We start from the raw sequence: 69,757 nt of genomic DNA, 5'->3' as shown, positions 1-69,757 counted from the left end.
TGGAAAAAAGACAGTATCTTCAACAAATAGTGCTGTTCTAACTGGATATCTACATGTAGAAAAATGCAAATAGATCCATAGTTATCACCCTGCACAAAACTAAAGTCCAAGTGGATCAAAGACCTCAATATAAAACCAGACACACTAAACCTGTTAGAAGAAAAAGTGGGGAAGACCCTTGAACTCATTGGCACAGGAGAGTTTCCTGAACAGAACACCAACAGCACAGGCTCTAAGATCAATACCAATAAATGGGACCTCATGAAACTGAACAGTTTCTGTAAAGCTAAGGACACTGTCATCAGAATGACAGCCTACAAACTGGGGAAAGAACTTTACCAATCCTACATCTGACAGTGGGCTAATATCCAGAATATATAAAGAACTCAAGAAATTAAACATCAACAAACCAAATAATCCAGTTAAAAATGGGGTACAGAGAATCAATAACAGGAATATTGAAGGGCTGAGAAATACTTGAAGAAATGCTCAGTGTCATCAGGAAAATGCAAATCAAAATGACTCTGGGATTAAATCTCACACCCATCAGAATGGCTAAGATAAAAAAACTCAAGTGAAAACACATTCTGGAGAGGATGTGGAGAAAGGGGAACCCTTCTCCATTGCTGGTGGGGGTGTAAACTTGTACAACCACTTTGGAAGTCAATCTGGTGCTTTCTCAAAAAACTGGAAATAGTGCTGCCCCAAGACCTATGTATACCACTTTTGGGTATATATCCGAAACCTGCTCAACCATACAACAAGGACATTTGCTCAACTATGTTCATAGCAGCTTTATTTGTAATAACCAGAGTCTAGAAACAACCTAGATGTTCATCAACCAAAGAATGCATTTGACAAAATCCAACACATGTTTATGTTTGAAGTATTGGAGAGAGAACAGAGATACAAGGCACATACCTAAACACAATAAAGGCAATTTACAGCAAGCCACTGAAATCAGGGACAAGGCAAGGCTGCCCACTCTCTGTATCCCTTCAACATAGTACTTGAAGTCCTAGCAAGAGTAATAAGACAACTAAAAGAGATCAAGGGGATACAAATTGGAAAGGAAGAAGTCAAAGTATCAGTAATTTTTTAAAGGAATTTAATTTACCAGTTTTAAACCTAATACTTTACCAGTTCAGAAGCTTGGGGCTTTGAAATGTGCATCTCTCACTGCAGTTAGCTCCACCCCAGCCATTCAGCTAGTTCATTGCCTAGCTTGCTGGCCCCACCCCAATACTTCAGCTTATAGGGCTGGCAGTTCCAGGCCCATGTGTCTCATCAGATGCCTCATCCCTGCTAAGTGGTTGGGCATCTCAGAGAAGTTTCTATGCAGCTTTGGAACATGCCAAATGAGTCATGCTGCAGTTCTGGGAAGCTATTTGGCTTTAATGGGTGTCTGAGGCTTTGGTCTGCTTTTTGCTCCCTTTTGGAGATCAGGCTATCAAATTGCATCAGGCTCCAGTTCTCTGTGTTACCCACTGCTTACTGGCTTCCATTCAAGTGCTCAGCCTACACCACAGAAGTTTTAAAAAGGGCCAAGCCTGGCTTATTGGTCCAGCTCTATGCAAAACTCCTAGCTCAATGTCTTAATCTAATGCCTAATCTTGGATTGTGTATCTATTGTGCCATTATGTTGACATAGTTTTTTCTCCCATGCCCCTGGTCCCAGGAATAATGACTCGTGAAACAGAAAATATATTTACAAATACCTATGCCATAAAGCTAGGTTCTTCTCTGATTAACTCACAACTTAAAATAACCCATTTATTCTGTCACATGGCTGGTTACCTCTGCTCAGGTAACATCTGTCTATCCTTCTGACATCTCCCCAGGCAAATCTTCTGCTAGAATTCATCTTTTTCTACTAGAACTCCTCCCTCCTATTTCCTGCCTAAGGCCATTAGTTTTTCACTAACTGGTGATGTTTTCATGCAGACACAAGAGGTTCCTTCTACATAGATGCATATGTATGTTGCATTTCTCCTGGAAAAATTTTATCATGCAATCTGTGCTGAACCCGCTAATTTTTCCTCCAAATTTTGTCCACTAGAAAATTTATATTAGAGAGAGTACTTTGTTCACAGTTGTGTTAGATCAATGCCTCATTATGAGAAATTAATTAGTGCACCTTTTAAAGTCTGTTGCTGATTATTAATATTTATTATTGATTTGACTTTTAGTTAAACAGTGGTTATTCCTAAACCAGCTGTATACCCAAATCACCACACAGAGATTAGGATCTATTTAATTAACCTAGAGCACAATGCTGGGCAATAATTACTCCATCCTAAATTTTGGAGAAGGTTCAGTGAGGTACTGAGAAATTATATTCTTTTGTATTTGGGTGGAATGTTCTGTAGATATCTGTTAGGTCCATTTGATTCATGACATCTGTTAGTTTCCTTATTTCACCATTTAATTTCTGTCTTGATGATCTGTCCTTTGGAGAGAGTTGGGTATTGAAGTCTCCAACTATTAATGTGTGGGGTTTGATGTATGATTTAAGCTTTAGTAATGTTTCTTTTATGAATGAGAGTGTCCTTGCATTTGGGGCATAGATGTTCAGAATTGAGATGTCATCTTGGTTGATTTTCCCTTTGATAGTATGAAGTGTCCTTCTCCATCTCTTTTGATTAATTTTAGTTGAAATTCTATCTTATTAGATACTACAATGTGTACTCCAGCTTGCTTCTTGGGCCCACCTGCTTGGAAAACCTTTTTCTAGGCCTTTACTCTGAGGCAATTTCTATCTTTATTGCTGAGGTGTGTTTCTTGTATGTAGCAGAAAGATGGGTCCTGTTTTTGTATCCATTCTGCTAACCTGTGTCTTTTTATTGGGGAGTTGATGCCATTGATGTTGAGAGATATTAATGACCAGTTGTTGTTACTTCCTGTTGTTTTGCTGTTTTTGGTGGTAGTGCGTGTGTGATTACGTTCTTTCGGTTTTGCTGATGTGGGATTATTTATTTCATGTGTTTTCCTGGGTGTAGTTGGACTCCTTGGGTTGGAGTTTTACTTCTAATATCTTCTTGAGGGCTGGAGTTGTGGATAGGTACTGTTTAAATTTGTTTTTGTCATGGAATATCTTGTTTTCTCCTTGATGGTGATTAAAAGTTTTGCTGGGTATAGTAGTCAGGGCTGACATCTGTGGTCTCTTAGTGTTTGTAATATTTCTATTCAGGCCCTTCTGGCCTTTAGAGTTTCTGATGAGAACAGGTTTAATATGTGACTTGGCCTTTTTCCCTTGCAGCCTTTAATATTCTCTCTTTGTTCTGTACATTTAACGTTTTGGTTATTATATGGCAGGGTGATTTTCTTTCCTGGTAAAATCTATTTTGTGTTCTATAAGCTTCTTTATGTTTATAGGCCTCTCTTTAGGTTGGGGAAGTTTTCTTCTATGATTTTGTTGAAAATATTTTCTGGGTCTTAGGGATGGGTGTCTTCTCCTTCTTCTATTCCTATTATTCTTAGGTTAGGTCTTTTCATAGTGTCCCAGATTTCTTGGATGTTCTGTGTCAGGCGCTTCTTAGATTTAACTTTTTCTTTGACTGATGTATCAATTTCTTCAATCATATCTTCTACCTCTGAGATTCTCACTTCCATCTCTTGTATTCTGTTGGTGATGCTTCTGTGTATAGTTCCTGTCCTTTTCCATAGGTCTTTCATCTCTAGGATTGTCTCAGATTGCATTTTCTTTATTGCTTCCAGCTCCATTTTTAGGTCTTTAACAGTTTTATTCTGTTCCTTCTGTTTGATTGTAGTTTCCTGTATTTACTTTCTTTAAGGGATTTGTTCAGTTCTTTCATCTGTTTGAGTGTGTTTTTCTGTGTTACTGTGAGAGCCTTATTTTCTTCCTTTAGCTTCTATCTTTTTCATAACCTCAGAATTAAAATTGTTTTCTTGTGCTTCGGGTTTGATACATGCTACGGTTAACAGATAGATATGATTAGTCTTCAAAAACTTCAGAGACCTACAAAACATGGCATTTAAAAATGTCTATATTATTTTAAAGATTCTTCGACAATGAGATAGATCATCTCCTGGCACCACTGCAACTACCTCAAAGAAGATGATGAGCATCGAAGAACCTCCATATGGAGATGGCTTCAAATGTGGCAAATGAGCCACTCTGGTAAAGAAAATACCCTCACTTTACTACAGACAAATTCTGCCAAACATGGGCAAGCTTAAATGCAGGACAAGTCAACTGCTGAACACTGCCAAGACAGGGTAAGCATGTCCCAAATAGTTCCTGCTTCATGTATATGTCTGTCAAATATTCTGAACTAGAAGGCTTAAGATGATGCTCCAACATTAGGTTTTGGCTTCTTTGTCAAAACTCAAGTGTCCCTAGGTATGTGGATTTATTTCTGGGTCTTTGTTTTGATTCCATTGGTCAACCAGTCTATTTCTGTGCTGGAACCATGTAGTTTTTATTACTGTTTCTCTTTCTCTGTGGTATAGCTTGAAATCAGGGACAGAGATACCAATAGTAATTCTTTTATTGTATAGGATTGTTTTAGCTCTTCTGGGTTTTTTGTTTTTCATATAAAGTTTAAAATTGTTCTTTCAAGGTCTGAAAAGAATTATGTTAGTATCTTGATGTCAATTTTATTGGCTCTGTAGATTGCTTTTGGTAAGATGGCCCTTTTTACTATGTTAATCCTACCAATCCATGAGTATGTGACATCTTTCCATCTTCTCATATATTCTATTTTTCAGAGACTTGAAGTTCTTATCATACAGGTCTTTGACTTGCTTGGTTAGAGTTACACCAAGATACTTTATATTATTTGTGGCTATTGTGAAGTGGTTAGATTTTCTGATTTTTTTCTTGGCCTATTTGTCATTTGTATATAAGAGAGCTACTTTTTTGTTGTTGTTGTTTTTGTTTTTGAGTTAATTTTGTATCCAGCCACTTTGCTGAAGGTGTTTATCAGGTGTAGGAGTTCTCTGGCAGAATTTTTAAGTCACTTATATATACTATCATAGTATCTGCAAATAGAGACATTTTGAGTTCTTCTTTTCTAATTTGCATCCCCTTGATTTCCTTTAATTATCTTCTTGTTCTGGCTAGAACTTCAAGTACTATATTGAAGAGATATGGAGAAAATGTGCACCTTTGTCTCTGATTTCAGTGGGACTGCTTTTTTTAAAATATATTTTTTATTTTTTTAGTATTAGTTACAGTTTGTTAACTTTGTATCCCTGCTGTATCCCACTCCCTCTTTTCCTCCCAATCCCACCCTCCCTCCCTCATCTCCTCCCTGCCCCTTTCCAAGTCCACTGATAGGGGAAACCTCCTCCCCTTTCATCTGATACTGGATTATCAGGTATTTTCAGGGCTGGCTGCAAAATCCTCCTCTGTGGCCTAGCAGGGCTGCTCCTCCCTCAGGGAGTGGGGGGGGGGAGGTCAAAGAGCCTGACATTGAGTTCCTGTCAGAAACAGTCCCTGTTCCCCTTATTAGGATACCCACTTGGATACTGAGCTACTAAAGGCTACATCTGAGCAGAGGTTCTAGGTTACATCCTTACATGGTCCTTGTTTGGAGAAACAGTCTCATAAAAGACTCCTGTGCCCAGATATATTTGGTCCTTGTGGAGCTCCTGTCCTCTCCAGGTCATATTAACTCCTCCTTCTTTCTTGTGATTCCCTGCACTCTGCCAAAGGTTTGGTTTTGAGTCTTAGTATCTGCTTTGATACACTGCTAGGTAGAGTCTTTCAGAGGCCCTTTGTGTTAGGCTCCTGTCCTGTTACTTGTTTGTCAGTGGGACCGCTTTAAGTTTCTCTTCATTAAATTTGATGTTGGCTATAGGTTTGCTGTATATATTACCTTTATTATGTTTAGTTATGTGCCTTGTATCTCTGATATTTCTATGATTTTTAACATGAAGAGGTGTTGGATTTTGTGGAATGCTTTTTTAGCATCTAATGAGATGATCATGTATTCTTTTTCTTTCAGTTTGTTTTATTGTGGATTATGTTGATTTTCATATATTGAATATATACTTACTGTAATTGATATGTGGCAACAGATGGCTTTTCTACAGTGATTCTATGAAACATATATATATGTATATATATATGTATATATACATAGTGTGTTAGTTTGTATGTGTTTTCATGAGGTTTATGGATGTAGAAGTCCATGTAGTTGGTTGGCATAATTATAAATGCATGGATGCAAAAGATAGAGGATAACTTCTGTATTTATTTTCAATTTTCACTTATTTCACATTCTTTATCTGTTGGAGTTTCTGAGTGTTTTCTTGTCTTTACTTCTGATATACATAAAAGAGAACTGGAATGTTCCCTGTGCATTGTCATTCCCAGTGTGATGTGGGGTTGTGAAGCTGAATGTTTGTCCTCACTTGTTCTGTAATTGCCTTACATGGAGGTATTGTTTAATCATTATAATAACAACTTGTAGTAAGGAAATATCCTATATTTTGGAAGGTGTAAACTCCACATACATAGAGATGTACATTTATATTCTCAACATGTGCTATTCAGAAACGAAGGTTAAATTACTATTAATTTTACTCATTTTTTTCTTTTGTATGGGTACTCAAAATACTTGTTCATATGAAGGTAATCTTAACTGCTTCATAAAAATGCAGTGCAGTTTTGTTCATGTTGAAAAGAACCTCATGTTGACCTCATTTGAAAAGAAAAGAGACACAGCTCTGAATTGTACGGAATACTGCAAGACAATTCCTCATTTAAGCACCGAGGCTTTAAAGATTATACTGAAGTTCTAAATTCCGAAACATTCTCAACACTATTCTAAAGATTTTTTAAAAGATTTTTTTTTAAATTTACAAACAGATGAGTGTAGGGCCCCACATTTCTATAGCACCACATTTTTTCTCCCTTTTTTTTCTTTATTGTTTCTTTTTTTTTTTTTTTACACTTTATTCACTTTGCATCCCCCATAAGCCCCTCCCTCCTCCCCTACCGATCCCACCCTCTCTCCCCCTTCTTCATGCATGCCCCTCTCCAAGTCCACTGATAGGGGAGGTCCTCCTCTCCTTCCTTCTGATCTTATTCTATCAGATCACATCAGGAGTGGCTGCATTGTCATCTTCTGTGGTCTGGTAAGACTGCTCTCCTCTCAGGGGGAGGTGATCAAAGAGGAGGCCAATCAGATTGTGTCAGAGGCAGTCCCTCTTCCCATTACTATGTAACCCACATAGACACTAAACTGCCATGGATTACATCTGCACATGGGCTATAGGTTATCTCCATGCCTGGTACTTGGTCGGAGTATGGTTATCTGGGAAGACCCCTGTGTTCAAATCTTCTGGTTCTGTTGCTCTCCTTGTTGGGTTCCTGTCCTCTCCATAACCTACTATTTCCCACTTCTTACATAAGATTCCATGCACTCTGCCCAACAGTTGGCCATAAAGTCTCAGCATCTGCTTTGATAGTCTGTAGGACAGAGCCTTTCAGAGGCCCTCTGCGGCAGGTTCCTAGGTTGTTTCCTGCTTTCTTCTTCTTCTGATGTCCATCCTCTTTGCCTTTCGGGATGGGGATTGAATGTTTTAGTCAGGCTCCTCTCTCTTAATTAGTTTCTTTAGATGTACAGATTTTAGTAGGTTTATCCTATCAGTCTATATGAGTGAGTATATATCGTGTGTGTCTTTCTGCTTCTGGGACAGCTCACTCAGGATGATCCTTTCCAGGTCCCACCATTTACCTGCAAATTTCATGATTTCCTTATTTTTCATTGCAGAGTAATACTCCATTGTGTAGATGTACCACAATTTCTGCATCCATTCTTCAGTTGAGGGGCATCTGTACTGTTTCCAGTTTCTGGCTATTAGAAATAAGGCTGATACAAACATGGTTGAGCAAATGTCCTTATTGTGTACTTGAGCCTCTTTTGGATATATACCTAGGAGTGGTATGGCTGGATCTTGAGGAAGCGCTATTCCTATTTGTCTGAGAAAGCGCCAAACTGATTTCCAGAGTGGTTGTACAAGTTTACATTCCCACCAGCAGTGAAGGAGGGTTCCCCTTTCTCCACAACCTCTCCAACATGTATTGTCACTTGAGTTTTTGATCTTGGCCATTCTGATGGGTGTAAGTGAAATCTCAGGGTTGTTTTGATTTGCATTTCCATGATGGCTAATGAGGTTGAGCATTTCTTTAAGTGTTTCTCTGCCATTCGATATTCCTCTACAGAGAATTCTCTGTTTAGCTCTGTTCCCCATTTTTTAATTGGATTACTTGGTTTGCTGCTTTTCAGCTTCTGTAGTTCTTTATATATGCTGGATATTAGTCCTCTGTCAGATAAAGGGTTAGTGAAGATTCTTCCCCTAGCACCACATTTTTGATTCATTTCATCAATGAACTGCTCAGCCCAATCACTTCTCTTTTTCCTTCCCTTGTGTCTAACAACAGACGCGTGAGCTTGAAAATGACTACAGAGTTCTGGGTGATGTTTAATCATTTTGAAACCACTATGAGTGAAGAAAATGCATTCTACCACTGTAAATATTTCTTATATTCCCTAATTTAATACTCTGTTACAAATACAAGCATTGCCGGGAAACAAGAATGAAATTGTAAAGAACACAGATTTTGTAGGCTGAAAAATTGTTCTGGGATTAAATTGATCACACCTCCATCATCTCTCAGATCCAATTCCTAGTCTCATTCCCTGATCTGCAGCATAACATTTGTGGAGGACTTCCCCATACCCTGTCCCCATCTCCTTTGGATCATAGAGATTTTTTCCTTCTAACTCCCTTGGTGAACTCATTTTTTTTTTTTTTTTGTTCTAGCCCCCAAGCCTAGTAGGCACCTCCAGGTATCTCAAGGGCTACTTCTGGTATGGGTTCAAGTAGACTGATAGCAGATCCATACCTGTCCCTTGGTTTCTCAAGATCAAGTAAGCTTATTCATTTGAAGCTCTGGGTCAAAAACAAACAAACAAACAAACGAACAAAAAAAACCAAAAACAAACAAACAAACAAAACAAAACAAAACAAAAACCTGCTGTAGTCTTCCTCTTCTCTTTGTCCCCATCAGCAAAGGATCACAAAGCTCTTCTCTCCCTCCCTATCTTCCCCAAATCCATTCCATATGCCCAAAAAATGCCTCAATAAGGACATTTGCTTAACTATGTTCATAGCAGCTCTATTTGTAACAGCCAGAATCTGGAAACAACGTAGATGTCCCTCAATGGAGGAATGGATACAGAAATCGTGGTGCATTTACACAATGGAATACTACTCAGCTATTAAAAACAAGGACATCATGAAATTTGCTGGCAAATGGATGGGACTAGAAGAGATCATCCTGCATGAGGTAACCCGGAAGCAGAAAGACAGGCATGGCATACATTCACTAAGAAGCAGATATTCACTCTATAATATAGGACAGCCATCTACAGACCTCAAGAAGCTAAACACTAAGGAGGACCCTAGGGAGGATGCTTAATCTCACTCATAATGGCAAACAGGATAGACAACAGAAGCGGTGGAAGAGGGGAGACAGGATGGGAGTATACTAGAGAGGGTCTTCTGAAAGGATTCACCCCACATTGGATCAAAGCAGCTGCTGAGACTCAGGTTCAGACTGGAGGAGGAAGCGAGGAGTGGGATTAGAGAGACATGGAGGGGGCAGGAGTCCCACAAAGAGACAAGAAAACTAAAAGTTGTCAGCTCAGGGGGTCCTTCAGAGACTGATTCACCAACGGAGGACCATGCATGGAGAGGACCTAGACCCCTGCTCAGATGTGGCCAACTGGCAGCTCAGTCTCCATGTGGATCTCTGAGTGAGGGGAGCAGGGTATTCCTCTATCATGAACTCAGTTGACTGCTCTCTGATCATGCCCCTGATGATGCAGCCTTGCTAGGCCACGGGGGAAGAAGATCCAAGCAATCCTGATGAGACTTAACAAGCTGTGGGCAGATGGCAATAGTGAACTCCCCTTTTCAATGGACTCATGGAGGGGAATGAGGCTAAAAGGGAGGGAGGATGAGACTGGGGGAGTTGAGGGAGAGGGCTTCAATCGGGATATATAATGAATAAATTGTGATGAAAAAAATAAAAAAAAGAACAGCAACACACACACACAAACCACCACTACCACAACAACAATAAAAACACCAATGCACCAATGGAAAAGTAAGAGGAATTGACAATCATTGGCCATTGATAAATCTCAATGTCAATGGCCTTAATTTTCCAATAAAAAGACCCAGACTAACAGAATGGATGCAAAATCAGGATCCTTCTTTCTGCTTCATCCAAGAAACAGACCTCAACATCAAGGAGAGACATTATATCATGATGAAAAGTTGGAAAAGTGTATGCCCCCCCAAATGGACATAGTAAGCTGTTGTAGTCATTTTATAATATAGACTTCAAACTAAAACTAATCAAAAGAGATAAAAAGAACAGCAACACACACACACAAACCACCACCACCACCACAACAACAATAAAAACACATACTCATCAAAAGAAAATCCACCAAAATGACATTTCAATTTTTAACACATATTCCCCAAACACAAGAGCACCCATATTTCTACAAGGAACACTTTAAAGCTAAAATCACATAGTATACTTAACAATGGATTGTGGGAAACCTCAGTACTGTGCTCTTGCCAATAGAAAGATCATCCTGGCAAAAAACAAACAGAAAAACAGGCAGAGCAGATTTTATAAATCAAGCGGTCCTAGAAGATATTTTCAAAACATTTTAAAAGATTTATTTATTTGTTAGTACGCTGTATTCTTCCTGCACACAAGAAGAGGACACCAGATCTCATTATAGATGGTTGTGAGCCACCATGTGGTTGCTGGGAATTGAACCCAGGCCTCTGGAAGTGCTCTTAACCTCTGAGCAACCTTTCTAGCCCTAAAAAGAAAATTTTAACAAACACAAAATACACATTCTTTTCCGCAGCTATGGAACGTTCTCCAAACTTGATCATATACTCAGTCACCAAGCAACTCTCAACAGGAACAAGAAAATTGAAACACCTGCCTGCATCCTATCAGACCTATATATGGATACTGTGTATAAGCAACCACAGAAATAACAGAAAGCTTACCAAATAATAGAAACGGAACAGTTCTCTACTGAAGGAAACATGGGTCAAGACAGAATAAAGAAAGATATTAAAAACTTTCCATAACTGAAATTTAATACAAAGCATACACAAACTAATGGGGAAGAAAGAAAATGGTTCTGAGAGGCAAATTCTTAGCACTAAGTGCCTACATAAACAAGGGCAGGTGTGTCACACTGACAACTCAATTGCTCACCTGAAAGCATTAGGACAAAAAGAAGTAATCATACACAAGAGGATTAGTGGGCAAGAAATAATCAAATACAGGGCTGAAACCCATAAAATTGAGACAAAGAATCAATGAGAGAAAGACTTGTTTCTTTGAAAAAAAATCAGCAAGATAGACAAAACCTTATTCAAACTAACTAAAATGTGGAGAGCAAATATCCAAATTAACAAAATAATAAACAAAAAGTGAGATGTAACAACAGACATGGAAGAAATTCATAGACTCATAAAGATATACTTTAAAAATCTGTATTTGAGAAAACTTTAAAATCTAAAAGAAATGGATGATTTTCTTCACAAGTACTAAAAAGATCAATAGCTCTCATACATACAAATAAATGACATGAGAAAGAAATCAGGAAAGCCTCAAATGATATAAAATATCTTTAGGTAAAGCAAATGGAAAACCTGTATAATGAAGACTTCAAGTATTTAACGAAAGGCTATAAGAAGATACCAGAAGATGGAAAGATTTTCCATGTTCATGGCTAGGTAGGGGTAACAGTAAAAATGGCCATCGTATGAAAAGCAATCTACAGATCCAACACATTCCAAATCAAAATTTCAACCTGAGTCCTCAAAAGATCTTGAAAGACCATTCTCAGCTTCATAAAACAAAACAACAAAACAAAATATTCGATGTAATAATCTGAAAAAAATAATCCTGAAAAAAACCTGCTGCTGGTATCACTATTCTTAATTTCAAGTGTTAATAGACAGCTACAGTAATGAAAACTAAATGATGAAAAAACAAACAAACCAAGCAACAACAGCAGCAGCAGCAGCCACATTACTCAAGGGAATCCAATTGAAGACCCAAACATAATTCCAGACACCTATGGACATCTGGTTTTTGATAAAGAACTCCGAAATTCAGTGAAAAAAAAAAAGACAGCATCATTTACAAATGATGCTGCAAACTGGATGTCCAAATGGATCAGACACGTCAACATAAAACCAAGTGCACTAAGCCTAATAGAAAAAAAAAAGAGGGAAATAGCTTTGAAGTCATAGGCATAGGAAGAGAGTTTCAGAATAGGTTCTAAGATCAACAATTAATAAATGGGACCTAGTGAAATTGAAATGCTATGCAAGGCAAATCAAAATTTCTGTAAGATTACACCTTACAACTTTCAGAATGGCTCAGATCAAGAGAGGAAATGACATCTTGTGCTGGCAATGATATGAAGCAAGGGGAACACTCATCCATTGCTGGTGAGTGTGCAAACCTCTACAGTCGTCATGTAATTAAAGATGCGGTTCCTCAGAAAGTTGGGAAGAGAGTTACATTAAGATCTAGATATACAACTCTTTGGCATGTATGCAGAGGGTGCTCCATCCTATCACAAGGACACTTGCTCAACGTTCATAATAGAACGCAAACAGACTAGATGTCCCTCATAAGACAAATGGATAAAGAAAATGTACATTTTCACATTTTCACTCAGCTTAAAAAAAATAATTTATGGGCTTTGCAGATGCCGCTGTCCCCTGTCACCTTTTGCTGCAGCCATGGTCAACCCCACTGCGTTCTTTCACATCGAGGCCAATGGCCAGCCCTTGGGCAGCGTCTCCTTCGAGCTGTTTGCAGACAAAGTTCCAAAGACGGCAGAAAACTTCAGTGCTCTAAGCACTGGAGAGAAAGGATTTGGACATAAGGGTTCCTCCTTTCACAGAATTATTCCAGGATTCATGTGCCAGGGTAGCGATTTCACACGCCATAATGGCACTGGTGGCAAGTCCATCTACGGGGAGAAATTTGAGGATGAGAATTTCATCCTGAAGCATACAGGTCCTGGCATGTTGTCCATGGCAAATTCTGGACCAAACACAAATGGTTCCCAGTTTTTTATCTGCACTGCCAAGGCTGAGGGGCTGAATGGCAAGCATGTGACCTTTGGGAAGGTGAAAGATGAGCATGAACATTGTGGAAGCCATGGGCGTTTTGGGTCCAGGTTTTGGCAAGCCCAGCAAGAAGATCACAATTTCCGACTGTGGACAACTCTAAGTCTTTTGACTTGTGGGCATCTTACCCACAAACCCTTCCTTCTGTAGCTCAGGAGAGTACCCCCGTCCCATTTCCTCAGGGTACCCTGTGATTTCTGCTCTCACTGAAGTTCTTTGGGTTCTATATTTTCCTCACTCTCCTCCAAGTCTAGCTGGATTGCAGAGTTAAGTTTATGATTATGAATAAAAAGTAAGAAAAAAATCACTTTATGGAATTTGAAGGCAAATAGATGGAAGTAGAAAAAAAATCTGGAGTGAGGTAACCAAGACCCAGAATTATAGATATAATAGATACTTGGATATATATGGATATTAGCCATTAAATAAATGATAACCAACCTACCATCCATGGACACAGAGAGCTTAGGTATAAATGAAGGGACTCAGAGTGGGGCTCTCACATGGATCCCCCTTGGCGGGTAAAATAGGATAGATTTTATGTGTGGACTGTGGGGAAGTGGGGGTGGAGGTAATTCAGGGAAAGATAGGTAGGACTGAGGGGCATTTGAGGGATGATACAAAAGCGCAATGCAGTGGAAGCTTTCTAAAGATATGGAGGTCATGTGCAGGAGGTGTTCTAATAATAGAGGATACGAGTCCCAGCTGCTTACCTCTTGTCACCAAACAGGGCTTCCAGGACATGTACTGGGTTGCAACCAATTGAACTGTTGGAAAACGTGGCACGAGAAAACAGCCAAACATCCCAGAACAGTCAGTTTTCAAAATGCCTGTGTGCTCGTTCATGCCTATGAAAAGGATTTATCAGGCACATGCTGGAAATTTTCAGCCTTGAGACGAATGTGCCTTCTTACGCTCCATTCTGTAATAAATTATGTATTACGAAAATGGTCACTTTGGACAAATTTCTTATTCAGAAAAAGTTTGCTATTTCTGAAATGTATTTTCTGAGACATAATGTCATTCTGAGAGGGCACCACCCTCTTGTTTTTTCTGGACAAGCCAGACAGGAAAAGCTGATTTATTGCAAGTGTGTTCTTTGCAGACAAGTTCTTCACAGTCTGCAGACACCAGAGGTTGGGAAAAGTAGTTCCTGAGCCGATTAGATCGGAGAGCAAACGAAGAGTGCTAGAGTATACTTTATGTTCTATGAAGGAGTAGGCTCCTAAATGGAATAGTTCAACCAGGAGGATAATTTTAATCTTATTTTCCTCTCATTTTCTATGTCCATTTCAGAGTAAATATGACCAGAGATCCTTATTGTCTCGTAACTTTCACGTCAGAATATTTTTCATCCTCCATGTCCTTGACCTGATTACTCAGTACCACACTAAGGCTTTAGAAAAGGTGCGTCAGTACCACATTCACAGAACCTACCTCACTTCGTCAGCAAGGTAACATCCAATGTCTCCAGGCTGGACCTTGGTTGTGTGTTTGCAATTTTTCATGTTCTTTTCAGAGTTGAGTAGAAGCATTATTTATCTAATTCGGGCACATTTTCACTGGCTCACTAAGGCAGCTGGGACATTCCCTTGGAAAAAATGTACCTTACATGCTTACACGAAATAAACATGATATATTTGCCATGGTAAGATTATGGAAGTTGACATGGATAGCGATGCTATTGGCTGTTACTGAAGATTTTTGGTTGGTCAAGGCACGTCCCCAGGTAGACAACAGCACCTTCACTATGTCCCTGTGAACATATCTAAAACATGGTCAAATGCATGTTACAGAAATATGGAGATGCTTCTGAACTCACCATTTCAAATTAGTCCTTAATTTCAGTGCAGAAATCTGTTTCTGTTTGCATCCTACCTTTGCCCCTCAACACCGTCCCTTCCTCCGATTACCTATGTTGTAACATTGAATCTACATGTACTTTGGTTCCCTTTACAGTAGAGCACCCACTATTTACTCTCCTGTGACAGGATTGTATGTGAGAAAATTTGTACCTTTCTTCAAAGAACATAGTAGACATTAAGAGTTCCTCTCAAAGCACTGAACAACTCTATGACTATCATGGCTTGTTTCCTAGCATGGAGGACCATCTTAGCAGTGAACCTAATTTGTGCTGTACTGTAGATACGGCAGCATTTTCATGTTGATCTTCTCAATAGGAAAGCTTCTCAATCTCCAGTGTTAATCACTGTAAAACAATAGTGTATATCTGAAAATGTTGAATCATTTTTTGTTTCTACTACATGCCCACAAAATGTGATGTCAACACAGAGGAATATAGGAAGGAATGGGGTATTCACATTTGTCTCCCTTAACATTAGTTCTGGATGTGTGATGAAAACAGTGCTAAATTATTTCAGAATCATGTCCATTGTGTTTCTGAGACTACCGGTCCTGTGTTATTAGCGATTATCTGACATGTATCTATCCTAAAGATAAAAAGTGCTAAGTAGAAATTATAGAAGGTATTTTCAATTTCACATGAAAAATATGCTTTCCAGATCTATTGTAAGTTTATATTTGCTCTATGTTAGGGACCACGGGGTTATTTTTATTTAGTAGTTTGTGTGTGTGTTAACATGAGGACAGATACCTACAGTACATGCCTTGAGCTGGAAATAGCGGTGACTTTGAGCCTCTTATATATCTTCTGGGGACTGAGCTCATCATGGCCTTTGCAGGAGCACAGGGCTGGGTGACAAATGTGGATCTATTTGCATTTTCTACATGTAGACATCCAGTTAGACCAGTGACACTGTTGAAGATGCTCTCCTTTTTCCCACTCTATGGTTTTGGCTCTTTTTTTCAAAAATCACGTGTTTGTAGGTGTGTGGGTTCATTTCTGGGTCTTCAATTTGCTTCCATTGATCAGCCAGCTTATTTCTATGCCAGTACCATGAAGTTTTTATTACTATTGCTCTGTAGTATATCTTGAAGTCAGGGATGGAGATACCTACAGAAGTTCTTTTATTGTATAGGATTAATTAATTAATTTTATTATTATTATTTTTAGCTATTCTGGGTTTTGTGTTTTTCCATAAGAAGTTGGGAACTGTTCTTTTAAGGTCTGTAAAGAACTATGTTGGTGTTTTGATGGGAATTGCATTGAATCTGTAGATTGCTTTTGGCAGGATGGCCACTTTTACTATGTTAATACTACTGATCCATGAGCATGGAAGATCTTTCCATCTTCTGATATCTTCAATTTCTTTTTTCAGACACTTGAATTTTTTGTCATATAGATCTTTGGCTTTCTTTGTTAGAATTATGCCAATACACTTTATATTATTTGTGGCTATTGTGAAGGGTGTTGTTTCCCTAATTTCCTTCTCATTCTGTCATTCTTTCCCATTCATATATAGTGGGTTACTGATATTTTTGAATTAATTTTTTATACAGATACTTTATTGAAGGTGTTTATCAGCTGTAGGAGTTCTCTGGAGGAATTTTGAAGGTCACTTATGTATACTATCATATCATATGCCAATAATGAATACTTTGACTTCTACCTTTCCAATTTGTATCCCCTTGATCTCCTTTAGTTGTCTTATTGCTCTGGCTAGAACTTCAAGTACTATATTCAGGAGGTACAAAGAGAGTGGGCAGCCATGTCTTGTCCTTGATTTCAGTGGGATTGCTTTAGGTTTATCTCCATTTAATTTGATGTTGGCTATGGGCTTGCTGTATATTGCCTTTATTATGTTTAGGTATGTGCCTTGTATCCTTGATATTTTTAAGACCATTAACAGGGCTGTTGGATTTTGTCGAATGCCTTCTTAGCTTCTGATGAGAAGATCATGTGGTTTTTTATTCTTTCAGTTTGTTTATATGGTGGATTACATTGATGGATTTCCATATATTGAACCACACTTGCATGCCTAGAATGAAGCCTACTTAGTCGTGGTGGATGATATCTTTGCGTTCTTGGATTCAGTTTGAGAGTATTTTATTGAGTATTTTTGTATCAATGTTCATAAAAGAGATTGGTCTGAGATTTTCTTTCTTTGTTGGGTCTTTGAGTGGTTTAGGTATCAAGGTGACTGTGACCTCGTATAATGAGTTTGGTAATGTTCCTTTTTTCTTATCTATTTTGTGAAATAATTTGAAAAGTATTGAAATTAATCTTCTTTGAAGGTCTGATAGAATTCGGCGCTGAAACCATCTGGCCCTGAGCTTTCTTTGGATGGAAGAGTTTTGATGAGTGCTTCTATTTCCTTAGGGGATATAGGACTATTTAATTTATTTACATATCTTGATTCAACTTTGGTAAGTGGACTTGATCAAGAAAATTGTTCATTTCATTTAGATTTTTAAATTTTGTGGTGTGTAGGCTTTTGAAGTAAGACCTAATGATTCTTTGGCTTTCCTCAGTGTCTGTGATTATGTCCCCTTTTTCATTTCTGATTCTGTTCATTTGGATACCATCTCTCAGCCTTTTAGTTAGTTTGGCTAACGGTTTGTCTATCTTGTTGATTTTCTCAAAGAACCAGCTCTTAGTCTCATTGATTCTTTGAATTGTTTTCTTTGTTTCTAATTTATTGATTTCAGCTCTGAGCTTGATTATTTCCAGCCATCTACTCCTCTTGGGTGTCTGCTTTTTTTTTTCTTGTGCTTTCAGGTGTGCCGTTAAGTTGTTTGTATAAAATGTCTTGAATTTCTTTATGAAGGTACTTAGTGCTATAAACTTTCCTCTTAGCACTGCTTTAATTGTGTCCCATACATTGGGCATGTTGTGCCTTCATTTTCATTGAATTCTAGGAAGTATTTAGTTTCTTTCTTTCTCTTTCTTCCTTCCTTCCTTCCTTCCTTCCTTCCTTCCTTCCTTCCTTCCTTCCTTCCTTTCTTTCTTTCTTTCTTTCTTTCTTTCTTTCTTTCTTTCTTTCTTCCCTGACCCAGCTGTCATTGAGTAGAGAGTTGTTCAGTTTCCATGCATGTGTAGGCTTTTTGCTATTTCTGTTGTTGTTGAGGTCCAGCTTTAGTCCACAGTGGTCTGATATGATACAAGGGATTATTTCCATCTTCTTATATCTGTTGAGTCTTGCTTTCTGCTCAACTATATGGTCAAATTTTGAGGTGCTGAGAAGGTATACTCTTTTGTGTTTGGGTGAACTGTTCTGTAGATATCTACTAGGTCCATTTGATTTAAGACCACTGTAAGTGTCATTTCTCTATTTAGCTTCTGTCTCAATGATCTGTACCTTGGTGAGAGTGGGGTGTTGAAGTCTCCCACTATTAATGTGTTGGGATCTATGTGTGATTTAAGCTTTAATAATGTTTCTTTTACAAATGCAGGAACCCTTGTATTTAGGGCATAGATGTTAAGGACTGTGATGTCCTCCAAGTGAATCTTTATTTTGATGAGAATGAAGTGTCCCTTCCTATCTCTCTTGATTAATTTTGGTTGAAAGTCTATTTTATTAGATACTAGGATGGCTATTCCAGCTTCCTTCTTGGGTCCTTTTTCCTTGGAAAACCATTTCCAGCCCTTTATCCTGAGGTAGTGTCTATCTTTGTGGCTGAGGTGTGTTTCTTGAATGCAACAGAATGTTAGATACTGTTTCTACAACCATTCTATTAGTCTGTGTCTTTTTATTGGAGATTGAGTCCATTGATGTTGATAGATATTAGTGGCCAATTATTGTTAGTTCCTTTTATTGTGGAATTGGTGGTGATTGTGTGTTTGTGTGCTTGTTTTCTTTTGCCTTTTTTTTGATGTAAAGTCGTTTTTATGTTGTGTTTTCTTGGGTGTAGTTGATCTCATTGGGTTGGCATTTTCCTTTTAGTATCTTCTGTAGGGCTAGGTTGCTGCATGCATATTGTTTAAATTTAGTTATGTCATGGAATTTTTTGTTTTCTCCATCTATATTGATTGAAGTTATGGTGCATATAGAAGTCTGGGTTGGCATCTGTGCTCTCTCTTGGCATCAGTCTCTACATGACATCTGCCCAGGCCCTTCTGGCTTTCATAGTCTCTGCTGAGAAGTCAGGTGTGATTCTGATAGGTCTGACTTTAGATGTTACTTGGCCTTTTTCTTTTGCAGCTTTTAATATTTTTTCTTTGTTCTATAGATTTAGTGTTTTGATTATTACGTGACAGGAGGAATTTCTTTTCTGGTCTAGTCCATTTGGTGTTCTGTAAGCCTCTTGTATGTTTAAGGGTATCTCTTAAGGTTGGGGAAACTTTCTTCTATGATTCTTTTTCTGGACCTTGGAGCCTGTAGTCTTCTTTTTTATTTATTTCGATTATTCTTAGGTTTCATCTTTTCACGGTATCCTTGATTTCCTGGACGTTTTGTGTTAGGAACTTTTCTGTTTTTATGTTTTCTTTGAGAGATGTATCGATTTTTGCAATTGCATCTTCAGCACCTGAGATTTCTGTCTGTCAATGATGGCCTCTATTTGTTTGTTCATTTCTTTTTCACTTGTGTCTAACAACTGCATAACCACAGATTTAAGATCATTTTCCCGTGTTTCAGATAAATTAGAATATCCATTGATTTGAAGGAAGCCATGATGTTCTGGCTTTTGTTGACTGTATTCTTATTCTGGCCTCATCTGGTTGTCTGTAGCCCTGACTTTTTGTTCCTGGAGCCTGTGCTGTAGACTGGGCCCACCTGTCTCTAGAGCCTGTAGTAGTTTGCAGGAAGATGAGAGGGGTCCAGGGTCTCCAGAATAGCTGGTGGCAATTCGGAAGCAGCTAAGGGAGGGAGGGTACTGGTACAGTAGGGGTGTTGCGTGTGCACTGGGATGAGTGCCCTAAAGTGCAGGGTGCATGCTCATGATCGTGCATTGGCTTGGGCACGTGGGCAGGAGTGTATGCTGAAGGTCAGGGGGCACGCGTGTGCAGCTGCCTTGAAGGGCAGGGTGCAGGTGCAGGTTGTGGTGTGAGATCAGCAACCTCAGATCCCTCCAGCCCCCTTGAGGGCAGTGTTGGCATTTCTGGCGCAGCTTTTCCAGCATTCAAGCCATGGTTCTGCTGGTCACCCCGTGGAGACCAGGCAAACGGTGGAGGCGCACAGATTGTGGATCCAGGAAAGCACGCAATCTGACTGGCTTGTTGGTCACCGTCCAGCTACCTTCTGAGACACCCACACCGAGGCCATCTGGGCAGACAGGAATCCACACTCAAACAGTTTGAGATATCCAGACCAGGGAGACCACCACAGGGGTCTGTATCCAACTGGCCCCAACTCATGGGATGTCCCCTCTAGTTCCGGGGAAGCCCCGAGGTCGATGCTCTGGATCCAGCCGCTGGTCCACTCACCAGTTTTGGAGTCTCCGATCCTCTGCCCTTCAGATATGGTGCATACTGGTCACCACCATCTTGGAACACCAGGGAATTTTTTTTTAAGTCTTAGTATTGACTGGGAAAGGGTAAGAGGGTGGAAAGTAGTTATGACAAAAGCTGGGGGAAGGAGAAAATGTTTAAAATACATAGTATGAAATTCTCAAAAAAAAAAAAAAAGAAAATTACTGTTAAAAAGACACCCAGGTCATTCAACATATCTTGACAACAGTTGACATGATAGTAGATTTTATCTTAATGTGTACAAGTGATATGTGTACATATGTCTGTATGTGCACGTGCGTTATATACTTGACACACAAAAAAAAAAAAACCTCTGATGGGGAGTCTTCAGCTTCCACATTGCTTGGTATATTGTCTCTTTATGGTTTCCACTGAACATGTTAGACTTCTGAAAATTCCACTGCCTCTCTCATGTCTCTTCCAAAGAGCAATGGATTTAAAGACATGCACTACAATACCTGTTTTTATGTGGGCCCTGTAGATATTTTTTTATAATTTTTTTATTTTTTTAATATTAGTTACAGTTTATTAACTTTGTATCCCAGCTGTATCTGCTCCCTCATTCCCTCCCAATTCCACCCTCCCTCCCTCATCTCCTCCCTGCCCCTTTCCAAGTCCACTGATAGGGGAGGACTCCTCCCCTTTCATCTGACCCTGATTTATCAGGTATCTTCAGGACTGGCTGCAAAGTCCTCCTCTGTGGCCTAGCAGGGCTGCTCCTCCCTGGTGGGAGGGAGGTCAAAGAGCACACCATTGAATTCATGTCAGAAATAGTCCTTGTTCCCCTTACTAGGGTACCCACTTGGATACTGAGCTACCGTGGGCTACATCTGAGCGGAGGTTGTAGGTTATATCCATACGTGATCCTTGGTTGGAGAAACAGTCTCATAAAAGACTCCTGTGCCCAGATATATTTGGTCCTTGTGGAGTTCCTGTCCTCTCCAGGTCATATTAACTCCCCCTTCTTTCATAAGATTCCCTGCACTCTGCCAAAGGTTTGGTTTTGACTCTTAGTATCTGCTCTGATACACTGCTAGGTAGAGTCTTTCAGAGGCCCTCTGTGGTAGGCTCCTGTCCTGTGGCTCTGTAGATCTTAACTCAGGTTCTCACATTGCAGTGTGAGTACTTTACCCTCTGAGCCAGCTCTTAGAGGGAGGAAGCGAACTTACACCCTGGAAGAACCACAATCACACCACGCATGGCAGTCTGTTATTACATGTGATATTCAGCAGCTTTGAATGCACTGAGAGAGAAGACACCTTTCCCAACAGAACAAAACCAGTAACATGGACACTAAGATCAACAATTAATGAATGGGACCTCATAAACCTGAAAAGTTTCTGTATGGCAATGGACACTGTTAATAGGACAAAATGACAGCCTGTAGAATGGAAAAAGATCTTCATCAATCCCGCATCTGACAGAAGGCTAATTTTCAAAATATATAAAGAATTCAAGGAATTAGGTATCAACAAACCAAATAATCCAATTTAAAAATGGGGTACAGAGCTAAACAGAGAATTCTCAATAGAAAAATTTCAAATGGCTGAGAAGCACTTGAAGAAATGCATTGAGGCTGGATGAAGGTGAGGATTGGGAGTTGGGAGGGATGAGAACAGGAAGGATCAGGTTGGGGGAGCGTGGAGGGAGACAGTCCTGGGAGAGACAACTGGGATAGGAGGGGCATCTCAGGGACCAGCTAGAAACCTAGGGCAGTGGGGAATACAAACCCTGACAGGCCATTTCCGTTAACCAGGCAAGACTTCCAATAGAGGGACTGAGACACCAACCTAGCCACATAATCTCCGACCTACAATTTGTCCTGCTGAAGATGTGCTGGGGGAAAGATGGCACAAAAATTCTGAGAGTGACTACTAACTAATGACTGGTCCAGCTTGATACTGACACCTTGAGAGGAAGCCCATCCGAACAGAACCCAGAGGCTAAATAGTTCAGCGACCTAGGATGGAACACAACTGACAAAAAAAAAAAAAAAAAAAAAAAAAAAAAAGCCCCAATGAAATGATTCCCAATGATGTTATACTATACTTACAGTGTCGAGCCTAGCCCGGTTGTCATCAGAGAGGCTTCATGCACCAGCTGATGGAAACAAGTGCAAAGACCCACAGCCAAGCATTAGGCAGAGCTCGGAGAATCCTGCAGAAGAGGGCTGGGAGGATCGTAGGAGCCAGAGGGGTCAAGGACACCGCAAGAAAACCCACAGACTCAGCTAACTTGGGCTCACAGGGGCTCACGGAGACTGAACTGACAAGCAGGGAGCCTGCCTGGGCTTGACCTGGTCGGCCCTCTGCATACACGCTACAGTTCATTATGTAGCTTGGTCTCCTTGTGGTGCTCCTGCGGGAGCAGGGGCTGTTTCTGACTCTTTTGCCTGCTCTTGGGATCCTTTCCCTCCTACGAGGTAGACGGCCTTAATCCGAGGCTTAATATGTCCAGCCTTCCCACGAGGGGAGGTGCCCAGTCTTACTGCAACCTGATATGCCGTTTTGGGTTGATATTCATAGGAGGCCTGCCCTTTTCTGAAGAGAAACGAGGGGGAGAGGAAGGGGAGGGCCTGGAAGGGGTAAGGGAGGGACTGGGAGGAGAGGAGGGAGGGGAGACTGCAGTCAGGGTGTTAAAAGGTAAAAATAAGTAATTAAAAAAATAGAAAAAACGGGTTAGAGTCTTTAAGGTTGGATTTTGTAAATTGTTCTTGATCTGCCTACTGAAGTACTTGTCCACGTCCTGGTACTTTCAAGCTCACACAGGTTCGTGCACAAGGTTAAGTGCCTGTGTGCAATGGGGCCTCAGGTTTTCCCTCAGAAAGCCTTTGCCTTAAAATAACCACAGCAAGATCCTGGCCCGGCTTCATTCATCCAACTTGAATGGTGTCGGATACTGTCTGGCAATGGCCACTAGAGGGCAAGATTTCACAGTGTTTCACAGCCTTTGCCTGTGACCCTAGAATGCCAGCTTCTTAGGTCTGGAGGCCAGGAGGCTGTGGCCTACAGGTTGCCCTGTTCCTGCAGAGCGGAGACCCCTGGAAGGAAGTGGAGAGGAGGCTGGGCACACCAAGGTGAGCGCGGCTGCCGGTGCTGGGCAGAAGAGTGGCAGAACCCCGCCTCTGTGGGGTGGGGGTCTTTCCGGGGAGGTTTCCGGAGTCTGCAGTCAGGGAGTGGCGACCCAGCGCTGTGGCAATAGGCCAAGGAAAGGCAGCCTTTTTGGGGATCCCCAGCCCAGATAAAGGGGGTCCCCTGACCAGTGAAATTCCGGAGCTATCAAAAAGAAGAGGTGAGTCTCTGAAGTACAGACAACGGTACAGTGTTTAAAATTTGAGCTTTTATAACACTCAGAGAAAGAAAAAAAAAAATTAAGAATTCCTGACTTTAGTAAGGAGTGGCGGGGCCTGAGAAAGGGGAAGGAAGTACAAGTAATTTTTTTTTTTTAAACACAAAGCATCTTCTTAAGCCATTTTTTACATGTTCTTTTAGCTGATTCATAATTTACTATTTTAGCGAAAACTTAGCTGGAAATGAAACGTTAAAGACCTTTTAAAGTTTTCATGAGTTTAGAGTTTACATTGGTATAATCAAACATTAGGTGTTAAAAAGAATTATTCTGCGTGTATCGTTACAATGAGTTCTAACTGATGAGTGCTACCAGGCGGTTTGCGAACGAGGAAACCCAGGCTCCCGATGGTCCGGCTTCTTAAAGCTCCGACTTCTGCAGCAATGGGTCTGTGTATCTTCAGCCGTGTCCTCCATGTGAACACTTCATAGAAATGATGCCAGCTGAGCTCAGTGCTGCCTGACCGCACACCATAGTGGGCAGGAGGCTTAGGCAGACTGAGCCCGAGTCTGAGGCCAGTGTGAGACTGTCTCAAAAACAAGCAACACAGAAATGTATAAACCAAAAAATCAACAAGGGAAGAGATTGGGCTTGGTGGCCCAGGTCTGCATGGAGCCTCCACCCGGAGAGGTGGGAGCCAGAGATACTGAGGTTCAAGGCTACACCTGCTTACGCAGTGAGTTTGAGGCGCGTCTGGGAGACATGAGGCATTTTCTGAAGAAAACGGAACTGAACGGAGCCACGCGCCACCTCGCCTTTGCCGGTAGACTCCACAGCGGAGGACGGACAGTTCAGACTTAAATCCAGGTTGGCTGACTGATGTCACAGTGGCCAGCTGCCCGTAGTCATCACCAAGCCCAGGGCTAAGTCTGCCCTTGTAGAGTTCTCACAGAGGTACTGGAGGGTTTGGAGAAAAGCTCGGGGACTGTGTGTCGATGAAATCAGCTTCTGGTGAGAGACAGTCAAGGTGACTGAAGTGGAAACAGTAGAGATTCCGGGCCTGCAGGAGCGTGGGCTTCACTTTGTGCAGTTTTCATTTCCAGGTCATGGAAGGTCCAAAGCTCCAGCCAGGCACAGAGGTTCACACTGTGCGTTAGCCATAGGGATGTGAATGTGCATCCTCAGCCTCGAAGCAGCTGTGCTGGGACTTCCATAAAGCAACAACTACAATATCAAACAACACGTGTGTGTGTATGTGTGTGTGCCACATCTCCAAACTGGTGTCAAACATATTGGTAAGGCTGGCTTTGAACTCCCGATCTTCTTGTCTGTCAACTGGCATGCACAGAAATTACAGGTGTGCACCAAAGACCTGGCTTGGTTTGTGTTTTTTTTTTTTTGTTTGTTTGTTTGTTTGTTTTGATGCACTGAAACTTGCCAGCCTCTGCCTTAAACCTGTCCTGTACTGGATTCAGCAGGTGTCACCAGCACAGCCAGTGCTGGTCAACCCTTAGTGAATGCGCACATGCTACACAGGCCTGGGAGTAGGAGCCGTATACATTAAACACACCTAAAAACAATCAGGCACTGAAATACATTTCTTATTTTTTTTCACGGTGATACAGTTTTTTTGACAAGCTGGTGGTATAACTCAGCATTTGACCTTAGCATTCTTGAGGTGTTGGTTCAGTCTCTGGGTTTGAAAAACAGAGAAAGTCATGGCTTCCTCTAGCCACAGTGGTTTGCGGCCTCAGCGTTTGTGAGGTGGAGGCAGGAGGTCAGAACTTCAACAATAAACAGATGGACAGACAGACAGACAGACAGACAGATTTCAAGTCCAGCTTAAGCTACCAGAAACTAGGCCTCAAGAAAAGATCAAGAAACTGAAAAAGAAAAGAAAAAGCAGTCCTAGCAAATAAGTGCTCAGGCAGCTGATTTTAAGATAGGGAGAGACTCAAATAGAGGATGGGTGCTAAACAGGTCAGACAGCACCAAAGACAGATTCTGATTACTTTTTCAGAATCCCAGAGTCCTACGTTGTGAAAATCTGATCTTTCCCAAATTCCTTGTCCCATGTGTAAGGGGCTGTCCCTGATGCGGCTCATCTTCAACGGCATGGTCACCGTGGATGCATTGGGTGAAAGGTATGTTCCACTGAGCGCACAGCGGAATGCAGGAGTGGGGAAGGCTCAACCCGGTGCGGTAAAGAGGCAAATCAAGTCCACAGACAAGACCTGAGTGAGGTGAAAGCTACAGACCCTCAGGCTGGGCATCTGTAAGGCCATCACCAACCCCTCAGCTCTTTATTTTACTTCGAAACAGTGATTTAAACATCTGTCACCAGCCTCCTACACACAGTGATCCTTCTCAGTGCACGTCCTTTCCAGTGCCAGGATTGCAAGCAATGTCCCAGCAGTCCGCCGTGGCAGGTCAGTTTAGCACCTTAAACCGCATTCTAAAGACTTCCAAACATTCGCTGTTGGCATCCTTCCACCTGAGTCCTGTGGAGCCCTGTCATCGCCTGGAATTAAACCTCAGGCCCGTCTCCCCAGGTCTGGGGAGGGGACAGTCAGAAGACTTGGTGCCAAAACCTATGCAGATCAAGTGTTGGAAGGGAACCTGGAAAGTATCAAATCTACATCTGTCTACTGTGCAGGCCAAGAGGTGTAGGCCTGAGTTCTAAGTCCTTGGGAGCCCAAGGCAGACCCCTTTGTTCACAGCTTGAGGCCACCCGGCTGTACCACAGATGGGTGCAGGGCTCAGAAACTGGGTGCGAAGCTGATGGAGCAAGAGAGTTGGCTGCTTTGGTTTCTCTGGGGGATGGCAAGGCGACTGTGGTGGGATGATGTCCCTTCTTTAAATGTGAGCTAGGCGAAGCAGCAAGACCTTCTGCTGTCCATCTGTCCCTGGGGCTTCCCTCCTGAAGTCCCACCTTTCCAAGTCTCTGAATCTCCCACCCCAGATGTTCCATTCAGAGATCTGTAAATTCCTCTTGGCTCTAAATTCAGTCTCAATTCTGTAGTCCCATCCAAATGCCTTAAATTCTTAAAGCCATTCATTAATCCCTGACTTTGTGACCCAGCATACAACACTTGTAACCACATCTAGCCAAATGCCCAACACACTGGGTCTCCTTTTTTTTCTGAGTCTTCAGCACTGTCAATATTTATGCCCCTAGAGTTTGGGTTTTCTTTTCTATTTCTATGAGTTCAGACATGGAAGCGCGCAAAAGTAACTGTTCTAATTCTCATGTCTCCTGATAATTTGGTTCTTTAGATTTTTACCTTAACAAGATAACCCCTCCATCAGTCCAGTTTGAACTTGTTCCCCATTTCTGATGACCTTACATAGACAGACTCCAAAAACCCATTTCCTGAGTCGAGTTGAAAATTATTGAGTTTTTACACAATCTGGTTCTTTTCATATTATAATTCTGTATACCTGGGATACCATGATCATTCTGGATTCCCTGTCTAACCCATCCTATATCCCTAGACACTTTCTTCTTGCTCACTATTGACTATACTACTTGGTCTCTGGGCACTGTACCTTAGGGCTCCTTAACTTAGGAGCCTTCATATATGGGTCCTGAGATATTATAACCTGATGCCTACATGATACACAGTCCATAAAAATTTGGCTCCGTTTTGTCTTCCAGTTACCCAAAACCCCACAATATGCAGCCTCCTCATGCAGTGTTGGGAAGGGAAAAGGCAGAACATGATGGCCACCCCCTTTTCCCATTTTGGCTTATCACAACCCAGGTGGGGAGGACTTGTTGGCCCCTGCCTGTTCACACAAGCATCCCCTGGATGAGCTTCAGGAACCTCACAGAAAGGGTCCAGAAGTTCTGCTTGGAGTATAGACCCCCTCCCCCCAAGCCACATCTGTACCTGCCCATATCTGTTTGTTTGTTTTTGGACTCCTACGACTGTTTCTTCTATTCTTTCTAGGAGAGAGAAAAAGAGCCAAGAAGTTATGCGCTCAGGTTCCCTAATAGACATGAAGTCCAAACTGGAGGCAGCTGTTTTTTGACCCTCTGAGCCTCAGTTTTCCCTACTAGAGAAAAAAGTGGGGGTAGATAAGAGCCTGTATTCTTATCCACCTTAATTTCTGAGTCCTCTTTGCTTCATACTGAGGTTTCCATACATACTTGTAAGGAGATAATTAATGATACTTCATTAGTTAGCGTTAGCTTTGTGACTTCTGGCCAGTTAATTTACACCACAGAGGTTCAACTCTCTTCTCTATAAGGTGAAACAACTCAGGAAGGCATGATATATATATATATATATATATATATATATATATATATATATATATGTTTTTGACAGTAGGTTATATATAATCCACACTGTCCTGGAACTAATCATGTAGCCCAGGGTGATCTCAAAATCACTATAATCCTCCAGTCCTACCCTCACAGTGGTGACATTATAGGCTTGAACCACCATACTCAGCTTAAGAAAACTTTTTTCTGTCTTCTAGGGCCTGGTGGAGAGGTTGATGAAGCTGAGTGGTGGTACAAGCTGAGAGATAGAAGCACGGGGATCGGGAGTTCAAGAACATGGGAACATCACAATCAGTCTGGGTTACATGAGATCGTGTTTCAAAAACACAACGTAATCACTGCAGGACTTATAATGCATGCAAATGGGTTCTGCTATTACCAGTTAGACTGTGAATTCAATAGCAGGACTGTTGTAAGTGGTGATTAATATTTACTATTGATATATCTTCTGGTAACACAGCTGTTAATCCTAAGTAGCTGTATAACCAAATCACCACCACAAACCAGGTTTATTTAGTTAACCTAGAACACAATGCTGGGCAATAGCTACTCCATCCTAAACCTCCAAGCCCTCATAGTTTCCTAACATTTAGATTTCCCACATTATACTTGCTTTTTGTGATATCTTAGGTCCAATCCATCTCTCCACGTGGTTCCAAGATCTCTCCTCGCTCTCCTCTCGCCCCTTCTCCTCCCACTCATTTCTTGCCCTCTAGCTCCTCCCACTCATTTCCTGCCTTCTAGCTCCTCCCCTCTTTCCTGTCCTTTGGCTCCTCCCAGCTCAACATTGTGTCTAGTTGCTTTTTTTGGAAGTTTACACTGAGTTGAGACAGGACGCTTAGAATGAGTATCACACGGCAATATCCGGATTGAAACCAGAGAGTGTGTGTGTGTGGGAGAAATCAGCATTTGAATGAACAAGGGTAAGGTCTATACATTTTAAAAGAACATTATACCAACACAGGACATATTCATTGAGGAAAAGAAAATACAGAAGGAAAAACATGCTGTCACTAGAGTCCTGCTTGCTCGTTGTGAGGCTTTGGAAAAGTTTTGGAAGATAGCTTTTCACTCTGACTTCAACACTAAGTATGATAACAGGTTTCCTGGTCAGTTCTTATTGTCAATTTGACACAGTCATTCTGATAAGAGAGCCTCAATTGAGCAATAGCCTAGATTAGGTTAGTCTGTGGACATGTCTGTGAAGAATTACCTTGATTATTTGTTGATGTAGTGTGGAGATCTGCTTGTTTGGCAGGCTGATTTGTTATTGAGCTCTCAGGGAAAAACATGTTTTCACCCTGGCCTTCACCTGGAGTCAGGGATAGGCAGGATGTTTTGCCAAGTTCTCTTACTTTTGTTTGTGTAAGGATCACACAGATAGGTGGTCAAGGTAAACAAGTTTGACTTCTCAATGAACCACTTCATTGTATCAAAGTGCTCTGCTCTGACTATGAAAAGGGATTGTGGAATAAACTGGTGCGACAGTTTCTACTGGCAACCCTCTCGAACAGATCCCATGTGTAGTCTGTTGGTTTTTAAATTTTCTTTCAATCCCCACTCCCCACTCAGGAATTGATTGACTCTGCCAGCAGGCTCTGGCAATGTAGCTCACTGTGGGCAGCAGCAGCCCTAGGCAAGGTGATCATGAGTCAGTTAGTGAACAGCAAGCAGAGTTCTGTCATGGTTTCTGCTTAAATTCCTGTCCTGACATCTCTCAGTGATAACCTTAGACCTAGAAGTATAAGCTAAATAAACTCTTTCCTCCCCGAAGTTGCTTTGGCTTAGGGTGTTTTATCACACCCAAAGAAAGAAAACTAGAACAGTGGGTCTTACCTCATAGGGTTACTGAGTGGGTTGAAAACAAGAGTGAGGTATGAATGAAGGAATAATGTCTATCTCTATGACTTCAATGCTTGTATTTTATTATTTTGTTTGGTTTTCTTTCTTTCTTTCTCTTTGTTCTTTCTTTCTTTCTTTCTTTCTTTTCTTTTGGAGTATGGGGACTTTTATCTCTTCTTATGCCTTAATTTTCTCTTCTTCTGTCCTGCAAAGGATAACTCTTATTTTTATTTTTGTAAACTTCTTTTTTACTAATCAAAAGAGCCTTCACCAGTTTTCCCTGAAAAACTGTCATAATCATTATAAAAATAGTCCTGGCTGGCACACTTTTTTTTTTTTTAATTTTTATTGATTCTTTGTGAGTTTCACATCATTCACCCCAGTCCCGCTCATCTCCTTATCCCCTCATATCCACCCCTTTGCCCTTGCACCCAACATCCCTTCAAAATAAACCACAAAAAACAAAAAAGCAAAGAGAATGCCTCGTCACAGAAGCTGTGGTGTCACCGTGGGTCCCACAGTACACACCTCTGTCCACACACTTCACTTGCAAATGTTCCTTGCAGTGAGTCTTTGGTCTGGTTTGAGATCTCTGGCTTTGGTGACACCATCTGTATTGGATCCTCACTGGGACTCCTCCCGGTTACCTGTTGTTGTCCTGTGTCATGGAGCTCCTGCAGCTTTGGATCTGCAGGACTGTCCTTTTCACGCATCCCAACTGTTCACAGATGACAGAGAGCTGGGGTAGGCCAGCTCAGAGCCCTGTACCTGGGCCTGGGTGGTACAGGGCTTTCTCTTTCTAGGGCTAGAAGTCACCTATCACCCTCAACCTTATTTTAATTTATTTATAGCCCCAATATCAAGGCCTCAAACTCTTGGCACTCCTGGGGTTGTACTCATGCAATACTATTGACCCTATACACTACTTGTCTTAACCATGGCCCTTATTACCAGGTCAGTGTTTATTTTCATCTTTACAATAAAAACTCTGAAACGTTAAAGAGTATTATTATTGTGGAGGGGTGCACATGGCATGCATGTATGGGAGACATGTATGTATAAGTCAGAGGATGATTTCTGTGGAGTCTCCCACTCTTAGGAGGGTTTAAAGGATCAAAATTGAGTCAGTAGGTTTTGTAGCAAGTGTGTTTATGTCCCAAAGCCATCACATAGGTTCTGTTTTTGAGACAAGATGGGCTCATTCACCCTGTACCAATCTCTGGCCTGGAATGAACCCACTTAATTTCCTCTACAACCTAGAAGAAAAATTCAATTAAAATTCTCCTTTGAGGGACACTCCTCCATTGCTGATGGGAGTGCAAACTTGTATAACTGCTGTGGAAATCAATCTGGCACTTTCTCAGAAAACTGGGAATAGCCATACCTCAAGACTCAGCTATTCCACTCCTGGGCATACACCTGAAAGATGCTCCACCACACAACAAGGACATTTGCTTAACCATTTTCATAGTAGCTTTGTTCATATTAGCCAGAAACTGGAAACAACCTAGATGCCCCTCAACTGAAGACTGGATAAAGAAACTGCAGTGCATTTACACAATGGAATACTACTCAGCCATTAAAAGAAAATCATGAAATGTGCAGGCAAATGGATGGAACTAGAGAAGATCATCCTGAGTGAGGTAACACAGACCGAGAAAGACAGACATGGTATATACTCACTTATAAGTGGATTTTAGTCATATAGCACAGGGCAGACATGCTACAATGTACAGACCCCAAGAAGATAAGCCCAGTGTGCATCTTAGGCTTCGTGTTGGCCCACTAGTAGGGGAGTGGGGGATATTTCTGACATGGACTATGTTGCCTGCTTTTTGGTCACTTCCCTCTGATGGGACTTTCCTACAAGGCCGGCCGCAGGGGAGGAAGACAAACTTAGTCCTCATGTGAATAGATGAGTTGGGGTGTCTGGGTAGGGGGGCTCCTCTATTCTGAGGAAAGGGTAGAGGGGGTAAGGGAGGGAGGGTGGGACTAGCAGGAGAAGAGGGAGGGGCCTATGACAGAGATGTAAATTGAATTAATTAATAAAAATAAAAGAATGTGAAAACAATCTCTTCTGAAGTCACAGCAAGAACCTGGAAAGTAACTTACTGTAAGGCAGGTTTCTGTGGCTCTAGCATCCCATTTGCAGCCATCTGACAGGAGTAGGTGCCATAGGCTATGGATCAGCTTTTTCTTACCTCCTTATCACTTGCAAGAAATGGTTTAGATGGGGTCATTAAACATATAACAGCATTAAGTCTTGGGTTCGGGCCACCTGTAGGGATCCGATAACAGGGCTCATACTCTGTGATTTGATTCTGCTGCTACCAGGAACACAGAACAGTGAGCTAATGGAGAGGCTTCATCCCAACAGACAGGAATGGAGTTAGAGCTTAGTCACTCACAGAATGAGCAAGAGCCAGTGGGCTACATACACAGAGATGCAGAGGAGGAGGACTTTGCTCAAAACCAGGAAGACTCCAACTGGCTCTGTGGCTGGCTTTCCAACTTTTATTCAGCCCAGTTTCTGATTCCTTGGGGCTGCCCTGCCCAGCAGAGGTGAATTCAGGACAGCTTTCTAGATCAAGGCCTGGACCTCCCAGTTTCTCCAGCTCTGGAGCCTTGGCAGCTGCACAAATTCCTGTCATCATATACGTAGCACCTGTCAGTACAAGCACACCTGGAAAATTTAAAGCTTTCTCACCAGAAAAACTGACAAGTGCTAAGCTAAGGCATACATGTGGCTTCCATACAAGTGCTTCTACTAAGACTGCTGTCGGTGGGCACGGACAACAGACAGCACACAGGACTCAGTGGTCACCCTCTGCTCCCCATCCCAACAAGACACAGACCTAGCCAATACCCTGGCCCTTTTGCTCTGACATCTGCCCAAGTTCAGAAACCCCTTTCTTTCCCCCTTCTTCTTGGGCTGGATCTGCACACCGGAGCTGGAGCATGGTATTGTGGCATCACAGATCCCTTGGAATCCTGAGAAACTGATATCTTGTGCCTCTCCCCCAACTGCCTCCATCAGATAGTGGGGAGAAAGCAGGAATTTAGGGTATGGCATTTACCTCAGTAGACAATTAGGGGTGGGGAGCAGTGGTTTTCAGGAGACGTGGGTCCTAGTGAAGAGATAATGTCTAAGCCATGTCATAGGGGGTGTTAGTTTCTTCATCAGTAAATGGAAGGCTCTCAGAAATGTTGGCTTGAGCCAGGCCTGGCAATAGACATGGTAATGCCGGGAATGTAGAAGCCAAAAGGCAGTAGGATCTTGAGTTTGAGGCAAGCCTGTGCTAAATGATATAAACTTGACTTTGAATTGCAAATTCTGCGTGTGTGATCGTGGGCAGGCCATTTACCCTGCTCTCTGAGCTGTAGTTTCTGTACTTGTAAAATGGTATAAAATGCTTTTCTCCTAACATGGTATGATTGTCACAAAGAGACAGCATCTGCCAGCAGACTTCTCAACGTAAACACTGGGCACAAAGCCAGCCTCGGTGTCACTGCCCTGTAATCACAGTATTGTGAAGCAGATACAGAAGTTTCTACAACAGAAGGAGACCCAATCTCAAAACACAACAGGAGCTTGGGGTAAAGCTCACTAGTGTCACACTTATCTAGCAAGTGCAAAGGCCCTGTATTCAGCCCACATCTCAACAAAATACAAGGCAAGTAAGAAAACAGCAAACACCAAACTCCAAAAAGGACTGGGGCGATGGTTCTGTGGATAAGAACACGTGCTCTCTAAGCACAGGGACCCGTGCTTATCCCTGTTCGAATCCCCAGCCAGGGACAGCAGTGCACACACGCAGCCCCAGAATTACAGAGTCAGAGACAGGTGGGTTCCAAAAGTTCACCAGCCAACAAACCTAGCTGAAACGGAGTTTCTGGTTAGGGTGAGAGACCCTACCTCAAAGAATAAGGCAAAATTGCTCTGGCCTCTGCGTATTCACACACAGGCACAATCTCATGTGCATGCAACACACACACACACATACACAGAGAACAAAAAAAGTTTTATTAGGTGGAAGTTTAAAGAGTAAAGATCTATTACAGATTTTGATTTTAAACACTTTAGAAATGTATTTTGTGTGTTTTGGTGCATGCACACATGGAGGTCAGATAACAGATAGCAGCAGGCCCTTCTTTCTTTCTACCATGTGGGTCCTAGGGATTGAACTCAGGCCACCAGGCTTGTCTCCAGATGCCATCTTGCCAGTCGGGAAGATGTTATTTAAATGAATATTTGTTAGATTGGTGAAGTGGTGGCTACATAACACATTGCTCGGTCCTACCTTTAGGAGATATACTGTGGCCTAGTTGGTAGTCTTGAAGATTGATGGTAGCCTCCAGTAGTGGCCAGAGACTCAGAATGCACAGCTGGGAATAGGTCTTAGCTGGTTTCATCCGTACGAGTCTTCTCTGGAGAATGTGTTTCTCTCAGCCATTGGTCTTCTTCCATTGGGGTCCCCTGCTTTTTTCTCAGATGCTGCACTGAGTCAGTTTTTGTCCCCATAATAGTAAAAGTAAGTGTCTGATTTCCAGAGATGACAACCTTCTAACTTGGCTTGGAAGTATCCATCTGATGTATCCATCTCCTTCATCTAAGTTTCATCCACTGAGTCATCATCATATAATGACAGCAGAGAAGATTTAATGAGTTGGCAGTCGAGTTTCTGGCACAGTTTCTTGGCAGTGTCTTTATCCTCCTCTGTAAAGATCCAGGCACTGGCGCCAAATAGAGCTGGGATTGGCCTCTGTTCTGCCCAGGGCCGCAAGGTTCCCTGGACACAACTCCTCCTCTGTGAGTGGGGCATGACTAGGTCAGGCATGGAAGCCCTGAGAAGTCTATCATGCTCCTTCCTCACATTCAGTAGGCAGCTGGTATCATGGTACCACTTGGGTGATAGATGACCAAGGCTCTTCCTAGAAAAGCAAGTTTGGCCCTCAGGAAACTAAGGTTGGACAGAGGTTGGAAGTTCCAAGCTAGGAACTGTGGTGAGCTTCCTAGGTTCAAGGCTGGTAGGAAGGAGAAGCTTGATCATCCTTTCAGCCAGAAAGGAGGGACAAGGAACAAGGGAGAAAGTTCTGGTCAAGCAAGATGATACATAGCTTTCATCCCAAAATGCAGGAGTCCAAGGCAAGAAGATTGCCATGAGTTCCAGACTACATCAACCAGAATTGTTTTACCAACTTCTACTGTCCTAGAATTCAATGTGCAGCTTAGTCTAGACTTAAACGTGCTGGAATTCTGCTCCTATTTTTTGTTTTGTTTTTATTTGTGTGTTTTTTTTTCTATTTGATTACAGGGGGATCAAACTGAGACCATAAGGCTTGGTGCCAAACACCTCTGTCCTCTGGGCTACCATCTCAGAGCCCACGATTTTGCTAGAATTAAAGGCATGAGCTACCACACCTGCATATTTCTGCATATTTTATGCATGTTATAACCACATGTGTGGGTTTTTATATATCATTTCTTTTCTTTTTTATATAATTTTTTATTTTTAATATTAAATTACAGTTTATTGACTTTGTGTCCCAGCTGTAGCCCCTCCCTCGTTCCCTCCTAATCCCACTCTCCCTCCCTCATCTCCTCCCTGCCCCTTTCTAAGTCCACTTATAGGGGAGGTCCTCCTCCCCTTCCATCTGACCCTAGCTTATCAGGTCTCATCAGGGCTGGCTGCAATGTCCGCCTCTGTGGCCTAGCTAGGCTGCTTCTCCCACGGGGGGCTGGGGAGGTCAAAGAGCTAGCCATAGAGTTCATGCCAGAGACAGTCCCTGTTCCCCTTACTAGGGAAGCCACTTGGATACTGAGCTGCCATGGGCTACATCCAAGCAGGGGTTCTAGGTTATATCCATGCATGGTCCCTGGTTGGAGAATCAGTCTCAGACAAGCCCTGTGCCCAGATATATTTGGTCCTTGTGGAGCTCCTGTTCTCTCCAGGTCTTACTAACTCTCTCTTCTTTCATATGATTCCCTTCACTCTGTCCAAAGTTTGGTTATGAGTCTCAGCATCTGCTTTGATACACTGCTATATCAATTCTTTTCTGCATGGAGGTATTGTGGTACAGTAGTTGACTTGCTTGTTCACTTAAACTTACTTTTCAAAGAGGTCTGCTTTACTGAAATCCAGCAAATACACAGGGCATTTCCATGCACTCTTTCATGGCTCACTTTCCCAAACTGTCCTTAGCATCCTGTGTGCATATATGATTCAGTCACAAGCCAATAAAGTGTATATGATGATGGTAAAAATTAATAAGTATGTGCCATTTGCCAACATCTATTCTGTATGTTCCTTGCTTTATCTGTCTCTGGAGCGTTGGTTCCTAAACATGCCAATTGTCTGCCATCCCATACCTTAGACTAGTATGGACTCTTTGCAGAAGAGGGGACACACTCTAGCTTCTCCCTGCTCACTGCAGGGCCCAGTATGCACCACCCAAGAGCACATTAGACTGTGCCAATTTTGTTCCCAAGGTGCATTTTGCATTTTGAATCTTGAAACATGGCAGCTAATCTTGACTGTCAAATTGATGGTATTTAGAATCACCATGAAAACAAAGTTCTGGGCATGTCTGTTAGCAATGTCTAGGTTATGCAAATTGAGATGGAATGATCCACCGTAACTGTGGATGGTACCTGTATCCCAAAGAGTTAAATATTTACATTAGAATAAAGCAAGAGAAGCCAGGCTCTTGCCACTGGTGGTGCATGCCTTTAATCCCAGCATTTAGGAGTTAGAGGCAGAGGGATCTCTGTGATTTCAAGGCCAGCCTGGTCTACAGAGCTAGCACCAGGATAGCCAACATTACACAAAGAAACCCTCTCTCAAAAAACCACCTCCCCCCACGCCAAAAACAAGAGAAGGAAAAGAAAAAGAAAAATAGAATAAATCAAGAGATGCCTGGCCCCAGTGCCTTTGAACCTTTCCCTAGGTGGACCTACTGGCCAGCTTCACCCACCCTCTGGTTTCAGGAGTAAAGTCACTGGCTCTTGAGTTGTAATGATGGAGGCTTTTTCACATTAGGTGAGAAGGCTCAGTGGGCTAGGGTCCCAAGCCATCAATGGCTACGAAAGCCAAGGCAGGCCAGTGACTTTCAAGTCCTTTGTCTTGTGAATTCAGAGAACAAATTCCAGATTTTCTTTCTAAAACTAACCCTGATAATGGAGAATTTACAATATAGGAAGCAAGCAGAATTCCCGTACGACAAGAGCAAGTCTGAGAAAGTGTTGTCACCAAGAGTGACACGAGAGTCCGTAAGTGCCTCAGAGTCCTTAAGGTTTACTGGGATAACACAAGCTGGACAGCCTGGTTGTCACACCCATCATGTGTCCACCCACCTCTCCACCCTGGTACCTCAGTTGGGATTCTGGGTAGACACGTAACTTCTAAGCAGTGTGCTCGCTCACTGCTGTGTAGAAGAACACAACAGTAACAAGAAACCAGAACACAGGCGAGCACTGTTCCTTTCTTGCTGTTGCTGGGATAAAGCACCATTGTGAAAGCCAAATAGGAAGGAAGGATTTATCTGGCTTATGGCTCCAGAGAGATGAGAGTCTGTCACAACAGTGAAGCATGGCAGTAAGCAAAGATGGTGCTAGAGCTGGAGACTGAGAGCGGCATGGGAGGAGCACGTGAATTTTAAACCTCAGAGTCCACCCCTAGTGACACAACTCCTTCATCAAAGACACCTCCTAAACCTATCTAAACATCACCACCAAGTGTGACCCTGGGAGGGATATTCCCGTGTGTACCACTGCAGCGACAGAAGCAGTAGTTACCGATCAGAAACAGAATTCTAGGTCTCGGCCCTAACCAAACTTGACTAGCTTCCTCTTCCTGCTATCCTCGATGGGAGGAATGTGCGAGGGGATGGTACTCACTAGGCATCCCTAGAGGCATGGGTGACCAGACTGTCTTGAAACACAGGATAAAGAGAAGCATGCAGAGAGGGTGGAGGCGACCTCACCCCATCAGGCGCAGAGAGAATCTCAACCCAGAGGCTCTCGTTAGAGTTTCTGCATTTACAGAGGAAGAGAAAACCAGATTTTAGAAATTCAAGTATCATGCGAGTGCATTGTTCTCTCCTCGTTAATCTCTTGGGAAAACTAGTATAAGTAAGACTGGGCGTAACTCTTCTTCTTACTCTGTAACTTACTCTGTGTAAGATCATAACCAGACAGGGTAAACTCTTGCTGTGGGATGCTTTAGGCTCCTGAGCTGAGCCAGCCTGGGAACTCCTTTCTAAGCACCACAGGAGAGTGTGTGCTTCTAATATGCCACACAGTGGATAACAGTATGAGCAGGAGGAGGGAAGGAGAGGCTTGCTAACACCAGGAAAGGCCACCATTTAGGTATTCATTATCGTAATGGGAAAAGAGGGCCCTTCTGCTCTAACCTCCTGTAAAACCAAACTCCACAGAAGAGAAGGGAAGACAGTGAGACATGGGAATCCTAGCTGCTCTCATGTACTAACCTCACAAGGACTCTGGGTCTCCAATGAGTGACTCCCCTCAGAACAGTTTGAGGAGACAAGCTGCTCTGGAATGACTGAGCAGAAGATGTGCTGAACTGAGGGAGTCAGAACCATATTGTAGAATGAGGCAACCCGTTCTACAATGGGAACAGAGTGACTTCAGCTTCTGACTATGGAACTGGGAGGCCCAACAGGCCACAGCAGGCTCCAGGATGCCACAGCCCTTGCCTGTGACTCTGTCTCAGGCACCATTCCAAGCTGAGGGCTGTCACACTGTGCTCCTCCACAGGCTCCTGAGTGTCACAATCAGACAGATGCCATATACTGTCCCAAAGATCCTAGATTAGAAAGTGGGCAGAACTTCAGTAATGATGCTCTGCTATGCTTGCAGATAGGAGCCCAACATGAATGCCATCTGGGAGGCTCCACCCAGCAGTGGATCGGATGGAGACAGATGTTGGGACTTGCAGCCAAGCATGGGGAAGAGCTCCGGGGGTCCTGTGGAAGTGTTGGGGGAAGGATGGAGGGACCTGGAGGGGACAGGAACCCCACAAGAAGACCAACAGAGACAACTAACCCAAACCTATGGGGGCTTTCAGAGACTGAGACATCAATTAAGGAGCATGCATGGTCAGGACCCAGGTACCCTACACTTACGTGGCTAATGGGTGGCTTGGACTTCATGTGGGTTGCCTGGCAAGTGGAAAGGGGACTATTTCTAACATGGACTCTATTGCCTGCTTTTGGATCACTTTCTTCTGGCAGGGCTGCCCTGCCTGGCCTCAGGGGATGAGGATATGATCAGTCCTGATGTGACTTGTGATGGGGAGGGTTGATACAGGGGGAGGTGGGGCTCCCCTTTTCTGGAGGAAAGGGAGAAGGGAAGAGGGAAGGAGGTAGAGGGGGGACTGGGAGGAGAGGAGGGAGTGGGCACCCTTGGGATGTAAATAAACTTAAAGAAAGAAAAAAGAAAGAAAGAAAAAAAAGGAAGGAAGGAAGAAAGAAAGTGGGCAAAACTCACAATGCTAAATGTGTGCTGACCCTTGCAAATGGCACAGCACTCCAGGCCAATATCAGGCTCTGATGTCCTCCAAGGATTATCATAAATCCTTCGCCTCCTTTGGACTTCCGTGGTTTACACTTCGCACTTAAGGATGACTTCATCTTGTCAACACAGTCTGTTTTCATTTAGTCTTGAGGCAAGTTTGACCAGAACAGCCTTACACTGATTACAATGGCTCCCTGTGACCGAGAAAAACCTGTGTGACCTATAAAGTTCTCAGGTATGTGGTTTCCTTCTCCCCTTTATCCTACAGCTCCTGTGTTTCCTCCCTTCCTTCTTTCCTTTTTCTGCTTCTCTGTCTCCTCTCTCCCTACCCACTACCTTTTCCTTACCTCCCTCCCTCTTATCCCCATGGCTTCCTGACCCTCCTTGTTCTTTCACTCTCTGTCTCTCTTATTTTTCTCACTGCTGGACCCATACCCAGGGAACTGTCCAAGGCAGGCAGCTGCTCTGCCTTTGAGATATACTCCCAGCCAGCACTGAAAGGAAATTTATCGTTGGTAATTTTAAAAATAGTTCTTTAGGGAGCTTTGATATATACTTCAGCAAACGGATTCTTTTTCAAATGAATAAGAAAATACACAAGAGGCTGTAGAGACGGCTCAGTGTTAAAAAACACTTCCATGCAGAGAACTGGAGTTCAGTTCTCCACAATCAACCACCTGAGATCCACAGGAGATCCAAACATCTTTTCTGTCCTCCCCAGGCACCACACACGTGCACACACACGGGCACAAAAATGAAATTTTACAAAAGAAAAAAAAAAACAATTTGACATAAACTAAAACCATTAATATGTTGAAAAGCTGTATGGAAATCCCTGACGTGATTCTCAGGAGCCTGACTGCTGGGACACGATGCAAACAGGTTCTCCTTCAGCCTGCACAAGGCCATGGTCTCAGCGGAGTCTCGCGTCTGCAGTGGTCACCGCAGTTGAATTTAGCACATGGCCATCACTGAAATCAAGCGGCATGCTGTCATCATTAGCTGTGGTATCACTTCCTTTTTATGTCCTCATTCCAGACCCCAGACAAACACTAATCCAGTTTCTCTACACACAGATCCGCTTTCTGAGCTTTCTAGGAAAGGGTTTTTAGACCACTTAGGATCTCAGTGACTGGTCTTACTCACAGAGCATGGGATTCTCTAAAGACACTTATGTTGTAGCAGGCATCAATATTTCATTATTTTCCATGATGGCATATCATATTATTTTGTTTAATCACCAATTAATTAACCAGTTTAGTATTCTCCTTTGGGTATTGCAAATTAAAAATTCAGACTCTGTCTTTAAACAGAAAGGAGGAAACCCTTATTGAAAACAAGCATGAGTTACTTTAACTCTATGGGAATTAAAAAAAATGCTTGGAAATGGCCACAAGAGACTATCCTAGAGACTATGAAAATATTAAATACTTGTGTCCTTCAGCATCTTACGATCACAGTGGAATCCTGCCTAGTTTCGAAGTGGGGCATGTGTGTGGTATTGCACTATTTTCAGAACTCAGGGTAGTGCGGGAAATATTGTGAGTTCAAGACCAGTCTTAGCTGTGATACAGCTTTTAAATCAGCCTAAGCTACATATGGACAGCCTACCTTAAAAAGAAAGAAAGAAAGAAAAAAAGAAAGAAAGGAAGGAAGGAAGGAAGGAAGGAAGAAAGGAAGAAAAGAAGAAAAGAGTGGCTAAAGTGAAATGACTTAACCTTTATCCTTGTAGTTAACTTTTATTTTTATAGGATGGATTTTAACACTCTAGGTCAGTTATTAACACTCCAACACTGCAGGAATCCCTATCTATGTCAATTTTTGCTCTAATTTGGTGAATGGTTTCTTTTAAACCAGAGCGTTCACTCCACAGTTAGGGCCACTATGCTAACCCTGCCACAGTTCCAGGTGCACGCAGCGGGACATTTGCAAAACCGTGTCTAGTCAGAGACAACGTGAGTAGCAGTGGTTGACTTGGAGAAATTATAGTAAATGGATAAGGGGCAAGAGCGAAAGGGCACAACTCACAGCAAACATGTTCATATTTAATTTAAGAAGCCACTTGCAAGCAGCTGGACACAGAATGCTTGCACTTAGTGGTTGGAGGATGGCCTCACGCAGCGTTCACCTGGAGAGTCGGAACCATGTCCATGCCGGGGTCCTCTCGTCCCGATTCCCGTTTGGGCGGCTTAGAAAGTCCTAGGGGGGTTATAATGTGCAGCCAGCGGTTAGATGGACGTATTCCAGGGTCTTGGATGAATTCATTGTGCCTGATATCCACGCACAGCTTTGCCCACCACTACACATCTCATTTTCAGGTGTCAAGAACTGCTTTGCCCAGCTAACATCTAATTCTGGACATACTCCTTGTAGGGCACCATTTCTGCAAAGCAAAATGCGTTCTCAAAGGACAGCACATCTCTCTGAATGTCAGTTGCTTTCCTCTAAGATTTTTTTTTTCAACAAACAGTTCTGAATTTATTTGCTCATAAATAGCACACAAAAACAAAGGGAACGGAAATAATTTGCATGCATGCGGGGATTCATTATACATGTCTACTTTTTTCTCCTATAAAAAGAAATACGTTCTGCCATTGTTAATACAGCCAATCTTACCTGTTTAGATTTAAAACACTGACGCTTCTCAGAATACATGTGAGTCCGAGGGGGAAGGTGGGAGGAGAATACAGAACGGGGGAATAATGAGAACAAAGCGTTAATGACACCTTTCAGAAGAGGTCGCGACGCATACCAAGCCAAACGATTAGCGAATTTTTAAATTCTGCCTACCACGTTGCTTGTATCAGACACTGCTGCCTTATAGGACTGTTTCGTATTTTAAAGCTTGGAGTTGGGAAAACACAGTTTAAAACTGTCACTGTGTGATTGCTGTTTGTGAATAAGAGAAATCCATGTATTTCAGCCGTGAATCCTTCCGCTCTAAGCCCAGGGCAGTCGTTCAGCACTGGGTTCTGTTCTCTCTCGAGGCTGGGGGTTGGGGGAGCCCTGTCTGGCAGCACCTGCGAGCAAGAACTTGCTTTTTATAGTTTATTTTTTCTTGTTGCTCGACTGACGCACGAATTGGCGCCGTCCGCTGTCACTCAGAGCCGAGCCCGAAGTTCTGTTCCTTCGGATGCGCCGGTCCGAGAATCAGCCAATGAGACGCAGAGAGCGCGCACGGAGGGCGGGCCTGCGCCGCTCCGCTGTGGCCTTTGTCTGTCCCCGGCCATCTTGGATCCGTGGCCTGGTCCGGTCAGCGGTCGGAAGGACCGGAGACGGCGGTGGCCTCTGCCTCCCGTGACAGCCGCTGCGGGGAGGCCCGCGGAGGGCGCGGGGTGTCGGCGCAGCCCGCCATGGTGAGTGCGAGCGCCCTGCGCCTCGGGAGCCGCGTTCGCATCCCCCGCCGCGTCTCCCGCAGGTCCTTGGGGGCTGGGCCGGGGGCCGGGGAGGGCGGTCTGCCGGGGTCTGCAGACTGCTCGCTGGAACCCGGGAGGGAGGCGCACCAGATCTCCTCCCCAGGGAAGAGTCGAGTCCGGGGAGTCTGCGGCCCCGCGTCTGTGAGGGTCGCCGCCCAGCTCGGCGACCACCCGCTCAGTGCAAAGCTTCGGCTGCAGTTGTCCAAGAGAATTTCCTGAGTAGTCCGAAGGGAGCATTGATTAAAGCAGAGGTAGATTTCAGCCCTTGCTTCTAGACCAAGATGCCCTTCAGGCTTCACAGTGCATTTCGGTGTCATCTGTGGCTTTTCTCAGTGAAGGCTTCCTGCAACTTGATTGCCGCTGAGCATTGAAGTTTTAAGCGCTTAAGGCAGATTTTAAGAGCTAAGTGAAATTTGAAAACCGAGGCAAATGGTGAATGAGTTGGTTTACTTATTTCCCTTGCGTGTAGAAAACACTGGTCTCACCTCGAAAGGATTAGAGGGTTTATTCCGAGACAACTGTGAGTCACCCCGTCCAGAAGCGTGTGTTTAAGGTTGCCCTAAATGACATGTTCCAACGTGGATGTGGTTACATGAGCTTTTATGGCGCAGAGGACAGAAAGTCCTAAATCAAGGCACGTCAGGTCAGGTAGGTTACAGCCATGTCGTGGGAGCTGTTACACACGTGTATGATCTGAGGACAGTCATAGCTCTTGGCTAGTGGTCTGCTCCGTGGACCCATCCCCAAGTTTTAAGTTGATAGCTGATGTTAGAACACACAGAGAAGATGAATACTGAGTGGCTATTAAGGGTACTGACGATTCACGAGGTTTTAATTAGCCAAGAAGCCTTGTAAAGTCCGTAGAACACATTTGGAATTTTTTTTCCCCCCTGGGAAAGGACTTGGGAGAGACTTGAGCTTTTACTCCTTAAGAATTTTCTGACTGGGGAAATAGCCCAGTGGGGAAAGGCACGTGCCAGCAAGCCTGACGGTGTGAATTGCATCCCTGGAACCCGAACAGTGAATGGAAAGAACGGCTTCTCACAAGTTGGCATCCGCTCACACGTTGGGGGACAATGGCGGCAAAGTAGGAAAAGTCTTCGTTTTAATGATTAAGCCGGCATGCATCTATAAGAGCAGGCAGCCTTCGTAAAAACCCTACAGTTTCTGACATGCTAATCTCAAATCGGGAAACAAGGTATTTCTGTTGGAGTGCCGTGACAGGATGGCAGGAGCAGTGCCCAGTTCCTGTGTGAGCAGAAGGAAGCTGGCAGCGAAGGGTGCCAAACGCAGCCTGGGCGCGTGTGGCCAGAAATGCTCGGGTGCATTGTGTATCTGATTTTGGATTGATTTTAGATCATTGGGAATTACGATTGCCCGTCGATTCCCGGCTCTTGTGTTCAGTGACTTTATGAGGACCAGGATGTGGTCTGAGTTTCCTGGGAACTGGACCCCCTGCTCTTGCTCCCGGACCTGCCGCACACCACTGTACCGCACACCACTGTACCTCGGCATCTGCCTTCTCACTGGCTCGGTTATTCCTCACAGGTCACCTTTGTAGGGTCGAGTTTGTGTATGCTTTTCTCTTACTCTGACACGAGCCTTGCATACGTATGTATTCTGTGTGTACTGACAGGTTTTTCTGAAGTGTCTCTTTACTGCAGAGACTGAAAGTTTTTTGGACTTGGCAGCCAAGCTAATAGTCCACTTTGAGAAAATTGCTATCCTGCCGTGTACTCAAAGAGCCTGTTTAAGTTTAATGTGCCTTTAAGACACCGGAAGAGGTTAAAGAGAGGGAACAGGATGGGAGCCTACCACAGATATCCTCTGAAAGACTCTACCCGCCAGGAGATTGAGGCAGATGCTGAGACTCACAGCCAAACTTTGGGCAGAGTGCAGGGAATCTCATGGCAAAGTAGGGGCGGGGGGATAGAAGAAGCCAGAGGGGCTGCACAGGATGACCAGCCTGTGCCAACAAATCTGAGGCAGGGAAGGGAGGCTGCGGAGACTGATGCACCAACCAAGGACTAGGTATGCACTACACCTAGGTCCCCTGCTCAAATGTAGCCCATGGTAGCTCAGTCTCTGTGTGGGTTCCCTAGTAAGGGGAGCAGGAGCTGTTGCTGACATGGACTGTGTTGTCTGCTCCTCGATCACTTCCCCGTGGCAGGGCAGCCCTGCCAGTTCCCAGAGGAAGAGGATGCAGGCAGTCCTGATGAAACTTGATGGGCTGTGGATGGTTGGTAGGGGAGGAGGGCTTTCCCTTTCTGAGGACTGGGGGAAGGGGAGGGGGTACTGGGAGGAGACTAGGGAGGGGACTATGATTGGGATGTGTAAAGGGAATAAATTAAAAAAAATAAATTTAAAGTAAAAAAAAGAGAGAGAACAGTGTAACTGGTCTTACCATGCCTTGGATTTCCCATGCAGCTTTTACAACCTAAACTAAATGCGTAGCTTCCAGTCTTAAATTATGAATCTTCCGTGCCCCTTGCCTAGAGTAATGTAAGTGTGTGTTGTGTTAATCATCTTCTGCAATGACCCAAGAGGTTGAAAGGAACCTCATACAGCAGATATTCACCAAAAACATTGACAGTAACATGTGGATATGGTTTGATAACATCTGTCTGTGGTTATATTTACTATTATGGGTCAGCTGGGAGCAGTAAAGTAACTTCTTTCCTTATAAAACTCTGTTTAACTTCTCTGTAAAGAACCCTTTATTCCTTCCACGATCTCTGTGCTGTTCAGTAGGCACACAGGCAAGCCCTTTGCCAGGGACAGAAGGGCACACAGGACAGGAAATGAAGAGGTCACATTTGGGCTCTTCCTTGGTCGTTTTAATACAAGAATCTGTATTTCCATTCCTTGATGTGTTTCTGATACACTGTAGATTTTGTTTCCATTACAATTCCTTGGAGAATTCTTTAATCATAGAATCCACAGGATTTATATTGAATTTGCTTTCTACCACGATGAAGAGTGCACTCCAAGCTGCAGCTTACCCTAAGACCCTGGGAAGTCCCTCCTGCGCAGGGAAGACACAAACACCCGTCTCTCTCCCCTTTCTTGACAGGAAGCGCTGTCGTTCCGGGAGCTGGTGTCCTTTGAGGACGTCGCCGTGTACTTCACCTGTCAGGAGTGGCAGGACCTGGACGTTGCTCAGAAGCTGCTCTACAAGGATGTGATGCTGGAGAACTACAGCAGCCTGGTGTCCTTGGGTGAGTGCAACTCCCCGGAAGGCTCCGCAGCAGGTGTTTTCTGTTGATAGGTGTAGGAACCTTCAACCTTCATTTCATAGTGTCGCTCTCAGCAGATGCATGATGATGGCACACGTTTTTGGGATATGGTGCGGCTTTGCCATACACTTACACAACATATGATGACTGAATGATATTAAGTCATCACTCAGGTATTTCTACTTACTTGTAACGGTAAAATTTAAAATCACTCAGCTATTTTGAAATGTTTAATTAGTTGTTTTCCACCACATATTTACTTTGATATTAGAGAACCGTAAGTTAATCATTCCTACCCACATCTACCCCAGTGAATATGATACATCCTCTTCTTCCAACCCCCATCCCTCATCGGCACTCTAGTAATCACTGTTTATTCCCCATTACACGTTTGAAACTACCTGTAGCTTTTGGGTGTAACTAGAACACATAGCATTTTTCTTTTTCTGACGTAGCTTACTTATGTGTTGTGGCTTTCCTAGGGAGGGGCAGAAGATCTGTTTACTCTAGATACAGGGGGAACCAGTGACCAAAGAAATACCCGATCATTTTCAGCTTTTTGAAGAAACGAATTTAGTGGTGTTAAAGAACACAACTGGGGCCAGGAGGTGCAAACCTTTAATTCCGGCAGGGGCAGGGGCAGGGGCAGGGGCAGGGGCAGGGGCAGGGGCAGGGGCAGGGGCAGGGGCAGGGGCAGGGGCAGGGGCAGGGGCAGGGGCAGGGGCAGGGGCAGATCTCTGTGAGTGCCAGGCCAGCCTGGTCTACAGAGTGAGTTCCAGGACAGTAAAGGCCCCACAGAGAAACCCTGTCTCAGAAAACAAACAAACAAAAAACAAACAAACAAAAAAAAAAAAAAAAAAAAAAGGAAGGAAGGAAAGAAAAGGACACAGGCAGATGGATTGTCTAAGGCTTCTGGTCATGCAGGTGTGAGGACCCAAGTTTGTTCTTCACACCCATGTAGATTGGCTGTTTTTGTTGCTGCTGTTATGAAATGCCCGGGCCAAACAACTTAAGGGAGTGAGTATTTTGACCCACAGTTCCAGGGTCCAGCCCATTAGGGCACGAAGTCGGGCGCCTGAGGCAGCTGGCGACATTGTCTGCTTACTGAGGACAGCCGCCCTGTCCAGTGACTGATGAATGCTCCTGCTGAGCTAGCTTCCTCACCCTGGGACCCACAAAGCTTTCTTTCCCTCCACGCACTATCTCCCCAGCCCGTGTTCTCCCCCGACTAATTTTATTTCTAGCTGTTTCTTTTTTAGTGACTTCTTGCTCTGTTTTCAATTTATTCTTAAGTGTCATGCATCGCATTTTCATCGTGCTTGCTCTCTTACTCTCTTCTGTGTACATACTCATGCTATTTGGAGTTAGGTAACATAGCTGAATGCCGCATAAAGGTAATGTTCACGTCTGTGAAGGAGGTGATTGTACGGTTTCTGATTTGCCCACTGTGGACACTTCCTCCCATGGAAGGGCATCAGAGAGCCTGACTGCATATCGCCGGAAACTGTACATGATTTCTCGCTTACAGGCTGCTGCACGATCAAACCTGAGTTGATCCTCATGCTGGAACGTGAATTTGGTCCATGGAGGGCAGCAGATACCTCAATATGGAGCCTTCCAGGTTAGTCAGTGCATAATGGGTAAAGGAAAAGGTTTTCAGGTACCAATCATGGTGAGCTGGTTTTGCCAAGTTTTATCTGGAAAGTCTTGAATGTGGTTGGCTTCGTGCATCAGACAGAGCCTGAAGACATTTCTCCACTTCAACTCGTCTCCCCGTTTTGTTGCTCAAGTATATTTTGTAGAGATTTAGTCTCTTATTTGAGGTCAAGTTCAGCTAACAGATGTAATGACAACATGCATGATTTTATGTTACTGGTTTTCCTGACATGTTTTTTTTTTTTTTCGTGTCTTAGCATGTTCCTAGGGAGTTGAAAAGAAATACCTATTTGCCCTGTATTACTAACACATGACCAAAAGGAACTTCTAAAAGAAAATGTTTAATTGCGTTTGTGGTTTCGGAGGGGTAGATACATGACGGGGGGACAAAGGCATGGCAGCAGGGACACTGAGCATGCCCATCTCAAATGACAAAGGTGGCAGAGAGGCACACTGGAAATGCCAGTAGTCTTCTGAACCTCAGAGTCTGCCCCAGTGACACAGCTCTTCCAACAAGGCCAGATCTTCTAATCCCTTCCCAAACCGTTGTGCCAAATTTAGGCCAAACACTCAGACATGAGCCTATGCAGGCCATTCTCGTTCACCCAAGTGTGTGAAGAAAGGTTCACCTCACTATCCCAAAGAAAGATCCCACTCATTCCATCCGAGACATAGGTGAGCTTTTTAATGTTGCGTGTAGCACAAAGATAGCTCTGAGACAGTCGTTTCGCCCCAAAGCTCAGCTCTAGTTAGTTCTTGCTTCTGTATGTCACGTAAAGCTGGGCAGACAGAGTCCTCATTGACATCCAGTTAACTGCTGCATTGGGACATTCACAGAGGCTACGGTTGCCTCCACAAACATCTTCAAGAGGTAAGTTGGTCGGCATTCTAGCGTGGGGGTCGCGGGGGACGGTACCTGAGCCCCTACTTAGAGCTAAGGAACTTTTGACAGTTATGGCTGTTGAGGAAGTGCAGTCGTTTTTCTTCAGGGGTGTGGTTTCTGATAGGCTGACCATGCTGTAGTGGACAGCCCCACAGATACCCGTTACAGGCAGTGGGCTGAGGGGGCGAGGGGCACGGTGAAGTTAGGGGTGAGGAGCTGGATTTAGAGGACAGGAGAAGTGGCCGTGAATATGGTCAAAAGCGTTGTATACGTGTATGGAATTCTCAAAGAATTAATACAAATATATATTTTTTAAAAGAAATTTCATTTGAGGGACTTACCTAAGCTTTATGAGGGGATGTAAAAGCCAGATTACTGTCACTATAGACCTAGATATCTGTGATGTATTTTCTTTATCTCCTTGCCATGACTGAAGGCCATGGTGTCCTGCAGGCCACCACAGCGGTTTTGTTTTTGAGATGGGTGGTGCACGTTTCAAACACAGAGGATATAGCTATACTACTCTTAACATGACGCCCTTCACTCCCGCCCATGTCCCTAGAAGTGACAATATTTGTTGTTTTAATAGAGGAATAGTCAAGTGTTTGTGCGCCACCTTTGCTTTGTCTGTGTCTGTGTTGACGGACAGCTACGTTTATTCTGCCTTGACTTTTAAGTAACTGCTGCAGTAAACAGGAGGGCAACTTTCTTGGCATCAGACTGATGTTATTTCCTTTTACCTCTGCATGGCCATCAGTGGGACCATGACATGATGTGCTAGTTCTGCACGTGGCTTTTTGAGCAGCATCATATTTCATATTAGCCTCTGAGACTTTCAGCATTTGTTATTTTGTATCATAGATAAGAACCTTTGTAACTGCAGTACAGGGATGAACTTCCTTGTGATTTTGGTTGGTGTCTCTCTCACGGTTGGGGTAGTATATATTTGTTCATTTATCCAATGATAGTATATATTTGTTATGATGGTAGTATATATTTGTTCATTTAGCCCTTTGTATTGGAAGTTGGAAAAGTGTCTCATTTAAGTTGTTTGCCCAGATTTCATTGGGTCACTTGCTTTTCTTCTCTTTAGGTGTTTTGAGGTTTTTACATTTTCTGAAACTCTTGTTGGATAGTTTGCCAATATTTTCTCATTCTTTTTTTTTGTTTTTTTATTATTATTTTTTTTAATTTCTCATTCTTAAGGCTGAGTCTTTATCCTGTTGATTGCTTGCTTTTTTTTTTTTTGTATAGTCAATTTTCAATTTAATGAAATCCCATTTGTTGTTTTTGTTTGTTTGTTTTTGTTGCCTTTATTTTTGGCATATTTAAACATGTTCTGTCTGCATTGTCCCAAATGTCTCTGCATGTTCTGGGAGCTTCACGGTTTTCATATAGTGAACATTCTGTCACTGAGAGATTCACACATGATCACGTAATCATTTTATGTGCCCTTCTACCTTTCTATTTTTGTTGAGAATTTTTTTAAACCCACATTCATCAAAAAATATTGGTTGTGTAGTTTTTTTGTGTCTATGTCTGGTTTAAAAATCATTTTAATACTGGTATATAAAATGGCAAGGAAGAGCTTAAGAACTAGGCTATTGCTTTGTGTGTGTGTGTGGTTTTTCTACTCTATTCTTTGAGAATTTCATACCTGTGTGCAATGTTTTTTGATCATGTCAACATTTAGGTCCTCCCAGACCTTCTTCTGTATCCCCTTCTCAACTTAATGTCCTCTTTTCATAATCCAGCAAGCCCAGTGCGTGCCATGCGTATGTAAATAGGTGTAAAGGCCATCTAGAAACCCAACCAGGGGCTATTTCACTGGAGAACACTGGCTCTCCTCCCTCAGCAGGCTTCAGGTGCCAGAGGTCCTTAGCTAGGAGTGGGGCTTTACGAGTCCCTCCCCTTTATGCTGGAACTTCAGCTCCTTTGATCGTGTGCAAGTCCTGTGTAAGTAATGCCAGCTGCTGTGGCTTCAGGAGCCACTCAGTGCCTCCAGTAATGCCTGTGTACAGGGTCATCTACTGGGCCACAGCAGTGTTTCAGGAGTTTTGTCTCTAAAGAAAAGAAAAAGGGCTCTCCTGCCAGCAGGCCTTACCTGCCAGTCACCACTCAGTTAGGGATGGGTGTGACCGCCTCCCCTCTCCATGGTGGGGTTGTATTTGGCTTGATCTTGGACCACTCCTATGCAGGCTGTCACAGACTCTGTGAGTTCTTTTGTTTGGTTTCTTAATCACACAGAATTCGTAAGGCAGTGCTTATGAATCGAAGCATTCGTTATTTTTTCCCAATTATATATTCTTATTTGATTGAGTATTTGCTTGCATGTATATGTGTGTACTGGGCATGTTCCTGCCACCCTCTCCCCCAGTTTTCTCACGCTCCTGTGGTATTTTTAAATAGCCAGAATTGTTTTTCCTCTTTCTACCTGTTCCATTTTCTATGAAGTCTTTTTGCATTTTACTTTCTTTATTAGTTGAGCTGGGTCCCCTGCAAATTTTCTGGGTGGTGTTTGTTTCTTTGGGTTTTTTTGTTTTGTTGTTGCTTTTATGACCTCATTTTATCCAGTTGCCTTAAATATGTGTGGTTTTCCAATTTCTTTGTGTTCGTTTTATTTTTCTATTCTGTTTACTTAAGTTTAGGAGCAGTCATTATTTTATGCAGTCATGCAGCTTAATGTGATTTGAAAGTAATATTCCATTCACTAATGAATGTGAATGTAAATCTTGTCTGCAAAGAGTTTCCAAACCACCTGTCTTTGCGGAGTCTTTCATCATTGGGCCTGGCTTGGCACATTTGGATAAACGACCTCATTTCCTTTTTACAGGGTACTGCATGACCAGACCAGAGATGAACATGAAATTGCAGCATGGATTTGAGCCATGGAGTACCTCAGAAGCCTCAGTCTGGAGCCTCCCAGGTCAGTTAGCGTATGCTAGCCTAGGAGGGCAGAGCAGGACTCACAGATATTGGTTATGCTGACTGGTCAGTTTGCACCAACTCTCACCAAACCTAGCTCAACAGACAGCTGGCCTCATGGATCACACATACTTTATACCAAACAATCTCCCATGCCTTCCTATATTAGAGAACTAATACCAATGCTCCAAGTTATTTAACAAAATAGAAACTGAAGGGATATTTCCATATTCCTTTCACAAAGCCACTATTACACTGATGCCAAAAGACCCAACAAAAAAAGAAAGTCATAAACTAATAAAGATAGATGCAAAAATTCAAGAATATGTCAAAAAAGATTATCTAGCACGATCAGGTCAGCTTCACCCCAGAGATGCATTGCTGGGTCAACATACATAAATCAGTAAACGTAATCCATACATACAGACTAAAGGGCTGCAAACACAAAGTTATTTCATTAGATACAGAAAAGGCCTTTGACAAAGTAAAATCCACTCATGAGGAAAGTCCTGAGAGCCTAGGGACACAAAGGACTCACCACAGCATAGTAAAGGAAATTTATAGCAAGTCTGTACCGGCCAGCATCAGCCGAAGTAGAGATAAACGCAAGACATTTCTCCTAAAATCAGGAACAGGAAACAGGAACAAGTTCACTCCCTCTCCGCCTGTTCAGTAGAGTACTTGAAGTCCTAGCGAGAGCAATATGGCAACTGAGGGAGATCGAGGGGTACAAATAGGAAGGAAGTCAAGTAGCTTTGTTTACAGATGATACGATCTTACCCGTCACCCCATATTTGTTTTTTTATAGATATTTTCCAGTACATATATAAGTCTTTTAAGCCTTTTGTTGGTTAGCTACTTTACCTAAACACTCGTTTTTCTTTCTTTTTACATCATAGTGGGTTTTGTTTGTTGTGTAGGTTTTGGTGTCACTGTTTCACCATTTTCACTTTGATTACTCTATAGACAGTTCTCTTTATATGATGGAGGGACCAATAACAAAAACAAACACTTTCTTTAAAGGATTTCCATTCAGTGAGAGAAAACTGAAAGGTGTTTTTGGGCCTGACCTGGCACATTTGGATAAACGATCTCATTTCCCTTTTACAGGGTCCTTCGTGAGCAGACCAGAGTCATGCATTCTGCTGACATAAGAACTGCAAAGAAAGTTTACCTGATAGATAGGAAGAAACAGGTTATTGTTTGTGTTGTTTCTAATCTTAGAGAAAATACTAAAGTGACCTAAATTTTAAGGAATGATTCATTACTTTTAGTTGACCTTTGAGGTGACAGTTTTTTCTTTTTGGGGGAAGGGTAAAAGGGGGTGTTGAGACAGGGCTTCATGTAGTCCTGGCTGTCCTGGACTCACTCTGTAGACCAGGCTGACCTCGAACTCACAGAGATCCACCTGCCTCTGCCTCTCAAGTGTGCCATCGTGCCTGGCTGACAGTTTTCTGTTATTGAAAATAGATTTTTTTTTCCCTCACGTAATGTATCCTGATTACTGTCACTCTGCCCTCTGCTCCTTTCAGTTTCTTAACCGCCTCCCCTTCCATCCAGATCCACTCCCTTTCTGCCTCTTACGTGAAAACAAACAGGCTTCTAAGGAATAATTAAAATAAAATAAGATAAAACAAAAACTAACACATTGGAGTTGGACAAGACAAAGAGACGGAAGGAAAAGATCCCAGGAGAAGCCGCAGAATCAGAGACCCACTCGATCACACACTTAGGAATCCCATGAAACAGTAAAGTAGAAGCCGTAATACACGGATCTGCTGCAGACCGTGCAGGCCCTGTGCATTCTACCAGATGAACTCACAGAGTTCATGCGACATTGGATCTTGTTGATTTAGAGGGCCTTGTTGTCTTAGTGTCCTGTGTCCCCTCTGTGTTTCCGCCGACTCCTCTTTGCGGTGCCCTGAGTTCTGAGTAGAGGGATTTGATAAAGACATCCTGTTTAGAACTGTGTGTTCAAGATCTCTCGTTTCTCTGCATAACATCATGCAGTAGATCTCTGTATTTATTCCCATCTGCTGCAGGAGGAAGCTTCCCTGAAGATGGCTGAGCAAGGGACTGATCTAAGAGTATAGCAGAATGCCAGGAGAAGTCATTTTATTGGCACCCTCCTTTTTTATTTATTTTTTGTATTATAAAGAAGAGTTTTCCCGTTGGTACCTTGACTACCTAGTCCCTGGTTCTTGGCCACGCGAGCAGTGTCTGGGATGTGTTTTGTCTCGTAGAGTGGGACTTAAGTCAAAGCAGACGCTGATTGGTTGGTCACTTCCACAGGTTGTATATGACCATTGCACCAGCATGGTGCAAGATAGCATTGTAGATCAGAGGATTCGTGGCTGGCTTGAAGTTTACTTCTCTCTTGGTACAGAAAGGACTCCAGAACATAGCGATGAAGGCTGAATAGGGACCAGTTTAACCTCTCCATGTTCAACTAGCTGTACACTGTTGTCTTCATAAGTTTTTGTAACGTTTTAATTTTCTTTCAGTTCTAGAAAATCTTTGATTTCTGTATTGACCCATTTTTAATTAAGTAGTGAGTTGTTCAGTTTCCATGAGTTTGCAAACTTTCTGTGTGTCTCTGTTGTTGTTCATATCCATGGTGGTCAGATAGGGTGCAAGGTGTTATTTCAACTTTCTCTTATCTGTTGAGACTTGCTTTGTGTCTGAGTTATTTGGTCAACTTGGTAGAGCGTTTTATGAGGCCCTAAGAAGAGGGCGTGTGTGTGTTGGTATTTGGCTTAAGCGGTGGTAGTGTTTCTTTTATGGACTTGGGCACCCTTGTGTTTGGTGTATAGTTGTTAAGAACTGAAATGTTGCCCTCTCAGTGCATTTCCTTTGATGCCTGTGTAGTATTCTTTCCTATCTCTTCTTATTAGTTTTGTTTTGAAGTTTATTAAGTGGCCACCCTAGATTGTTTCTTCGGTCCATTTACTTGGAATATCTTTTTCTAATCGTTTTACCTTGAGGTGATGTCTATCCTTGATGTTAAGGTGTGCTTTTTGGATGTGGCAGATAAATGGATCCTCTTTTTAAATACAGTATTTTTTTAGTGAATTGAGACCATTGATGTTGAAAGTTATCAATGAGCAGTGATTGTGGATTCCTGTTGCTTTATTATTGTTGTTGTTGCTGCTGCTGGTGGTGTTTGTGTGTGCATAAGCATGTGCGTGTGTGTGTTTTTTCCTTTTTTTGACTTTGCTGGTTTGGGACTATTTATTCTCTGTGTTTTCTTGTGTGTAGTTTGTCTCTTCAGGATGGGGTTTTCCTACTAGCACCTTCTGCAGGGCTGAATTTATGGATCGATAATTGCTTAAATTTGGTTTTATCATGGAATGTCTTATTTTTTTTTCCATCTATGGTAATTGAAAGTTTTGCTGGGTATAGTAGTCTGGGTTGGCATCTGTGCTCTCTTAGAGTCCTCAGCACATCTGTCCAGTCCCTTCTGGCTTTTAGAGGCTCCATGGAGAAGTCAGGTATAATTCTAATACTTCTGGCTGTATATGTCACTCCATTCCCCCTCGTAGCTTTTAATATTCTTTGTTCCATATATTTAGGGTTTTGACTATTATTAGGTGCTGAGGGGACTTCTTTTCTGGTCCATTTCATGTTCTGTCTGCTTCTTTACTTTGATCAGCATCTCCTTCCTTAGGTTAGGCAAATGCCTTTTATGATTTTGTTGAAAATATTTTCTGTGCCTTTCCCCTGTGATTCCTCTCCTTCCTCTATTCCTATTATTCTTATATTTGGTCTTTTCATAATGTCCCTAAATTTCCTGCATGTTTTGTGCTAGAAGGTTTTCTTTCTTTTTTTTTTGTTGCTTTGTTTTGTTTATATTTAACACTTTGTTTGACTATTGTATCCATTCCTTCTGTCATATGTTTGGTTCTCTCTTCTATCTTTTGTACTCTTTTGGTGAGTCTTGACTTTGACCCTGAGGTTCCTGTACAACAGCCTAAATTTTTAATGTCCAAATTTCCCTTGGCTTTGATTTCCTTTATTGATTCTATTTCCACTTTCAAATTTTAAATTGTTTTATTTATCTCCCTCCACTTCTTTTGTATGTGTTTGTTTCCATGGATTTTAAAAATGGATTTGTAAATATACTTTTTAAGGCCCTCTTTTATAGCCACAAACTCCATTTTCAGGTCTTTTTCTTGTTCTTCAGCTATGTTGGAACTCTCAGGGCCTCCCTGAGGAGGCTTGCTGGCCTGTAGTGGAGACATATTGTCCTGGCAGTTCTTGATTACATGTTTACCCTGTCCTATAGGCATCTGGTATTGGGAAGATTGTAATTCTAGTTGCTGATATCTGGTCTTGTCTTTGTTGGGCAGGTGATTTGTTCCTTGGTTTCTATTTCCCTTTCTGGGTCGTAGGAGAGTGTGGTGGCTGTATGTTGCCTGGTTGGAAATTCTGCCGGGATCCTGAGAGTTGTGTCCTTCTGGGTTTTAGGAACTTGGAGCTGACACTTAGGAATGGGGATGGGTTTGGAAGGGGCTGAGGGATCCACAGGAGGGAAGGAAGCAGGGCGTCCCACTAGGATCTGCTTAGTCCTCTGTGACCGAGGCAGATATTGAGAAGAGGCCACAGCAGAAGGTCTGATGCAGAGCTGGGGATTAGCCTGGGGGGTTGGACTTGGAGAAATGGGGATGGAGTAAAGATCTGAGTTTAGCTTACTTCCTACTTCCTCTCCTGGTCTATGGCCTGTGGGTTCCCAGGGAGTGCATGCTGCCCTTTGGGGGTGGGCTAAAGCAGTGAGTTGGGAGAAGGAGATTAAGAGAAGATATGTGTGATGTCCTGGAAATGAGATCCGCTGCAGAGCTGGAGATAAAAATGGAGGCTTGGATTTGGAGGATTTGAGGGAGAGGTTAAGATCTGCAGTTAGTCTATCTGCTCCTCTGGCCAGAGATGACAGCTTTCAAAAATTGTTCACAAACCATTGACCATCCTAGATCTCAGCCAGTATGTAGCACCAAGGTTGAGCTGACAATTAAGAAAAGAATTAAACTTAACTTTCATCCTAAGTAGCCCAATAGTAGTGGACACAGATAAAAGTCTTCTTTGACAATTTGTTTACTTTCCTTCTCTTGACATTTTTACTATATTACTAGTGATTTTACTCTAGGGAAAAAAATAGTATATTTGAATTAGTCTCCAAGCGGTTTTATGCAAGCAAAAAATAAATCATTGTTTTATGTAGCCCATGTAAATCTAGACAGTCAAAGAGATGTGTAAAACTTAAGCTAGATTAAATGAAGAATTTGAGAAAAGCTGCTTTCATTTTATTTTTAGGCAGAAAATTTTCATAAGTGAATATTTGGCTGTGTCTCAGGACAAAGTAAGTTAATTGAATGACACATGCATAGTAATCCTTTTCCTAGTCTTTATTCTTGCTTATAAGAGAATTCTACTATGCTTGCATCTTTAAAGAAACTAATACAGACACCATTAATTCACATGCAAAAGAGGTTCAGTGTAGAATAGCACTACAAGTCCAGAAAATATATTAAAGAAATGGAACAAAGGACAAATGACAGGTCAAAATTGATGTAGAAATCCACAGCTGAGAAGTAGGTGGGTACTTTATCTTACTCATTTGAACCAAGCACAGCAAAGGCTCAAAGAAAACTGAGTAAGCCCTGAAATGCCTGTTGTTGCATTAACTAATTGAAGACTAATATATATATATATTTAATACATATATGTAAATATGTATATATGTATATATACATATATACACACTTATTATAAGTGAATATTTTAAAACTTATGCCTTAAAGATACAAAAACACTATGTACATATTTGAATTGCCTAAACATTCTTATAGATTCATAGTCATTGCTTTTTGTTCGTTTGTTTTTAATATCATTTTAGATGTCCATAATGTAAGTGGCCTGGGAAATGAAGAGCCACACTTGTGGCAAGCTGAAGTCTCTAGTGGCATTACATCATATGAACAGATGGTCGAAGTAGGTAACATTTTATATATGCTCTACCACATATCAAGTCTAAACATTAAGGAGTACTCTACTTAATCAAGAACTTAATCCATGACAGACTATACCAACTCTCCACAATGAGCCTGATAACATGCAGGCTGGAAAAGAACCTGATAATTTTAATTTAACTGGTACTGGGAGTCATCTTAGACTCCATTGTTAGAACCAGACTTTGCAGTGCGTTCTTACTATTTGGGGTCATTGACACCCTTCCATTAAAAGCTAATTTTATTGATACATAACAAGTTTCATATAGGGGAGACCCCTAACTAAAGTTTTGTGAATGTGGGAATCTTTGGATGATGTAGCATTTATTGTCCGAGGCATGGCTTAGGTAAGAAAGGGAAGTTTTGAGTCTGATATATATGGGATAACATTTGGAAGCAAGACTAACCTCAGTAAAGAATATGAAATACACAAAGAGCAGTACTCCAAATACAGTGATTGTGAGAAAATTTTCATTAAGAAATAAGGCCTCAGAAATATTAGGAAGCAGATATTGGTGAATAGTCTCATGGGTTATAAGGAATGTAACAAACTCTTCTGTCTCAAGGCAGAACTACAGATTCAAGAGAAAATTCAACGAGGGTCAGAAACGTATGAATATAAAGAATGTGTGGAAACATTTTATCCGAATCCACAGCGCACCGGCAATCAGACATCTCAATCATACGAGAACCCCTATGGATGGGAGGAATGTAGAAAAGCTTTCTATTACCAGTCCACCCTTACTCAACATCAGAGATTTCATATAGGTCAGAAACTCTATGAGTCTCCTCAGTGCTGGGAGATTTTCCCCTGGAAGTCCCAGCTCAGCGTACGTGAGACGTTTCATGCAGGTGAGAGACGCTACGAGTGCGAGGAATGCGGGAAGTCTTTCCATCGGAAGGCAAACCTTATTCGCCACCAGAGGAGAACACATAGCAGAGAGAAGCCCTATGAGTGTATAGAGTGCGGGAAAACTTTCTACTGTAAGTCAGACGTCACCCGACATCAGAGAAGAACTCACAGCATAGAGAAACCCTACAAGTGTGTCGAATGTAGCAAGACTTTCTTCTGTAAGTCATACCTCATTCGGCATCAGAGCAGAACTCACAGTAGAGAGAAGCCCTATGAGTGTGGAGAATGTACTAAAACGTTTTACTGTAAGTCAGATCTTACCCGACATCAAACAACGCATAGTGGGGAAAAGCCTTTTGAATGTAACGAATGCTCAAAAACATTCTTCTATAAATCAGACCTCGCTAATCACCAGAAAACTCATACAGATGATAATCCCTATGAATGTAAAGAATGTAGGAAAACTTTCTGCTCCAAGTCAAGCCTCAATCAGCATCATAGGATTCATACTGGTGAGAAGCCCTTTGAATGTAATGTATGTAAGAAAAGTTTCAATTCTAAGTCAAACCTCACTGAGCATCAGAAAAGAACTCATACCAGGGAGAAACCCTATGAATGTAGCGAATGTTGGAAATCCTTCTACTGCAGGTCAGAGCTTATTAACCATCAGAGGACTCATACAGTGGAGAGATTCTATGAATGTAAAGAGTGCAGGAAAAATTTCTACTGTAAGTCAAACCTCAATCAGCATCAAAGAACTCATACAGGAGAGAAACCGTTTGAATGTAAAGACTGCCACAAAGCTTTTTATTGTAAGTCAAATCTCAATCAACATCAAAGAACTCATACAGGTGAAAAACCTTTTGCATGTAAAGACTGTACTAAAGCTTTCTATTGTAAGTCAAGCCTTGTAAAACATCAAAAAATTCATTCAGGTGAGAAGCCATATGAATGTGAAGAATGTAGGAAAACTTTCTTCCAAAAGTCAGACCTCACTCGACATCAGAGAACACATACAGGTGAAAAACCCTATGAGTGTAAAGACTGTAGCAAAACTTTCTATTGTAAATCAAACCTCAATCAACATCGGAGGACTCACACACATGAAAAACCTTATGAATGTAAAGAATGTCGGGAAAGATTCTATTCTAAATCAGAGCTCACTGAGCATCAAAGAACTCATACAGATGAGAAACCCTATGTGATATTCAATACTGATTGTCAGCTTGACAAGATGTGGAGTCACGTGGGAGACGGGCCTGTAGGAATGCCTGTGAAAGATTATCTAGATTAAGTTAGCCTCAGATGTCTGTGATTGATTTTCCTTATTTGATTAATTGAAGGGGGAAGACCCACCATAAAGATGGTGGCACCGTTCCCGGGGCTGGGGTTATGTGCTACTCGAATAGGGGTGGCACCATTTTGTAGACTGGGGTTCTGGACCACATGAAAAGGAGAAAGGTAGGCTAAGCATGAGCATTTGTTGTTTTCTGCTCCTGTCTGGATGTCACTTGACGAAATGCCTCAAGCTCCTGCCACAATGAGTTCTCTACCACTTAAGATTGTAGTTCATGGGCCAAGTACTGTGAGTCACAGTAAAACGTAACTACTAATACACAAAATTGGTTCTGAGAGACGAGGCTATTGCTGATAAACTTGACTGTAGGATTCTTAGGCCATTGGCAATTGTTTTCATGAGGAATGTAGAAAATTTTTAGAACTTTGCGGTAATAAAACTTTTGAATGCTATGCTATAAAGCTTAGTGGGCCATTGTGGTGGGAGTTTATAAGACCATGAGGCAGAGAGAAGTACAGACTGGAGGCCTGGCTCAGAAGGCTGCGGAGGGCAGCCAGCACTGTTCTCGAACTAGGCTAGAGACCACTTGTATGATTCTGTACCAGGAATCTGGCTCTGTTCTGCCTGTGATCTGAGAGCTGAGCAAATGTTAATTTAAAGGAAATGTACTGATTTGTGGAGTGAAGAAAATTTCCAATAGGAGTGCATTTAGGCTGTGACACAGCTCCTGGTAACTGCACTTACAAAAGTTTACAATGAAAAAAGTTCACAGGGCAGAAGATAAATACAAACGTGATTAAAACATAGTTTATCCAGGATTAAGAACGCTAAAGCAAGGCACCAGCTGCAGGCAAGGCATTTATGGAAAGCAAGGCTCTACCTTTTAAAAGAGTAACACAGTGTTCTGTCCCCAGAACAGTAAGAAATGTGCCAGGAGTGCCTGGCTGCACCTGTCAGAGGCTTCAGCTTGTGAAATTGCAGACTTACTTGAAAGGAAAGAACTCAGACTGAGAAATCAGCTGAAGGGATCCCCTGCTTCTTGCAGATAACTCCCTAGGGAAGTGATTCTGTAAACAACACTATAGGTGAGGTTTTCTGCTCACCTCAACAGATGAGCAGGTAAGGTGATATCTATGGTCCAAGAAGACGTGTTACAGTTCTAACTAGGAACAGCTCCTGGAAGCTTTGTATATGTGATTGCATCTTTTCATGGTGATGAAAGATGCAAGATTGATGGGGCTCAGGTAGACTTGCTCCAGTGTTTCAGAGCAGCTGAGGCTAGGCATCGTATGCCAGGACTGGAGTCTCCACAGGAGGCTCCGAGTGCCCACTGCATGGCATGTGAAGGTGAACTGTAAGTTGCCATGGAGACTCAGCATATAAGTGATGCCAGGACCACACCCACAAAAGAAAGCTACAGGCGTGGAATGGGGACTGCCTAAGTGTGGTTGTGTGTGCTACAGGCAGCAGAGACAGAAGGATGGGGTGTCTCAAGCACTTTGGATTCCAGATGGTTCTATCACAGGTCTCAAATGCTCTGGACATGGAGCAAGAGTTTTTGTTTTTTCTGCTGGATTTCAGCCCCAGTTTTCTCCTTTGGAAATGGAAATGTTTACTCTATGCTTTTATGTATTGGGACCATGTAACTTGCTTTTTGATATTAAGGGACCTCACAGTTGAAAGAGTGTTTCAGATGAAACTTGGGCTTTAGGTGTTAAGACAGTGTTGAAACTGTTGAAGACTAGGAATTTTGCTATTGGACCCAACACACTTTACATTATGAAATGGCTATCAGCTTATGGGTACAAGACAGGAAAGGTTATGGCTCAACAGTCAGGCTGACAAGGAAAACAGTTGTGGGTGTAATATTGCCAGGTTGACAGGATCTGGAATCACCTGGTAGATGGACATCTGGGAATATCTGGGAGAGATTTTCTTAAGTTAACTGGGACGGGAAGACTTACTTTAAGTGTTTGCAGCACTGTTCCATGGGCTGGGGTCTAGACTACATGCAAAGGAGAAAGATGGCTAGAAGGAGCGTTCACTAGTCTGTTTCTTGAGTGTGGGTGCTGCTGGACCAGCTGCCTCAAGCCCCTGCCTGTAACTGGAATTTGCTCCTTTAGGTTCTTTTTTCTTCTACTCTTCTCCACCCTTTTTGTTCCACCCCTTCAACTCCCTAACACTAGATAAGAAAGAAAAACATTACAGAGAGGAAAGGGGTCATTGCTGTTGTTGGACTACTGTCTTTGATTGGGTGCGGAGAGCTTGGGGCAAGTTTGATCTTCACCGTCAGGAACATCTAATTTCTTTTTGTGTCTTCTTTGTTCCTGACTACTTAACAAACCAAAACCAACCAGCCAGCCACCCGCCAGGGCTCTATCTGTCTTTTGAAAAGTTCCCAGGATTCCAAATGTCACACCTTCACAGAATGGCAAATGCAGCTGGCAAAACCACAAACCACATCCTTGCTAGAGCAAGGGGCAAATCATAGTTAGCTGCTGTTAAGCAGTACCATATCCCCGCACCTGGGATTAAAATGAAAACATATTCTTGTAATGTTTTTTTTTTTTTTTTTTTTTTTTTTAGAAACCAAAATTCTCACTACACCTGGCACTGTAACTTTCCTGTTCAGATGTATTCTACCTTTGAACTGTGAGCCAAAATAAACCCTTTTTTAAATTTGTTGTGTCAGGATATTTTATAAAAGCCACAAGAAAAGTTAAGTAACACACCAAATCAGTGTTTAAACATGTAGGAATGGGGTTGGAGATTTGGCTCAGCCATTAAGAGCATTGACTGTTCTTCCAGAGGACTTCATTTGGATTCCCAGCTTCTTCAGTATGGCTCAGGACAGTCTGTAAATCTAGTTCCAAAGGCCTTCACGGGCAGTGCTCTCATGCAGTGCCCATAGATGTATGTGGGCAAAACACTTTCACAAATAAGATAAATATTATTTTAAAGCATTTAGAAAAACTTTCTCATGCAAGTCAAAGCACACGTAACATCCCAAAATTCACACACATGAGAAATCATTGTGGAGTAAGGAATGTGGCAACCATTCTATCAACAGAGAACTGATGGATGAGAAACAAGAATCCTTACTATAGGAACCCAATCTTTACTTGACATCAGAGAACATGTGCCAACGAGAAACTGGAACATACAGGGGGCACAGTGTGCCTAGGAGATATCAACCCCATTGTCGCAGAAGGACTGTTTGCCCTGGAGGCTTTAATCTCACCACCTGGTGAACACAGCATGACTAGAACACAGCTAGTGTCATTTGTACTTGGGAATTTTCATCCCTACCTGTTAGTTTGCTAAGCTTAGAGCACATGATTGGATCTATTCTTTGTCACCAAGGTGAGGGCTGCCCGTCTTGGAGACTCAAGCTTGTTCATTGCCCATGTGACAGCTCTATACCCAGGAGGCTTCAGCCCCAGTGAACACATTGAACCTGGAGACTTCAACCCACCTCAGTACCCAGGTGAGGGCTGTATCCAACAATCTCCAGCCTCACATTATCCCCGCAAGCACAGTATACCCAAGAGTTTCGTCTTAGCCTGTTCCTCTTGTAGGGGTTATATATGTGGGAGCCTCCAGCCTAGGCAAGCAAAGCTTGGTGGGCTCCATCCTGCCAACTGCGTCAGCATACACAACACATCCAAGAAGCTCTATTCATTTTGTCTTGGTGACCAAAGCGTTCTTGAGTGATTTCTGCCCCACTTACCAACTCAGGAAGCACAGGATGGCTGGGAGACTCTAGTCCCGTCTAGTTTGTATGTTTTACCTGAAATCCTCCAAACCCATCCATCATACAGGTGAGAACTGTATGCCCAGCAGATTCCAGACCTGTCTTTCACCTGAACACAGTTCACACCTGGGGGACTCCAACTTAGCCTGTGATCCTGGGAAGCGTAGGGTAGCCAGGAGGATCTATTCCTTGGCTCATTTTCTAGGCAGAGGCTTTATGTCTAGGAAGCCCCAGCCCTTCCCAGAAGCACTAGCTTTACTCCTGAATAGCATAGCATACCCTGGAGTGTCCAGACCAACCCATCCTGGTGAAGATTGAGTGGCCAGGAGTCTCTGGCTTTGCTAGTCATTGGTAAACACATCATGAACATGATGCGTGAGTCTTGTCACCTCCGTGAAAACAACAGAATACCTGTGGACAGTGTAACTCTAAATAAGGGACAGTTGACAAGAAGAAAAAATTCAACCAATGATCTATCCAGATGTTCAAATCCCAATGTAAAAGCACAATTTCTATCAAAAGGCAAACCCCTAATTATGAATTTTGCAGTAATGATATCCAATGAATGTAAATAATTAAAAACTATCTTTAACACTCCCATGCCCGCCCATTCCTTCAGATGATTCATGGCTGCAGCAATCCATGTTGATAATCCTGTGGCTAGTCCTGCGTCCACTCCGGTAGAATTTACTGTGACATTGCAAGATTAGAGTCTCACAACAGTGTGATGCAGCCATGATCATTCAGGCCTTTACAGCCATTGAAGCAGGACATTCTCCCCAAGCATGGTTGGATACCATAAAAAACTAAAATGATACGCTCAGGATGCGAGGCTAAGCACTGCACTCAGGGTCAGCCGCTTTGGACCCAGAGAAGAGCATGTCTGATTGCATGCGGGTTGATGCCCCAGGTCCCGCCTCTGAGAAAAAGGTATTGGACGGGTCTGATGCTCTTTGGGTGGATGACACCTAAATGAACATCTGTACAAAGTCCCAATTTATTTCTAATATCAGAGATCAGACCTCTACTCTTGCCTGATGCGTCTAAAACAAAAAGGGGGAACTGTAGAGAGCTGCAGAATGCTATGCCTTAAAGATGGAGCTGGTTTCCGCCTTCCACCTTCCCGATGGTGAGTGCTCTCTGTCACGAACAACTCCACATTTGGCTAAGGCCGAGGATCTGGCTTGCTTCCATGTATGTGGACCTATCTGCATTGCCCCTGTGGCACGCCTGGGTTGGCTACCCAGAGGCTATTTAAGCTGTGGGCTGGCTTTCCCCGGGGTCTGAGGATTGTTCAATGTTCCTGAATAAACTGCATTGAAAAAAAAAAAAAACTATCTTTAATTATACTCAAGTAACTCAAAGAAATAGTTTTGGAAAAATATACTTCCAAGAGAAAGCTTAACTGATTGAAATAAGATTGACACACTCTATGTAAAAAGGAATTTAATAAAGAGGTAGAAATATTGGATAAACACTAACTGAAATACTGAAAATTAAAATTATATAGTCTTCCTTACTACTAAAATACATCACAGTGAGGACAGTCTGTCTCAGCATAAAGACAAAATAGATAAAGTAAAGATAACTGAATGACTCCAAGGAAGACATTGCGAATACAACAGGACTGATGCACGTATTAACTCACAGAGATTGTGACAGCACACACAATACCTACTTGCACAGGTCCAAGCCAGATGGGGTCCCAGCACTGACAAGGGTAACTGGGCACAGTATCCCACCCTTAACCAAGAAGCTATTGATGCTGACTGGAAAAGGAAAATCAGTTTTCTCCAATGGAGTGTCACTGGTTATGTAAATGATACTCCAGGTAGGCCCCACACAGGACAAGCTCAAAGGTATTTTTGTGGACTTCCTGGTTTTGTTTTGCCTTGTTTGTGCATTTTGTTTTTGTCTTACTGACCTTTTGCCTGTTTTTATTTTTATTTGGGAGGGGAATCTTGACTCAAATAGATATGTGCCTCTCCAGCATAACTCACCAGTGCTGAAAGTTGGAAAGAGCTTGTGACCATCAATAATTGAGTGAATTAATTTCAGTTGTTACATGCATACACGAAAGCATTCAGGCACAAGATTAAAGAATTTACAGGGTGAGTGGATTGACAAATGAGTCTGCATGATTCCATGCTTATAAGTCACCTCAAATAGAAAATTCAGATAGTGGAATTATGATTATCAGGAGTTGAGGGTAAGGATAAAGGGAAGCTAATTGTTAGTGAGTATAGAGTTCCTATCAGTGATGATAATTGGTTGTTTTGAGACAGGCTGGCATTGTACTAACTAGTTAACCTAGGCTGGCACTGAAATCACAGTCCTGCTTATGTCTTCCAAGTGCTGAGATTACAACCACACCTAGCTGATAATATTCTGAGTACATAGAATGCTGATTTTTAAACATTATGCTTGTATTTACATGCCACTAAAACACATGCATACAATATTTTTATCATTATTTTATATGTATCTTCCTATAATCAAAAGCCCCACAATTTATCAAATTTTAATAACTAATAATGCATTTACTGTGTGCACAGCACTGAGCTGAAATGTTTTCACAACGTGTCTTCTGAAGGCCACATATCGCCCCTAACACAAGCAGGAAACTATTCTGTTTGGTAAAGCTTAAAAGCAACCTCAGGAGACTTGAAACACATTAAAAATGACAAATATTTTTGTCCTCTGATTTTTTTTTTTTTGAGTCTGGTGTCAAGTTTGGGTGTGAACTTGGATCCTCCTGCATAAGCCTCCCAAGTGATGGAATTATTGGTGTAAATATCATGTCCGTTCACCTTTTTTTCTCTCTTTTCTTTCTTCTTTCTTTTTGTCAAGACAGGGTCTCTCTGTGTAGTCCTGGCTGTCCTGGAGTTCTGTGCAACCCATGGTGGTCACAAACACAGAATTTTTAAATTAAATTTAGGAGAACGCCACCCATGGCAGCTGACCCAAACATAGCCATCAGTCATTTTCTTTCTGCTGTTAAGGCACCAGTGATAAAGTTCCAGAGATCTTCTCTCTTTCCTGAGTCATATGATATAGTCAATCATGGTAAAGCTCCTCTCCAAACTGAAAGCTACCTTTCAATTGTGGAGCTGTAAAACTGCCTTCTAGCCTCTTTATTCCTGCTGGAGGCTTCAAAAACCTTTGATGGCTTGAAGGATATCACCACTTGTTTTAGCCATGGTAAAAACACCATTACAGTCATCCACAATTAGCCAGGGACAGGACTCCCACAAGTACCCCTTCATCTTGGCTCCATCCTCACTAGAGTCCCTGAGCATGCCAGATAAAACTGTTGACTTTCATTTTTACATTTTTTTTTGTGGGGATTTGTCTGGTGTCTTGCTTTTTTATTTTTGTTTTGTTAGAGAGAATGAGAGAACACAGAATTTGGTGAGAGGACTCTGTATTCTTTAAAGGGCTGGACATTGGGAGTTTGACCATGCTCCAATGTGTATATGAGCAACACAAACTGGATTTTTTTTTTTTTTTAGTGTTGGGGGGAGCACAAGTGCAGGAGGGTAGACCAGGGAGGAATGGGAAGTGAGTGTGATTGGGGAACATTGTATGAAATTCCCAAATATTATGTTGGAGAAAAACAAAAATAAATAAATCAAGATCAGATCAGCAATTTCAATACACCTGTAATCCCTAGTGAAGTAGAAGCAGTAATTAGAAGTATCCTAATAACAATGAAAAATTTCAGGACCACATGATTTTAGGGCAATATTCTACCAAAATTTAAATAAATTAATGCCAATACTGCTCAAATGATTCCCCAAAATAAAAACAAAAATAATATTGTCCAATTTTTTAAAGGCCACAATTACTCTCTCTGATACATAAACCATTTAAAGGCTCAGCAAAGAGATATACAGGCCAATTTCCCTTATGTACATAGATGTAAAATTCTCAATAAAATAATTGCAAACCAAATTCAAAAACATATCATATTATCACCTACCATGACTACGAAGGCTCCATCCAAAAGATTTGGGGAGGGTCAACCTAAATAGAAATGCAAATCATTTCCACTAAAATCTGGAAAAAAGCAATGTCGTCCAATCTCTCCATATCTATTCAAGATAGTAGTAGAGTTTGTCTTAGTGTTTCTATTGCAGTGATCAAAGATCATGACCAAAAAGCAAGTTGAGGAGGAAAAGGTTTATTTGGTACACTTCCAGATCACAGTTCATCATTGGAAGAATTCAGCACAGAAATTCAAGCTGGGCTGGAGGCTGGAGGCAAGAGCTGATGCGGAGACTATGCAGACTATTACTTCACATGGCTAGCTCAGCCTGATTTTTCTTTTTTTTTTTTAAACCCAGGACCACCAGCCTTGACATGGCAACAATCATAATAGTTTGGATCCTCCCACATTGATCACTAATAGAGAAAATGTCTTGTTGCAGGATATTTGACCATACTGTGAACCCCAAGATTTTCTTATTTACTAGAAAAAAAAAAACTTTTTAGTTTCGGTGTGACTCAGCCATAGCACACACCTTTAAAACAAGAGCTTTCTAGTTGAACATTGTATACAGGATTAAATAAAGTTAACTCTAGGTCAAGAGGTGAAGCAAGCAACCAGTTGACAGGGAGTGAACATAGGAAAAAAAACAGAGAGAGGAAGAGGAAGTTGGGAGGACTGATAGATGCACAAGAAGACAAAGGAAGGGTCATTGAGTTTAAGGGTTTTTTAAAGGTGAGGTGGAGAGAGAGAGAACTTCTTTTTTTCCTGCTGGGACATCTGCTGAGGAGGAAGGACAACTGGTGCTTTCTCTGAGCTAGCAAGATTTCACCCCAGTATCTGGTTCCTGAGTCTTCATTGGTAAGATCAAATGTTTGAGATTTTGTTAAAAACAATATTTGGTGCTCCAGACAGAGAAAGCATGTCACCTACAGACAAACTGAGAAGCCATCAGATTTGGTAAGTCACCTGTGAAGGCCTCAAGGTGAGAGTTAAGCCTGGGAAATAATATAATACAAGGCATTAGGACCATATATAGTAGTACTTTAGATGGCTTGAAAATAGAAGCAAAAAAAATGAAAAGATAAATGATGTAATTGAAATAGGCGCAATACCAATTTTGATTCTTATCATTTTGGTATTTCATATTTTATACTTTTTATTAATTTTTATATTTTTAATATTAATCACAGGTTATTTACTTTGTATCCCAGCTGTAGCCCCCTCCCCAATCTCACCCTCCCTCATCTCCTCCCTGTCCCTTCCCAAGTCCACTGCTAGGAGAGGTCCTCCTCCCCTTCCATCTGACCTTAGCTTATCAGGTATCTTCAGGACTGGCTGCAATGTCCTCCTCTGTGGCCTAGCAAGGCTGTTCTTCCCTTGAGGGGTGGGGGCAGGCAAAGGAGCCAGTCATTGAGTTCATGTCAGAAATAGTTCCTGTTCCCCTTATTAGGGAAACCCACTTGGATACTGAGCTACCATGGGCTACATCCAAGCAGGGGTTCTAGGTTATATTCATACATGGTCCTTGGTTGGAGGAACAGTCTCATAGAGGACCCCTGTGCCCTGATATATTTTGTCCTTGTGGAGCTCCTGTCCTCTTCCAGTCATCATGTTTTATCCTTACTATTAATAGCCATAGTGACTTTCTGTGCCCTCCCAAAGAAAAAAAAGCTTTAGAGATACAGGAAAAAAATATTAAAAGTGGAATGATAAAATAAATGCCTTAGAAGAAAAATTAGATATATAAATAAAAATGAGAAAAACACTCAGACACAGACAGAGAAATACAGACAAGAACCTCCCATCCCACTATATGATGAAACTGAAGAGGGGCTACCCAAGGTTGTTAGAAAACCAACTTTCGTGTATCCAGTTACTATACAAGAACTACCAGGAGATGATAGACACCCCCAAGGCTATGAATAAGGTAAATTGAATATTACAGACATATTGGATTTGAGGAGATTTAAGACAGCACTCTTTTCATATGGTGTGCATTCACCTTATGTGAAGCAAATATTAAATTCATGGGCAAATCAGAACATAATTATCCCCCAAGACTGGAAATATTTGGCTATAGCTGGTCTTTCATTACAATGGCAAACATGTAGAAAGAGGAAGTGAGGGTTATATAACAATGACAAGAGACTAGGGGTATTAATATTATCCAGGATGAGTTGCTAGGTGAAAGTCAATATACTGAGTAACAAAACCAGCTTAAA

The 69,757-nt window shown here is 42.4% G+C and overlaps 1 protein-coding gene, 1 long non-coding RNA gene and 1 pseudogene across 2 annotated transcripts; 2 read left to right on the top strand and 1 right to left on the bottom strand.

The window, feature by feature from the left end:
• Nucleotides 1-12,837: 12,837 nt before the first annotated feature.
• On the top strand, nucleotides 12,838-13,336 carry LOC110551335 (peptidyl-prolyl cis-trans isomerase A-like; annotated as a pseudogene).
• Nucleotides 13,337-39,403: 26,067 nt separating this feature from the next.
• On the bottom strand, nucleotides 39,404-42,604 carry LOC132648750 (uncharacterized). Its single transcript, XR_009587146.1, has 3 exons — nucleotides 42,139-42,604; nucleotides 41,551-41,721; nucleotides 39,404-39,716 (listed from the first exon to the last, which is right to left on the bottom strand). It is a non-coding gene; the product is annotated as an uncharacterized LOC132648750 (long non-coding RNA).
• Nucleotides 42,605-42,744: 140 nt separating this feature from the next.
• Nucleotides 42,745-62,370, top strand: LOC110551332 (zinc finger protein 883-like). Its single transcript, XM_021641848.2, has 6 exons — nucleotides 42,745-42,878; nucleotides 46,012-46,156; nucleotides 47,703-47,795; nucleotides 51,547-51,639; nucleotides 57,529-57,623; nucleotides 58,207-62,370. Exons 1-6 carry the CDS (start codon nucleotides 42,876-42,878, stop codon nucleotides 59,785-59,787), a joined length of 2,010 nt encoding a protein of 669 aa, XP_021497523.2. The 5' UTR covers nucleotides 42,745-42,875; the 3' UTR covers nucleotides 59,788-62,370.
• Nucleotides 62,371-69,757: the final 7,387 nt, after the last annotated feature.

This window comes from Meriones unguiculatus, chromosome 17, assembly GCF_030254825.1.
Source record: "Meriones unguiculatus strain TT.TT164.6M chromosome 17, Bangor_MerUng_6.1, whole genome shotgun sequence".
Classification (NCBI taxonomy): Eukaryota; Metazoa; Chordata; class Mammalia; order Rodentia; family Muridae; genus Meriones; species Meriones unguiculatus.
This window is presented reverse-complemented; position numbering and strand designations above follow the sequence as displayed.

Bases quoted from the DNA above. Each gene is read 5' to 3' on its own strand.
- LOC110551332 (XM_021641848.2), top strand. The intron at 46,157-47,702 runs GTGAGTGCAACT...TCTCGCTTACAG, and splicing joins CAGCAGCCTGGTGTCCTTGG to GCTGCTGCACGATCAAACCT. The intron at 57,624-58,206 runs GTAGGTAACATT...TTCTGTCTCAAG, and splicing joins CATATGAACAGATGGTCGAA to GCAGAACTACAGATTCAAGA.